Raw genomic sequence first — 72,089 nt, 5'->3', positions numbered from 1 at the left:
CACAAGCTAGAACAAGTTGCAAAACAGCTACACAACAAAAACAAAAATCAGCACTAAAAAACACATATGAAACATTTCACCAAAATGGGTAATTTCACGCTTTTGGAGTCCTCATCCCCATCCTTTAAAGAGCCATCAGCACAAACAAACACACAGATGAAACATTTCACCAAACAGGGACATGTCATATGTGTCTCTGAAGGCAGATGCCCTGTAAGCTTTAGGAGTCACCCGCCGCCCCACCACCCCCCAAAGGTCAAAGGCCACGCATCATATTCAGAAAGTTTATCCATACATGCCAAGAATTGATCCACTAAAAAACATATGAAACATCTCACCAAACGGGTCATGGTACGATTTTGGAGTCCTCATCCATATCCTTTAAAGAGCCATCAGCACAAACAAACACACAGATGAAACATTTCACCAACCAGGGACATGTCATATGTGTCTCTGAAGGCTGATGCCCTGCTAGAGCCAGTCAAGGTCCGACCCCTCATTGTTAAAAGATTTTTTGTTGACTCAATAGTCAAACAGAACTTCCTCACCCACTGGCAAGTCCTTGGTTGCAATGAAAAGGATCACATCCTTCATTTCTCCATGCTTGTCCACCACACAGTGCAGGGGCTTGATGTTCGAGTTATTTTTGGAATGATTCACCAGCCTGCCAAATGTTCTCTTGTCAGGGTGGCAATGACACCTGTCTGAGTGGGCATCAATGCACATTGGCTGTCCTTTACTGTTCCGGAAAAAGAAGATATATCCAGTCTCCTTTCCAGTTGTGTTTTTGTGTATGTTCTCGCCCTCCTTTCCACTAACAACAGGCCCATGATAATCACATACAACCTGGCCTTTCTTAAAAGTGCGGGTTGTAATGATCCCATCGCCCTTCTCTTCAAACTGTGTGATGTGCAGTCCTTTCCAGTCTTGTGTTTTCACCAATGTCTGGATCCGTTTGTTGTCCATGATGCGGTCCTCAGATCCAGATGCTGCCCAGTTCTCCACAACCTCAGTGCTGATGTTGGCAGCCTTGCACTTCCATCCCTGCTTTTTGACCCATGTGTCGACACGCTCTTTCGTTGGCCTCCTCCGATTGAATTGTTCTGTCAAAATAAGTAACAAAAGTGTTGTTAGCTATGAACACAATAATTTAAAATGTCATTTCATGCAATCAGTTTTTCTTGAAAGTAATGTTAAATATGTGAAGTCAAATACTTACCACGGGTGTGTTTTACACGCATTTCTAATTGCTTTTGCGCCCAGTGTGTGTAAAGCTTCCGCTGATTGGCCTCCGAGGTGTCCCTGCGGATTCTCACTTTTGGGATTTGACCACTCAGTGTCACAGGGTGGTTTTCCAAGAGGGACTTGAATGCCTCGTGGAATTTGACTTTGTCATTTCCCTCAGGAATCCTCTCTAAATCGATCACTAGCTGTCTCAAGGAAGGCTGAGGGAGAGCACAATGGTCACCATGGCTGGAAGACTCCACTGACTGAGGGCTGGTCCCTTCTCCAAGAGCCTCTTGACGGGTCCCTTCTCCGGAAGGCCCAGCACTATATAAAATAAAACACAATGAGATTATAAGAAAACCATGTGTGTGTCTACATATAGAATGTGGTGTGCTTGACTATGTTGGCATTATGTTGACAAATATGAAATGCTTACCTTGACTTCTTCTGCTTCTGTAATTTCTTCAGCAGACCAGCAGCCATCACAATGGATTCAAGAGATTTCATCCTGCAATGTTTGTCAGCTGTTGTGCCAGAATGGGCCAGGTAGTCAGAAACTGCTTTCTTCTGAGGGTCATCCAGGCGGTTAGCTGCTGTCTCAAATACCCTCCGTACAACCTGGCTGCTCACCTGGGGGACGTTGCACTTTTGCTGGAGCTTTATCAGATCACCAGCTGCATTGTAAATTGGCTTACCGCGGGAGGACACAAAGAAAAAATCATCTCCATCCTTCTCATCCTGCTCATCTCGCTTACGTTTCCTTTCGCCAGCAAGGAGCTGTGGCCGCACTTTGGTGTAATATTTCTCAAACCACGCCTCCTCCTTCTTGGACAGGACAATTGAGACCACAAAATGTGCAGCCGTCTTGTGGTCCTTTACAAAAACGATTGAATCATCATCTGCGTGTTTCCGTTCAAGCCATTCCTTGACCTGTAACAAAAAGAGGATATGCCATTGATTAGGAAATGTAAGGCTAAAATGTCAGGGTAAATGTATCAATAGAGCACAATAGAGCAGTAACACTCACCTTCATGCTCTGCACCACACATGGCCGTTGGCAGTGTCTTAGTATGACAATTGCCTCAAGATAGTATAGCACAAATATGCACTCAGTCCTACTCAGGGAGGAAGAAGAACTGTCATCAAGTTGATTCATGATTTTCACTAAGTCACCTTTGTAGTTGCAATTTTTGTTAACGACTTATCTAATTTACTTCAACTAGCTATGAGCAATAGAAATCGGGGAGTCCGGAAAAAGTAATGACAAAGACTTTATTGTTACCCACAAAATAGGTACAACAGAGCCGAGCATGTGATTTTGCAAAAGACACACTGACTGGGGCTCCGATCCCAGTCCCTCTTATCCACCTCAACCGAGCTGTCATGCATGTTATACGACCGTCCTGGTATATGTTCAAAATGGCCTTACACGGTATGGAAAGTTAGCCTTACATTCCCTTACGTATGTGCTCATCTCCTGTAGTTAATGTAAATAATGGGAGGATGTCCGTAGCCTGGGCCCCAAAGTCTTTGGCGCCTTATTAGGCCATTGCTCTGGGTCCAGAGGTGGTTTCTCTACTTTTCCACTATTAATGTTTATGCCTTGGTATATAGGCCTGATAATACTCATAGTTAATACAAAAGTAATGGTTAATTTCTACCACATATCCCCCCTTGTTGGGGCCAATAAGGTTCCAACAAATTACTTGAATTATTGCTAAGCCCTTGCCAAATTGACACCACATCTGGTCATCAGTAAAAACCTCAGAGCTTTGACAGGGATTTCAACCTGCAATATTTTCAGGGATTTCAACCTGATTGTAGGCCAAAAAGATTTACCAAATGCAGTGTTATTAACATTCTAATCCCTACAAGTTGTACATATGTAATCATAAAACCTTTCTAATCATAATAGCACAATATTCCATATTCATCATGCAACTATATAAATGTGTATCTAGAATACCCACATAATAATCATAAAAAGCATAATAATCAATAATCATTCAGCATGCATTGAAAATTGGCATTTCAAAAATATGTGACATCATATTATACATTTCAAAAATGTGTGACCCAATATTATACTAAAAAGTGGACACAATAATATACATTTAAAGAAATACGTGACATAATAATATGGGTCATAATAATACACTCAAAAACTGATGTTTCATCATAATACAGTTTTTAGAAATGTGAGATTGTCTGCATGCTTGCACGGATTTGAATGGCTCAGGTGATCTTCATGTATTGGTGCGCAGGATACAAGTGGGGGTTTTGGACATTGTCATAGATGTTGCTCCTGTTGGCTGAAATCAAGCCTTGTAGATCACGAGGCCGGCTCACATCGAGAGGTTACTAGCACATCGTGTGAGCCTCCACCTGGTGTTTGATGTATCACACTCCGCTCTCCTCTGCAGATTCGCTCTGAAGCACTTCCCCATAGAGCTTCCACTCCCAATCATTTGACTCATCTATGCCAGTTACCCTAAGGGTCATCTCCTTGGAGAGCCTAGATGCTATCATAGATCTGACTATGGGAATGCAGCAGCAGAAGATCAGACCCATCACTGTTAGTACTATTAGGAGCACTGCACCTATTTTTGCGAACATCATTCCCCACATACCAAACTTTGATTCAAGCCATCCAAACATTCCCTGATCATGGCCTGCATTTTCCTTTAACTCCTTTCTTAAACGTTTTAGGTCAGGGGTGCCCAACCAGTCGATCGCGGTCTACCAGTAGATCGCCGACAGATCCCAAGTCGATCGCGAGGGGTGAAGAAAAAAAAAAAAAAAAAGTTTTTTTTATTTTTTTTAATGAAATTAAATTTGCGCGGGACATATACGCGCGGTAGCGCATGTGCTGTTAACAGCAGTTGAAAGCCGTCAACAGTAGTTACACACTCCTAAACGTTGGCATGGCTGAGGGGAAACAAGCTAAGACCTACCATTTTCACCCTGGAGGAAGATTATTGATTATCGTTGAGAAGGTGCCGTGCGCAGACGGAATGAAACCCCCACTGAAGCCCCCCCCCCCCCCGGCTTGAAGGTAGGTTTGCTGGTAGATCTCGGGAGGTTGGCTACTTGAAAAGTAGATCTTGGGTCAAAAAAGGTTGGGCACCCCTGTTTTAGGTTGTTCATCGCAAGTGTGAATGATCCATCTGGGGCAGTATTATTTGGAATGAAGGTACAACACATTTCACCTATAATCTCACAAACTCCCCCCTTATCTGCTAAAAGCCAATCTAAAGCTTGTCTGTTCTGCCAAGCCACAGCGCTTGTGGCTTTCAGCTGTTCACCCAAGGCGGATAATGCATCATCTGTGTAGTTGATAAACCTTTGTTGGTTGTAAAAGATATAATTGATCCATTCCGCATTTTTAGCAATTCCGATTGCTGGCAGTAGTGCCTCAAATCCTGCTGCTACTTCACTTCGTGCCTTAAATTTATTGGGTATTCCCCTGGTTTGTCCTATTTTATCAATTTTTATGTTCTTGTCTGGTTCGTATGCTCTCTTCCGCCTGTTTAGGTTATCATCTTCTAAGTTACCGACTACATCTTTTATTGATGGTAATATTGCTATCTCTGTAACCACTTGGACTTTTGCGCATCGTCCCCTCCACATTTTAGCAAGTATGGGACGCAAAATGTTATTACCGCAAAGCCAAAACTGATCTGCCACCACTCTGTCCTGGCTCACGAATGCTTCATCACTCCACAGCATTGACATATAGTTTTCTCTAGACTTCTGCTGAGGGCCTGGTAAAAGCTGAACATTTTTAATCGCAGGTGGTTGAGATGACATTCGTTTCCCGTTTATACCAAATAGTGTGACATTCCAAATTATGTTACATTGTTCCTCTGGTATACTACCTACATCGCTGGCATTTTTGTTTCCTTCGTCATTTTGAAAGCATTCTAATCCCTCTTCAATTTGAAAGTTGGTTTGTTTTGGTCGTGTTACTTCGCTTATTTCTTGTGATAGAGTTATGTCAAATTCTCGGCATCTTTTCATAATTACGTTCCATGGCTTTCCATAATATTTATCTTCAAGATATTTGTTATGTTGACTCGATCCTAACAGCAGAAAACATTTCATTGAACATACAACGTACTTTTCCTGATATGGGATACCTTCTGTTCGTGTTCTATTTAAGTTGACCTTTATATCATACTCCTGCTGTCTCCGTTCTTTTATGCAAAATTCAAAATCATATTTAGTGTTTACAACATACATTGCATCCTGACGATTTTTGCTACACAAATAACAGTTGTCTGCCTCTATTTGTTTTCCTGTAAATTCGACCCAATTATACCACCTATTTGCTTTGGCCTGCCTGAACAACTGGTCAGAGGTTCTAACCCTGATGCGCCCACTGGGATCAGGGTTATATTGTTTTAGGGTCCTAGCTGTCGAGCGGCGACCAATGCTTTTAGTTTTATTACCCTCCCGAATAGTTGTCTGTTCTACAAGAGTCTCTTCAAGAGACATTGATGTCGATGTTAAGATCCTTGTCGCCATAGTTTCTGAATTTGCCATTGATATTGCGGTTGTCAGTGTTTCTATATTATCCTCTTTAGACGTTATCATTGTTGTCACCTCTACTTTTGCTAGTATTGTTGTTAATTTGATTTTACTCTGAGCAGTCGCTGCTGTACCATTTGTTGTTAGTTTTATTTGATCACCCATGACTGTTGTTATTTCTCTAATTGCAGTTACGTTAGTGGTTGCTAATATTGTTGTATCCTCTCTAATAGAAGGTACATTAGTGACTGAAGGTTGTGCTAAATCCCTGATATCAGAAGTTTCATTAGTCTTACTTGCATTTAGAGTTGAATTTAAACTCTTAGTGGTTACCAACGAATTTATCCCATAATCTCTAACTGGAGGTTGATCTACTTCATCGGTGGCTGTGGTTACATTTACTTTGTCTTTATCTGAAGATTTTAGTGGATTGCTTTGATAAATCTCAACTACCTTACCCGGTTGATTTTTGATTACACAAGGGTCTTCTGCTTCTAATGTAAAATTGAATGTTATGTCTGACACTGTTTTAAGAAGTATATATTCTTTCATATTTAATTTATACTTTCTGTTATGGTCCCATGTTTTTCCTGACGTTACTGTTAAACACCATTTCATTGGATTAAGTTGGATATGTATTTCACACCGATTTTTCCTATACGCATGTTCATAATTCTGGCGGAAGCTTAATGCACATAACGGTTGGTTATCTGACTTAACAGTAAACACAAATTCCTTAACTTGGTTCTGCGGTGGTATCTGAGCATATAAGACTATTTTCCCTTTCTTGTTAACTAGTCCTGAGTGAGTTGGGGCGGGATTGACCTGTGCTTCTCTTAGGCTTCCTTCAAAACTAGCCCATGATTCCTGGCTCTTCCAGGTCTGTGTTGTCTCCATGGTTTCATCCTTCCTCGGGGTCTGTCCTTGTGCCAGCGGAATCTGGCAAAACCCGTAAAGGATCAGGAACAGGCTCACCGTTTTCAGCAGCATCATGCTGCTGTATCTCTTGGCTCGACTGGATCTGGTCCTGGGGCAGCTGGTCAGCCCCAGGTGTGTCTGCGTCTGGCTCCTCCTCCTCACGCTCATCCCTGGCTTTGGGTTGAGCGGCTTTTGTGCAGTGGTTGAGATGATACCACGTGGCACTTCCTTCCACTTGGATGGCTGTTGGTGTTGCGTTGGTGACTTTGTATGGTCCTTCTCTCCTGGGCTCGTTCCACTTTCTCCTGAACACCCTGAGGTACACGTGGTCACCTGGCTCACCCCCCTTGGTGGCTCCTCCTCCAACTCTGGAACTCTGCTTTTCTCCTGTTGCAAAACAAGCCTGTGTATGCCAGTTAGTTGTCCCATATAGCGTCTTAATTCAGTTTCCAATTGTTCTAATGGAGGTCCTTTGTGAGGCCCCCGAATGTTAGGGGACGGCATGGGTCGTCCTGTAAGCATTTCATGCGGGGTTAGATGCGTCGTTCTGTTAGCTTGCATGCGATAGCTCATTAGTGCCAGTGGTAGTGCATCAATCCAATTCAATTTAGTGCTTGCACAAATTTTGTTAATTTTTGTCTTGAGCGTCCCATTCACTCTTTCCACCATACCTTGTGATTGAGGATGGTAGACGCGACCTAATCTTTGTTTGACATGCAAATGTTGAATCACTTGTTTGAGTGTTTTCTGAATAAACGCAGCCCCATTGTCTGAGCTTATTTCTGACGGAATTCCAAACCTTGGCATGACTTCTCTGGTCAGAAACTTGATTACTGTAGCTGCACTCTGGTCCTTTGATGGGACTGCTTCTACCCATCTGTTAAACCTGTCAATGATAACTAACATGTACCTTTTACCACCAACACTTTTGATCATGTCAACATAGTCCATGACCAAATGTCTAAAAGGCCCTTCAGGTGTGGGAATGTGTCCCAATGGAGTAGTGATTGTTTTTCTGACATTGTTTTTTGCACACACTTCACACTCGTTTAGTTGATTATCAATCATTGCTTGTAAGTATGGTGAAGAAAAACCTTGTTTTCTAATTCTCCTCAATACCTCCCCCCTTGCGCAATGGTCAAAACCATGCGCATTAGTAATGAGTAACCCCAACAGTGCCGTAGGCGCCAACATCATCCCGTCATGAGTTCTCCATAACCCTGCGGGGGAGCGTATAGCACCTCTTTTCAGCCACATGTTCTGCTCATAGACACCAGCTTTCTCCTGCATGCGGACAATGTCGTCCTCAGTAGGCGCGGCCTCAGGCATGGATAATACTGACTGGATTGCCCTGCAGCTGTCCGAAGCTACCTTTGCAGCCTCATCTGCAGCGTTATTACCTTTCGTGATATTATCAACGCCCTTTCTATGCGCTCGACATTTGATTATTGCCACTTGTCTTGGCAGCAACAACGCCGACATCAATTCCACAATCTGATTACAATGCAATATGGGGGATCCATCAGTTTTCTTAAACCCCCTCATTTTCCACACTGCCCCGAACAAATGACATACGCCGTGCGCATATGCAGAGTCTGTGTAGATGTTCACCGATCTACCCGCTCCCTCTTGACAGGCCGCTGTAAGAGCCTTCAACTCAGCCAACTGTGCTGAGCATGGCTGTGCGCACTGTGAACTACGAACAACAGCGAATGTGTGGTCCGGATTCTGTCTAACCACTGCAAAACCTGCATGGTTACCCAAATGATCTCTGAAACATGATCCATCCACAAAGAAATCCTCTTCTGCCCCAACCATGGGCTCAGACAATAGATCGGGCCTTAGTTTAGTAAAAGTGAGAGAATCCGCCACACAGTCATGTGGTGTCCCTTCAAAATCATGTGGAATTCTGTCTGCTGGATTTACCGTGAAACATTTTTCTATTGTTACATCTGGAAATGTTAGTAATGCCAAATAATCCAACAACCTAGCGTCCGTTAACACAAACTTTCCTTTCTCAATCAACTCTGTGATTTTGTGATGTGTCCGAATCGTCACCGGATACCCCATTGTGATGGATGAGGCCTTGTCATAGGCATATTGTACCGCAGCCAATCCTTGGTAACACGGTGGGTAGCCCTGTGCTACCGCATCCAACTTTGTGCTGTAGTATGCTATTGGTTGACTCCGCCTACCAACACACAAGTCCTGCATTAACACTGCTGATGCATAGCCCTGACTCCTATTCGCTACATACAACAGGAACGGCTTGGTGTAATCTGGAATTGCCAATGTGCTTGCCCCTTGCATTTCACGTTTTATGCTTTCGAATGCCGCTGATGCATCTATATTCCATGTTAACCGGGCTTGTAGGTTAGTTGTTCCCGCCTCCTTCATGATGTCTCGCAATGACGCAGTTTTTAAAGCATAGTTCTCTATCCAATCTGAACTAAACCCTGTCATCCCCAAAAAGGTCATCATGTGTCTGACTGTTTCTGGTTTGGGTGCTTTACCAATCCCTTCTAGCTGACTAGGAGCTATGGTTTTAGTTTGATGTGCTACCAACCTGCCTAGGTATTCAACCTCTGTCTGACAATATTGTAATTTCTTCTCTGACACCTTGTGTCCGCCTTTTTCCAATTTTCTTAATACAGACATGGAGTCTTCGTGACATTGTTCCATTGTGGGGGAACATATCAGAAGATCATCCACATACTGTATCAGAGTTCCATGCAATTCTAATTCCTCCAAATCATTTTTCAGCACTAGATTAAACAAATGTGGGGAATGTTTGAATCCTTGTGGCATCCTTGTGTATGTGTATTGTTTACCTTTATACGTGAATGCAAATAGATATCTGCTTTCCTCCGCAAGCGGTACACTGAAAAATGCTCCACATAAGTCAATTACTGTAAAGTATTTAGCATCTGGAGGGATGTTAGTCAGCAGCGTGTGTGGATTTGGAACTTCTGCATGCATATCTTCAACAACATCATTTACAGCTCGTAGATCATGCACCAACCGCCACTTTTCTTTGTCAGCTTTTAACACTGGAAGCAGAGGAGTGTTACAGTTGCTTTTGGTCTCTATTAGTACTCCCGCTGTTATTAGACCTTCTATGGTAGAGGCTATTCCTATCTCTGCTGCTGGTTTCATGTAATACTGCCTTCGCCATGGTAGCTTAACATTTTGTCTAGTCCGGACTACCACTGGGTTAGCTGAATGTACTAAACCCACATCTGTATCGAACCTTGACCACACCTTTCCAGGTATGGCTGCCAACATTTCTTTTCTCATTTCATTCCGCTTATCACATGGTTCCTCTACTGTCATCTGCCGTTTTTTCTGAACCACCTCCACTTCCTGTAAGATTCCTGTCATATGCGCATAACACAGAATCTTCAAAAACTTCCCGCAACATGACATGAGAACCAACGGATTCTCTGTGTTTTCCCAAGTTTGTTGTTTTTCATTAAACATCATTTCCCCCAGATCTTTTGCTTCAAATCCCCTGTTTATCAACAACGTTACATGGGCAGCTTTGTTAGTGTCTTTAAACCAATCCTTTATTGCTGATGATTGATCTGCATCTTGTATCATCATGGCTGCTCCTTGTGGCCCAATTACCATGTACTGAGACTCTATTTCTGCTGCTTTTCCTGCCGCTTTCTCCTGCCATTTGTTTTCCAAATCTGGGTCCTGTGCTGGGTCATACATTAGAGTGCAATGATATCCTATCCTTGACTCCCTTGCATTTGGGATCTGAGCCTTGATGTAGCTACCCCATTTCCCCACTGTCTCTTTTACCTGGTCTTGAATTCTCCCTATCCAATATACATTTGCAGTGTCAGGCTTTGATAGAGTCATTTGAGATGCTGTTCCTGCGGTTTCAATCATTATGCCCTGTGGTGTACATAATATCTGTAATCCTAATTTACACAATGCATCTCTTCCAATCAAATTAACCGGTGTAGTGTCTGATACCAAGATGGGTAGCTTAGCTGTACGTCCGTACAGTTTCAGCGTTACTGGAGCTGTCATAGGTATTAACTGCGTGTGTCCCGAGAATCCTACAGTTTTGGCGAATTTTCCTGCCATGGGGAGGTGAGAGGCATATTTTGAACCTACGCAAGTGTAAGTGGCTCCAGTATCAGCCATCATTGGTGTGCCTCTATCATTTATCAGAACCTGCAGTATTGGTTCCTCATCAGCTTGTTTTGTGATTGCTACAAGCTGACCCTCCCCCTGTGGATTCTCTGGGCACCCCAGTATCCCTAACCTATAAAGGGACCCTGCTGTCCCTGGTTGTAGCTCCCTTGATCCTGCCTCCCCTGATTACCGTTGCCCTGTCCTTGCTTTGGTGGAAAAGGGTTAATCAAACAATCTTTCTTACTATGTCCTTCCTGGTTGCATCCATAACATATTAAAGGACCTCTGCGTTGTCCTTGGAATCCCTGCTGTTGATTATTTCTATTCTGTCCTTGGGACCCCTGCTGCTGATTATTTTTATACTGCCCCTGGGACCCCTTGTTGTGATTCTGCTTGTTCCCACCCATTGGGTTCCCATTGTTATGTGTGTGTATATTTATGGCAGGTGGAGTGGGTGACCATTGGCTCTGAAGCTGTTGTACTGGGGGGAAGAATGCCTGTTGAGGAGGTTGGGTTTGTGGTGCGCCCTGCTGGACGGCTTGCAGTATTGTATCAACAGGTTCTGAAACAACCGCCTGTTTCTACTTCTCTTTCTCTCTTCTTGTGAGTTCTTCCAACTGAAGCTGAGATAGCTTCCTTTGCACCTCTTTGCTTTGTTCCTGTATTTTGTGTTCATTCTCCCGATATTTGTCCACTGTATGAACCACATGATCGCAAAAGTCTCTGTGAGATTTATTTGTAACCAGTCCAACCACATCATCCAGCTTAACTTTGACTGGGCTAGGTAGAATCTCTATCACAGAGTTTCTGAACATGACCGAAAACACAGGATGGATCTCAGGATCCTCATTCGTCTCCAAGCGCCATCTGTCCACTTGGGTCTGGAGGTAGGATGCAGGATTCTCTGTGTCGTTGATAGGGAGACCTCTCATGTTTTTATGATCGATATGGGTCGGGAACTCCCTTCTGAGTGTGGCCCACATCGCCACTCTGTAGCGATCAAGTGAAAGCCCATCGAGCATTACGTCCATTATATCCAACCCTCCATTCCTCAGTACAGACTCCATTTTAGATAACCCCAATACTCTTGCCAACAGAGCTTTCAGGTCCCCCACTGCCATTAGCTTTCCCACTGTGAGTTCCTCAAATGTTCTAATCCATTTAGACGCCCCGTTATGTATGTTTGGGAGTTTAGCAATGACTCCCTCCAAGTCCTGTGTGCCCCACGGATGATAGTAGACATGTTGTCCTTTGACTAAAATAGGAAAAATTCCTGTGACGGTGTTGGGTGCCTTTTTTCCTCTTTGTGATTTCCTTAGTTTCTCATCTAACTCGAGTGGTGTGAGGCTTGGTAATGATGTACTGCAACCAGGCTCCTCTGCCGCTGGGCTCCAACTACGCCCCTCCCCCATTGAGTCATTACTGTCTCTTAGCTTCCTCTGAGTCTTTGTCCAATTTACTGCCCTCTTTCCTCTCTTTATCTTTCCCGGAGAAGGCCCCTCGCAAACCTGCTCATAGCCATCTTTCACATCTTCATTACTTTCGTCAACACCACTTGCCCCATCCTCGTCCTCACCTTCATCCTCACAGGAATTAATTTCAGCATTTCTACACTCTTCCCTTGGTTCCCTAATCCCCTCATAACAGTCCATGTGTATGGGTGCGCCCCTCCTCCCCTGTGTGTTACATTTATTATCTCCTTCATCTAGTGTGACTTCCCCTTTAACTTCTAAGTTGCCTGTTAACATTGGATACATCTTAGTTTCTTTGTACGGCGGTGGCTCAAGCTTCAGAGGCAAAGGTTGAGCCTCTTCTTTCTTTGTGATTATTTTCCTGGCCACTCGTTGTATTGCACGCCACCTCTCTCCCTCCTCTTCGAACAAAGCTAACACTAACTTCTCCCTGTCTCTCTTCTCCAAGGCCTTTTTACCACTTCTGTTAGGTTTGTAGTTCCTTATTACTACCTCCATGTCTCTACACATTGTTGGATCAAAAGTCCCTCCCGCGGGCCAAATTGTACCTGATTTAACTGTCCGCTTCTCCCACTTCTCAGAAATTCGTTTGATCTCATTTCTGAGGAGTGGATTGTCTCTGCTCAAAACTTCTACCGCTGTTGGTGCCATTTTTAGTTATTACTTTATTACCTTATTTATTTTTTCTGAAATACACTATTTATTAATACAATTTATTTGAGTTTATTCTACTAGTTAGTTTAAATACTTTACTATCTCTAAGCTACAAACGTGAACTCCCCCCGGCGCTCGTCTCCCTCCCTGCTTTGCAGGCTCCTGCTCGTCCCCTGTGTGATTGCTCGTGCACGTGCAGTTAGTCAGCGCGGTGATGTCAAAGAAGATTTACACATTTATTCAATACTTCAACAAATTAACTATTCTCTATCCATCTAATTTATTTATGATTATCAACTACTTTAAACAAATTAACTATTCTCTGTCCGCCTAATTTATTTATGACAGAATCAACAACAACAAAAATGAACCGGGTCGTAAAAACCTCCGAGGTAACTTAATCCTAACACGACTTAAATACAGACAATAAGCCGGTTCATACAATTTCTTTATCTTATATTGAAAAATGTCCGAATTGTTTGTAATTAATTACAAATAAAAAGTTGACCGAGCATAGAAACTGGCCTTTTGGTTAAAATATGAACGGTCGGATGGTACTCCAAACAACAAGCCTATTCTTCCAAAACAATGGCTGAATACATAAACACTCGACCAGATCAAAAACAGACAAGAAACTTCTCAAAATACCAACTCAAACGGTGCTCCAACCAAGAACCTTATCTATTCAAAAGTGCGAGAATCTGCTTTCTCAAAAATGCCAACATTGGAACTAGAAATTCACCAGTCGACATCCCAAGCAAACCTCTAAAATAAAAATGAATTCATCAACGGCAATGAATTCCAACAGACAAGAAACTTATCTATTCAAAAGTGCGAGAATCTGCTTTCTCAAAAATGCCAATATCGGAACTAGAAATTCACCAGTCAACATCCCAAGCAGACCTCTAAAATAAAAATGAATTCATCAACGGCAATGAATTCCAACTCGACTCTCTGTGATTCTCTCAAACATCCAACAGGCACTTCAATCGACCTGCGGACCTGTTACTGTCCTATTGGAACTTTCCCACTAATTCGATCCTCTAGAATACAGCCACAGGACTTTATAATAGGTCTATTTGACCAAAACCTCAAAACTTAAAATAACAACAACTCGTATCAAAAATAGGAAACCACAAAGCGTCTTGGTCATTTAGAACCACAGCACCTAGGGCTTATGTGCGCGCGCACGTCAATCTCTTCCGGAGCTCCCGTCTCTCGCTCTCTCTCTCTTTTAGGTTCGTTTGACTGAAGAGACACTTTAACCCGTTCACCAAGCGTTCAGACGGGGCAAAAACAGATCAACCAACCATTAAATTAGTGGTAAGCCAACTTACCGGGAATAGTTTTGTGCGCTTGGTTGTGTGATTCGTCCGCGCCCCGCCTTGCAGCCCGGCAGTTGGGCTGTCTCTTTCCAGTCCTGGTCGCGACGCCAATATATTGAAGATTAACCGAGATATAAAACACTTAGACTAATTCAAGAGAGAGAGTAAAATGAAAACGAGGGGTCCGGAGCAAGAATTGACAAAAGACTTTATCGTGCAGCAGAACAACAACGACAACAGCCTGAGTGGGTTTGCAAAGTCACTGGCCCCACATCGGGCTGCAGCCTCACTTATACACGTATAGGAATTTCTTTGTTTACAATGGAGTCACAATGGAGTCACAATGGGGTTTCCGCCCGTCAATCTTCGTCACAGCATGTTATCAACTGCCCAGTTCAGTGGTCTGCATGGATCAACCTCATTAGCCAAGATGACCCAAGGCTAAAAAGGCTGAGGTCAACTTTAGCTTGACCCAAGGCTGAAAGGGCTGGGACCAACTTAGCTTCCCCCCAGTTCCCTATACATTCCTGTGCACCATCTGTTCTGAATCCAGATTCTGCAAACACAATGCTTTCCACTATTTAAAATATAAAACCTATTAATAATCATGGTTTATCATAGAGTATACTCACTAATTTCTACCACAACCTTTCCAAAGGTCTCTGCTGTCTTGAGATCCAGCCATTTAGGGTCAACAACAGTGCTGCTGCGGGCCTCTGCCACAGACCTTGCTGCCTCTGTACAGTACAGCCTGGCCTCTCCTAGCCGGTACAAAATGATGTTGGGGTACTGGTGTAGCTGTTGATGGCTGACCAGCGATGGTTTAGTGGCCAAGCTCTTCCCGCAGACATCACAGGTAAAGGTCTCCCTGGCGTCTGCATGGATCTTCAGATGACTCGCCAGGTTGGACTTTTCACCGAATGTCTTGTCGCACACGGTGCACTGATGTGTAGGCATGTTCCATCTGGTACTGTAAAACATGAATAAATGAGTAAAACTAAAAGCAGATCATTTAGATTGACAATATGTAGCCCTTTATTATACAGAAATCTGCTGTTGGTGTATTAGCCTAGGACAACAAGCTCGCCAGATTGTCAAGAGATTAACACGGTCGCCAAATTGCTTCATGTTACAATTACAATTACTTCCCACGGGTAATATGGTTGCTCACCGACAAAACGGCGATAGGTTGACTAAAGTCTACCCAGCAGCTAAAAACGTAACCTCTACGTCTTCCCTTTATACACAACGACCGTGTTATGACACGGTCGAAATCTTTTCTCTTTCTACAAAATCGAAACAGCTTAATACAAACCGTAAAAAAAAAAGTCTAATTATTAACTAGCAAACGATGCAGGGGATAAAATGTACCTGAGTGAATCCTCCGTTGACTGCTTCACCGGGGAATACCACGTGCTGTAAGCTATTTTCTTTTTCAACTCGAGCTTGACAGCCTGGCATGATCCTAGGAAACTCTACTCTAAGCCCAACCATACCCTAACCCTAAAACCTAACAATACCCTACCGAACATTAGGCCTACTATGATTTTTACACTGAACACAATTTCACACTGCCGCTGACTGTATCCATACTCTGAGCTTGTGAGGTTTCTCTGACTTCCTCGTATAGAGTTCCGGGTGCTGCAATAGAGTGGCGAAGTCACGCCCCTTCCGATAGGGCTCATGGGACCTATGAGATCGAAAAATATGAATGGGAGTCAATGGAGAGAAAATAATTATTTTCTGGTCCCAGTCTTTATATGCCCTGGATTACACATATGTTGTTTGTGGATTTAAATGATAATTTTTCATGCAAAGAAAACTAAAAATGTTCGTGAAGAAGTTTGATAATTTTAGGTTTTATGTGAGGCCGCTTTGTGAACTACAGCTCTTCGCTGCTCTCGACGGATATGATATACGTCACCACACCCGCCCTTGGAACTCGGCACAGAGATGGCGATCTCTCGAGAAGGGTCCAGCTGCAGGCTTGGGCGTTCCCGTCATGACACAAAAACGCCCATCGGGCGTTCCCGTCATGACACAAAAACTCCCATCAGGCGTTCCTGTAGCGTTTCATCCTATGGTTTCATCGATCACTCAAGAAGAGGTGAGTGAGTTTCGCAAGGCATGCTGGGTATGCTACCCTTCCTTTTTTGGCGGTTTTACCTCGTAGTAACTTTCCAGAAAAACGAAAGGGTTATGATCAGAGATTATGTCAGTAAGTATGATATTGTTTAATTGACAACATTGGCTGTGAAGTATTCTCATTTAAATCACTGATAAGCTGTGGTATCGTTGTATCCGAATTCGAATCGGATATAAATACTCGTGACAAGCATGGTTCGGTGGCAGCGAATGCTATGCTATCGTCCATAAACGTAGCATATAATAGCCAGAAATCAGCAACGTTTAAGACGGTTTGTAGGTAGAGGGTAAAGTTTGCAGCGAAGGCTTTGCCGATTATTTTACTGTGAGGTTAACATTACCAAAGTACATTGTTAAGTTGGATGTTAAGGTGTCAGCTGGCATGGTAAGAGGCATGAAATCGCGGCCACTCTGCTTCGGTGTGGTGACACACGCATCGGATTAAACTGTGCATGTAAACGTACTAGTACGTCTAAACTAACTAGTATGTTTACATGCATGGCACATCAGAGAATTCTGTCAGTTCGGTCGCGGCGCAATTAATGAATAAAGATCGTTAGCACTCTGAAAAACAGATGACAGATGTGCCCTCAGTTACTTTATTACCTCCTTGATGACCAACGTTTAGGAAAACATGTACTTTTAATTCACCCTTGGGTGAAATCGAAGCGTAGTGTGTACTGAATGCGTGTTGATGATGATGCATATGAATTGCAACTTACACGTCTTCCAAACCTTTTCAGTACCCTGGCACATGCTTTGTCCAATGGACCATGGAAGGGACTTTACTTGGCTGACGAGGTAAAACGTGTGGCTGGCGCACGATTCATTGCATCTCGTAGAGTAGCATTCACTGGTAGACAGGCAGGCCTCTAGATTGTTTATTATGATTTAATGAAGTGTTCCTATGTGACGCTCATGGGCCCTGGTTGCTGCTAAATGCTTGTTGAAAGTGCATTGTGCACTTTTGTATGTAGCTACAAAATGAGGGTGGATATCACTTTATAGTTTATAGGCATTATATACTAATAAGAATCATTGACAAATCACATTCCCCTTTTACCACCACAGGACGCACCTCACCAGTATCAGAGCAACAGCTGTGGGGTGTTTATGCTGATGGTGAGATGCATTATTTTCAGAAATTATGACTAGTTTGCAAAACAACTAACTCATTTGCATGTTCATTTCAGTACGCAATGTATTCTACCCTCAAAAGCAATATGATTTCAGTGAGGTGAGTTCTTTCTAATCTCAATCAGATGTGTAGCATGAAATATAAGGCTTTTAATAATTTAGTCATCCTTACTGGAGGCTACAATTAACATGCATCATAGGTCATACACATTACTTTGTCTTCAGGTACTGCACTTACGGGAGGAGATGGCTACATCTTCACAATAATTTACACTGCCATAGTACACTGCTAAACAGTACTGTAACATGGATTTGTATTGGGCTATGAAGTCATTTAAAGCATAATTTTACTTTTCAGGGGGACATGCTCTCTATCAGGAGGTGGTGGTTTGACAGCTGTTGGAGACCTTTATGCTTGAAAGGTTTATATACTGTGTCCATGTTGCTATTTACTTATTTTTGGTGCTCACGAAGATCACTAGCCAATACACTTGTCTCTCCGTCTCTAGGCTAGCCCTGCAGAACTAGCTGGCTCCTTCTCACCCTCTCCATCTCCCATCTCAGTCACACCTTCCAATCACTAAGCAGTGAAAGGTATTACATACTATGTCCATACTTTTCTATTTACGTATATTCTCTCTTGCTCTTTCTCAGACTTTTGATCGATCAGTGATTGCCTTTTTGTTTAATGGTGTGGGTAGTGTTGGTCTGGGCTTGTGTGATTGAAGGTTGATTATAATCCCTGTTTCTCTCCCTCTCTCTCGCTCTCCTTCACTCTTTTTCGGCTCTCTCGCTCTCTCTAGCCCTGCAGGACTAGCTGGCACACCAAGCTCACCCTCTCCATCTCCCCATCTCAGCCACACGCTCCAATCTGGCACAACAGAGGACAGGCCATTCTTACCACCCGAAGTCCTTCAGCAAATTGTACAAGAGACGCTGAGACTGGACATGGCGATGCTTGGCGTGTTCAACAGGGTTTCAAACACATTCCGAGAACTTATCAAGCCTCTCCATCATTCCATATATATAAATGACAGTTTGGCAGGGGACATTAAGCTTAATAAAGACAATCTCACATACATAACGGTTAGAAAGATGCACAACAATGCAGGCTGTGTCAGTGGCCTTGCGCTACGCCTCAAAGGCTTCTCAAAAAAGAAGAATTGGCCTAGCGCACCCCTGGTACTGAGGCACGTTGCATATGGCAGGTTTGTCATAAAAGATGTCTGCCTAGCATAATGTTCTTTTATTACTCCTTTTTCGTTTTATTTGGGACGTCTTTTTTTGCAATCCCTTTCATTTGTAAATGTACATACTACTGTAGTAAATGTATCTGCCCAGAAATGCTGGTATTTATTACTCCTTTCTTTTTTGTTTTTGTGACAAATGCTATACGATGTATGTAACATACATTTGTGCCTACGATGTATGTTGTAAGGTTAATTGTTACAGAGCAATTACTGTATTTTGTCTTTATTGAAAACATTCAGTGGGAAAAGTAAGTGAACACTTGGAGTCAAATGGCCTACTGTTTGAGCCTTCATAGTGTCTGGTAACTGGATTTGAACTGCATAATGTCCCAAGTGTTATTTTCTATTAATTATTTAATTTGGGCATATTCTTAAACTATACCAAACATCTCACTTATACCTAATACACTACCTATACTAACCCAGAAGATAATGAACATGAGATCATGGAGCCTCCCTCCCTGTAATGAGGGGGAATGAAGTTTGGGCCGAGATTCGACACATAAAAGTAAGCTAACATTCTGTAGGCCTAGCTGGCTAACGTACCCGTATTACGAGATCGAAAAAGAAGGGTGCGCTAACGTCAGTCCTATGCTGCCAATGCTACTAGATCGACGAAGAAGAACGGGGCGTTCCAGCCTGCGTAGACGAAAACGCCCATCACACGAGAACGCCGGGGGGGGCGTTTTAGTCTGCGTGAACGAGAACGCCCACGACACGGGAACGCCCATTTGTGTCTGCAGTCGGATGATATTGGATCTCTCTGCCCCACTTCACCGCTTTTTCCAAGGGGAGGATAAAAGCATCGAAAGAGGTGAAAACCATTATAAATCGGGGCACGTGCAGAGTTTCAGTTATGCCGATGGGAAGATTGTCGGTCTTCTCCACCACGCCAGTCGCAGGGAGCGTGACGTCACATACGAGCCGTGTAGTCTTTCTCGTTGTGTTTTCTCTACAGCCTTTATCTGAACAATTGCACAAAAAACGGTCGAACTCTTTGCATGAAAAATTATCCTTTAAATCCACAAACAACATATGTGTAATCCAGGGCATATAAAGACCGGGACCAGAAAATAATTATTTTCTCTCCATTGACACCCATTCATATTTTTCGATCTCATAGGTCCCATGAGCCCTACCGGAAGGGGCGTGACTTCGCCACTCTATAGAGTTCCGGGTGTTATAGATATATATTATTTGTCATTGGACAGAAGTACAACGAAATTCAGTGCACTCACGTACTGGTCTAATTTAAAAAGGTAACATAATAAATAATAAATAAAGAAAGAAAATACATTCAACATTTCGTTCACTCACTGCTTCACCTGTAGTCTCATATAAGCCTCCACTGCTCCAAACTCTATTTGTGAAACATGCAGACGGAATAGTGAGACTGCCAGCAGGCAGCAGCAAAGAGATGTAGCGACCTCGGTTTATTTCTCCAGCTTTCACAGACACACAAACACGCACACAGATTGCTTGGTCTTTTTTTTGTTTCGTCGTTGTCTGTTAAACCGCCAAGTGGAGCGACGTGTCTGGGAAGCTATCCTCTTGGTCTGAGCATGTGTGTGCATCGCTTCTCGGCCTTTTGGCTAAGATCAAGTGTAGTATCTGTTCTTATCAGTTTAATATCTGATACGTCCCCTACCCGGGGACCATATATTAAATTGATTTTTCGAACTGGGAGATGGAAAAGGGGCTTGCTCCGTCCACTCCACGCATCGACCTGGTATTGCAGTAACTCCAGGACCGGTGCACCCCTCTCACTGTGAAAAAGAAAACTAAACTCCTCCTGAGAGTACACCCGTCCGCCTGTAGACAATAAAGTGTCATTTACAATTCACAAACGCACTGTTTACAATTGCTCCAACGATATTCTGTTGTAGTGATGTTATGGTTTGCGTCGAGGCATCGGGGCGTGTGTCGAGTACCTCGGCTCCTCCCCCAGCGAAGCTCCGTATCACATAGGCGAAATGACGTGGCGCGTGACGTTCGAGGCTTCATCTCGGGCTGTTCCGCGATATGGGTTCACAATTGGCACATTTCTACAAAAAGAAGACCCTACCCAGTTCCAAGATCACTTTTATGGCTATGTAATTAATCACACTCGTTCTCAGACATCATGCAGTTCTATTATTACAATTATTAGTAGGCTACTGTAGTTATAAGACAATCTATTTTGCCCGGGATGACTTAAAACCTTTGTCAAATGATTTGTTCTCTACCATGAGCTCGGGAGATATTTATGAACGGCACACTCACACGTATCACTGAAATGACTTTAATTCTTAAACGTTTTGATGTTGTACGAAGCAAACATCACATCATCACAGGAAACTCTTTCTTTCATCATAATTTCATTCCTTGTCCCTAGCGTACTCATTTGAAGCTTCGAGGTCGAACCACTTTGATGGTTCACCTGGCTGCGAGGCTTTGACGTTTCATGAGGCATCATCTCGCCACCACTATTCTGTTGTTTAAGAAAGAAAAAAGGATTCTTTCTGTGGCGTGTCGATAACTCGGACCTCCAGGTTTCCTTTCGTTATGCTTCCATCACGCTGATTTCAGATTCGCCTGTCATCGTGTGACCGGTGGTCTACAGTGTTTATTAAAGTCTAGACATCTCCGAATGCTTTGCAACCGTTCTCCTGGGGAACACGCGTGGGCATCGTTCAGCCCACCTGAACGTGTACAACTCATACTTACCTGGCAAGGGAGATACCATGATCAAGAAGGTGGTTCACCCATAGCGAGGCTCAGCCATTGCACTGAGGCTGTTGCTGACCCGTGCGAATTCCCCAAATGTGGGAATCTCGATTGCATAATTTCTGGTAGTGGGGGACTGCGTTCGCGCTCTCCCCTGATCATGTTGTTCTAAAGAAATAATAGCTATGAATGATACCACCCTGAGCACGCCCGATCTCGTCTGATCTCGGAGGCTAAGCAGGGTCCGGCCTGGTTAGTACTTGGATGGGTGACCGCCTGGGAATGGCTCATGACCCCCCAAAGTCCCTATCCCTCAACACTGGGATCGATCCAAAAGGATCGAGGATCAAAACGGACGGCTCCATCTGGTGGCCAATGGTGGGTGGTTTTATTTTCAGAAATGTCATGTGCAAGGCCTAGATTATCAAAATCCACTAGTCTGCTGGATGTTTTGTTTATTATTTTCATACTTTGAGTGGATGTAGCTGATGAGATTCATACAATCAAGTGGAAAAGTGTTAAATTGTTACATTTTTGGGCTGAATTAAGAAAAATAATAAGAGCCATTCACAGAACTCATTGTTTTGACCACACAGGGAGTGCAGCCATCACAGTGGGGGTGTATTCACACCTCTGGTTGCGGGAGTGAAGACACAAGGACTTCTAATTTCTTTGGTGTGTTTTTTTTTCCAATACCCCACCCCTTCTGAAACCCAAGCACACTGAGACTCCAAAATACTTTTACAACTTTTATTTTTCAACCAGAATGTGTTTCATTGAAAAGGCAATCCATATAAACACAAATAAACAAGATCATTTTAGTTAAAAGCTCGCCCACCACGACTAGGTACAGATCTACAGGCGAGAACACGAGAGCATGAGACGAGAGACAAACATGTACTACCATTTGCAAACATTTAGTTAAACATGGAGCTGACAGACATACACACATCACAAGGACAGGCACATATAAATAACATTAATAATAATAAAAAACACTCAACAATTAAAGAACACACACACACACACACACACACACACACACACTTGTACTTAAGATACAAATCAACAATTGGCTTGTACAGGCTAAAGTGCAATAATGAACATGATTATCCATAGACTCGGGTGACCAATCAACAAATAAAGGCTCAAGCTGTTCCTCCCTTTTGTGTTTTCTTGAGCAAACTTTTGTTAAAACTGAAGCAGACAAATACATACAAACATCACAAAGACATGAAGCTGACAAAGACAAACAACATGCATGACAAAAACACAGATTATCTGAACATGAACAACCACTAAAGGGTATGTAAACTGATTGTGTTAGATTGGAACTGATTATGGTTTAAAAGATTGGCCTCGATATTGAACATAGAGCAGAATGGATACTACAAAGTTAATTTTAACAGCAATATAAATAATAATAAATAAAAAGCGAACAAAAGAACTTCAAGTAAATCTGCAAAGTGCCTTTTTTTTGAACGATATAAATAAATAGATAGTGCTTAATGAAGCACTTTAAAAAAACACACACAAAGACAAAGACAAACACACACAAACAAGCCTCTTTCTCTCTCTTACAGATGGCACAGGAACAGTGGCATCACAGAGGTAAGTTATTCACACACACACACACACACACACACACACACATACACACACGCATTTCCAGGTATTTACACAGTCCTCCTGTCCAACTCTGCATCCACGACACTCTTAAAGTGTTCAAAGTTGTCATACACCACATTGTAAAAGCCAGGGGTAGTGGACTTCCTAGTGGATGGACAGTAGGAAAACATTTTCTGCATGCTTCCAGCCACTTTGTCCTTGAAAGGGTTGTACCTCTTCCACTGTCCACCACAGTTTGGCATGTGGCAAGCCCCACATGGCCTTGAGGACTTGTTAGGCATGAATGTCTTCACTGTTGGTGCAGGAGGGACAAGGCTCTGGCTGCAGGATGGCCCACGAAACAGGACGGAGGGGGCCTGTGGCTGTGCGGGGAGGACCAGCAGTATGGGTGCTGCCGACACAGGGGGTGGGCCGTAGGTCAACGCAGCAGGTGGCCTCGGCTGGAGGTGGGTGGGCGCAGGAGGCCTCGGCAGAATGGGGGTGAGCGCAGCAGGCTTCAGCGGGTGGAGGACGACAAACCCAGTGGGCTGAACGGGCCGGTTCGCTGGAGTCACAGGCTCATCAACAAATAATCTGGAAATATAAAATACACATGTGATCAGTATTGATATGACGTGTGTGCTATTTGCTTTCCACAGCCAACAGGTGAAACAAAGTGCTTATGACAACTTAGCTCCGCTTCCGCTTCTCACCACGAAGCAGAGCTAAGTATAAAATACACATGTGATCAGTATTGATATGACGTCTTAGCTCCGCTTCTCAATACGTCTCTTTCCAGCCTGGTGATGGATGTGCCGGTACTGGACCTGAGGCCGGTCTGGCGGAGCAGTCGCTCCTTCTGCCACTTCAGCAGCTCGTTCTGCTCTCCCTGCTGGCAGTACTGGAACAGCAGCCACACCAGCCAGCCGACATCATTCTCCACAAGCCACCTGAAGGTCTGACCGGCGTGCTTCCCGAACGTGATGACCAGCTGACCTTTCCAAAGGTCTCTGCTGTCTTGAGATCCAGCCATTTAGGGTCAACAACAGTGCTGCTGCGGGCCTCTGCCACAGACCTTGCTGCCTCTGTACAGTACAGCCTGGCCTCTCCTAGCCGGTACAAAATTATGTTGGGGTACTGGTGTAGCTGTTGATGGCTGACCAGCGATGGTTTAGTGGCCAAGCTCTTCCCGCAGACATCACAGGTAAAGGTCTCCCTGGCGTCTGCATGGATCTTCAGATGACTCGCCAGGTTGGACTTTTCACCGAATGTCTTGTCGCACACGGTGCACTGATGTGTAGGCATGTTCCATCTGGTACTGTAAAACATGAATAAATGAGTAAAACTAAAAGCAGATCATTTAGATTGACAATATGTAGCCCTTTATTATACAGAAATCTGCTGTTGGTGTATTAGCCTAGGACAACAAGCTCGCCAGATTGTCAAGAGATTAACACGGTCGCCAAATTGCTTCATGTTACAATTACTCTCGCATCAGCTGTTGTCTCAACAGTCACATTTACCCATATTAACACATATCCACATCAAATTGACCAAGAAAACGTTGATTGTCGCCGAAAAGCAACAAGTTTGCAGGTATGCGACGTAGCCCTTACTATTGTAAACAGTGTCGTTAGCCGCGCCTAGCTATCGTCACAAAACACACATTAATCAGCTTATTATTTCAACAACCCTTGGGTGAATATAGTAATGCCATACACCGTTGGAAAGCTTAGATTGCCACGATTAAAACGAGACTTCCCACGGGTAATATGGTTGCTCACCGACAAAACGGCGATAGGTTGACTAAAGTCTACCCAGCAGCTAAAAACGTAACCTCTACGTCTTCCCTTTATACACAACGACCACGTTATGACACGGTCGAAATCTTTTCTCTTTCTACAAAATCGAAACAGCTTAATACAAACCGTAAAGAAAAAAATGTCTAATTATTAACTAGCAAACTATGCAGGGGATAAAATGTACCTGAGTGAATCCTCCGTTGACTGCTTCACCGGGGAATACCACGTGCTGTAAGCTATTTTCTTTTTCAACTCGAGCTCATTGGCTGCAATAGAGTTCCGGGTGTTATAGATATATATTTATTTGTCATTGGACAGAAGTACAACGAAATTCAGTGCCCTCACGTACTGGTCTAATTTAAAAAGGTAACATAATAAATAATAAATAAAGAAAGAAAATACATTCAACATTTCGTTCACTCACTGCTTCACCTGTAGTCTCATAAGCCTCCACTGCTCCAAACTCTATTTGTGAAACATGCAGACGGAATAGTGAGACTGCCAGCAGGCAGCAGCAAAGAGATGTAGCGACCTCGGTTTATTTCTCCAGCTTTCACAGACACACAAACACGCACACAGATTGCTTGGTCTTTTTTTTGTTTCGTCGTTGTCTGTTAAACCGCCAAGTGGAGCGACGTGTCTGGGAAGCTAGCCTCTTGGTCTGAGCATGTGTGTGCATCGCTTCTCGGCCTTTTGGCTAAGATCAAGTGTAGTATCTGTTCTTATCAGTTTAATATCTGATACGTCCCCTACCCGGGGACCATATATTAAATTGATTTTTCGAACTGGGAGATGGAAAAGGGGCTTGCTCCGTCCACTCCACGCATCGACTTGGTATTGCAGTAACTCCAGGACCGGTGCACCCCTCTCTCACTGTGAAAAACAAAACTAAACTCCTCCTGAGAGTACACCCGTCCGCCTGTAGACAATAAAGTGTCATTTACAATTCACAAACGCACTGTTTACAATTACTCCAACGATATTCTGTTGTAGTGATGTTATGGTTTGCGTCGAGGCATCGGGGCGTGTGTCGAGTACCTCGGCTCCTCCCCCAGCGAAGCTCCGTATCACATAGGCGAAATGACGTGGCGCGTGACGTTCGAGGCTTCATCTCGGGCTGTTCCGCGATATGGGTTCACAATTGGCACATTTCTACAAAAAGAAGACCCTACCCAGTTCCAAGATCACTTTTATGGCTATGTAATTAATCACACTCGTTCTCAGACATCGTACAGTTCTATTATTACAATTATTAGTAGGCTACTGTAGTTATAAGACAATCTATTTTGCCCGGGATGACTTAAAACCTTTGTCAAATGATTTGTTCTCTACCATGAGCTCGGGAGATATTTATGAACGGCACACTCACACGTATCACTGAAATGACTTTAATTCTTAAACGTTTTGATGTTGTACGAAGCAAACATCACATCATCACAGGAAACTCTTTCTTTCATCATAATTTCATTCCTTGTCCCTAGCGTACTCATTTGAAGCTTCGAGGTCGAACCACTTTGATGGTTCACCTGGCTGCGAGGCTTTGACGTTTCATGAGGCATCATCTCGCCACCACTATTCTGTTGTTTAAAAAGAAAAAAGGATTCTTTCTGTGGCGTGTCGATAACTCGGACCTCCAGGTTTCCTTTCGTTATGCTTCCATCACGCTGATTTCAGATTCGCCTGTCATCGTGTGACCGGTGGTCTACAGTGTTTATTAAAGTCTAGACATCTCCGAATGCTTTGCAACCGTTCTCCTGGGGAACTCGCGTGGGCATCGTTCAGCCCACCTGAACGTTTACAACTCATACTTACCTGGCAAGGGAGATACCATGATCAAGAAGGTGGTTCGCTAGCAAGTCTGTAGTCGAGCGTTGTATGGGACACAGTGAATTGCGGACAGAACAAGCAGTCTAGCTAAGCCGGCCATGGCTTCATCAACTCCTCCGGCAGTTGCCATGGCCGCCCAACAGAATCGAAGGAATGCAGTGAGATTCAACCTCCTAGAAGACCTCGAAATGGACCGGTTTCAGTTCAGTCGACAAATTCTCCAGAAAGACCTTCAGTTTTCGACCAACGAACTGGATTACGTTTTTGCCTTCCCGGGTAAGAAGATATATGAAGTTGTCTTCACAACAGTGCAGAACTTTGACCTTTGTATGCAACGATTTGATGAGAAGAAGAGATCAGCACCGAGCTTCAAGAAGATCACAATGATACCACTGGCAGAAAGAGATGTAAAGACAGTCCACGTGATTATCCTTTCTGAAAAAGTTAGAAATCAAGACGTGTGGACCTGGTTATCGAGGTTTTGCGATGTCACCAATGGAATGGAGGTTACCGACATCGATGGAGTAAAAACAGGAACCAGACGCTTCCAGGTGCGTCTACGACGGGCTGAGGGAGCAGTCCAACACATCCCCAACACGATCCAGCTGGGAGCATTCCGTGGCTCTGCTTTCTACCCTGGCCAACCCAAGCAGTGCAGGAGGTGTGGAAGCCTGGACCATCTTGCGGCCGCCTGTCCAAGCAACAACTGCAAAAGGTGCAAAGCATCAGACCACAACACAGACCAGTGCACAACCCCACTAGAATGCAGCTTGTGTTCTTCAACCAGCCACAGATTCAGGGACTGTCCCAAAGCCTACTCCAACCGAGTGAAGCTCAACACTATCACCAACAACTTCCCGATGAACCAAGGTCTTAACGAGGACCAACCAATACACCAGGTGCTGCTCGTTCCCCAAGAACCGGATGCAGCCCCAGATAATGAACCAATATTGGACGGGGCTGCAGACCCCATACCGGATGATTATGTAGGGTCCACTGCCATCGACGCCACCCTTGCCCCAGCGATCGACCACCGGCCTGCACAGCAAGCGGAATCCACCCCCAGGCCAGAACAGGGCATCCAGCGAAGGAAATCTCCGGCAACTCTCCAGGAAGCAGGTGACATGTTAGAATTCCTGCTGGCTAACATTCCTGATATAACGGATCCCGAAATGCCCGCTGAGAGGGGGAACCCGCTGTTGGAAGCACTAGAAACTCCTCCGGCTATACCATTGTTTGAAAGCCCACCCGACCAATCAGCACATTCCAAGAAACGTCAGATTAATTCTTCATCATCAGGTGAGCCATCCCTCCTGACGATTTCCACGTATCCCGGAACAAAATGGTCATCGTCCCCTGAAAAAAAACCCTCCTTTCTCGAAGACGAGCAGGTGGAGGCCTTTACTGCTGTCACGCACATCAGGGAAACCCACAATCCGGAGCCTCTAGCTAGACCCAAACGACCAAAAAAGATCAGGAAAGACCAAATATAGTTTTTGCCCCCCCCCCCCCCCCCACTCACTATCCTGATGCCTGTCCTCTCCATCTCATCCCTGAACACTAGAGGCCTTAATGACCCTGTGAAGTGCCTGACGGCTTTCACCTTTTTAAATAGTGAAAAACATGACATCTTTCTACTCCAAGAATGTAATATACCATACAGAGACGATTACAAGACATTTGAACAAAGATGGACTTTTGGCCAATCTGTATGGTCAGGGGACAACAAGAACAGAGCGTCAGGGGTTGTGGTTTTATTCAAAGGTAAAGATTTCTGCATACAAAGGGTCAAACGAGTGATTGGTGGAAGACTGCTTTGCATTGACGTTGAATGGCACCAGCTAAAATTTAGAATAATCAATGTTTACTGTCCACCTGATCTAAATGAACGCCTAGAGGTTCTTAAAGAAATACAGCCGCTTCTTGTGTGTGGAAGCGATGTGATCCTGGGCGGGGACTTCAATTGTCTTATGGACAAAAAGGACAGAATGACCGTTGCTACGGTCAGGCTTGACTCAAGTTCAGAAATGTTGAATAACCTCATCAAGGATTTTAAACTTAATGATACCTTTCGCTATAAGAACCCTAACACACCAGGCTATACATGGTCAAATGGCACCATTTGTTCACGTATTGATTTTCTGTTGACAACAAAGAACATTTTAGTTTCTGATGCAGCTGTTACCCCAGTTTTTTTCAGTGACCATTCAAAAATTGACTGCACAATAAGGTGCAATGTTAAGGCTCATACAAGCCAAAATCCCTGGAAATTAAATGTTTTATTACTCAAAGATCTAAAATTAGTAGAAAGACTAAAGGACAAGTTAAAAAGATGGATTTCACTACAGTTTTTATTCCAGTCAGTCGGTGAGTGGTGGGAAGACTTAAAAAGTCGGACCAAAAACTTTTTCACACGAGAAGGGAAAAGAATTGCAATGAAAAAGCGTTTCAAATACAAAAAACAACAGGCAAAGTTACAGCGTTTATATACGATGGCCCATTCAGGGTTTGATGTGGCAGTAGAGATTGCGAGGCTAAAGAAGGAGATGATGGCTGTTACTGCTGAGGATTCTAAAGGCCTTCTTATGCGTAGCAGGACTAAACACATGGAAGATAACGAAAAATGTTCCAGATACTTCTTTAGGAAATTAGCCAGACCCAGGAACACCATGTCATCCATTCTGAATGAGGATGGAATAGAAAAAACAGAAACTAAAGACATCCTTGCTTTAATACATACCTTTTATACTGAATTGTATAAAGAAGGGGTGACTGACATAAACGCCTTGGAAGACCTCTTGAGTTTCTTAAAGCCAAACGTCGGTATTGCCTCTGAACTCGAAAGTGACTTAACTGTAAATGAATTGACCAAAGCCATACAGAGCATGCAAGATAATAAGGCCCCAGGAGCTGATGGGTTACCCAAAGAATTTTATGTTACCTTTTGGGATATATTAAAAGACCCACTTTTAGAGATGTTTAATGAAAGTTTGCATAGTAATAATCTACCATTATCCTTAAGAACAGGTATCATCTCCTTGCTTTACAAAAAAGGAGACAAAAAAGACATTAAGAACTGGCGCCCACTTACCTTGCTTGGTGTAGACAGAAAGATCCTTGCAAAAGCCCTTTTTTTCCGCCTGCAACAAGTGTCTGGGCAGATTGTGGGGGAAGAGCAGACATGTGCAATACCTGGAAGATGCATGAGTGAAAGTCTTGCCTTAGTCAGAGATTCCTACCTCTACGCATATGACCGCAGACTGCCATTATGTATATCCGCCTTAGATTTGGAAAAAGCATTTGACAAGGTTAGCCATACCTTCCTCAGGAAAGTCCTGGTTAAACTTGGTTTTGGGCCTCAGCTTAGAGCTTGGATTGACTTGCTGTATACTGACTGCTTAAGCAAGGTTGTTATCAATGGTCACTCCACTGACACCTTTGAAGTTTGCTCAGGAGTAAGACAGGGATGCCCATTGTCTGTTATGTTGTTTATATTTGCCATGGAGCCCTTGGCTCGGGCTATAAAGGAAGACCCTTCTATTCATGGTCTCCAAGTCCCTGGAAGCGGGGGACAGGAAGCCAAGCTAGCCGTGTATATGGATGATCTAATAATATTATGCACAGACAATAAGTCAATACTCAAAGTGCTATATTGGTGTGACCAATTCTCCGCCGCCTCTAGTGCCAAACTCAATAGGTCAAAAAGTGAAATCTTGTATCTTAATTGGCCTGAACCTAATTTTAACCACGGCCTGGTCCAAAGGGATGAGAGAATTAAGATTCTTGGACTAGAGATTGGGCAAAATATGGAAAATATTAATTGGGAGAAAAAACTACCAATGATTAAAGGTAAACTGCTCCAATGGGAACAAAGAAATCTCACCTTTACGGGGAAAGTACTGGTGATCAACTCAGAAATCGTTGCTTCTCTCACTTACCTTGCCGCAACAATTCCAGCCCCCAAGCATGTAATGACAGCCCTGAGAAGATGCATTTTCAGTTTGTGTGGGGAGCGCAGCAAGAGAGAATTAGACGAGAGATAATGTATAGACCATTGCAGAAAGGGGGTCAAAATGTCCCTGATCTAGCAAAGAAAATGGAGGCTCTATTCCTGACGCCCATATTGCAGGCAGTACTAAACGAAAATAGGAGGAGCCTATGGCCAAATTTCGCCATGTTCTGGGTAGGCCATCAAGTCCATAAGGAAAGTGGGTTAAGACCGGGGAGTGCCTAAAAAGACCTCATGCAGAGAAGAGACCTCCGCTGTATGAAAGGGTGGTGACCTTTGTAAAGTCTGGAAAGTGGCGGGATGTTGGCCAGGTAGACCGAGCCTTTGTGGAGAGTTGTTTGAGCCCCGAACGGTCAAGACTGGTTACTGTTGGCGTGCTGGCTGAAACCAGCTGCCTTAGGGTGTGGAGAAATGTCAATTCACCTTTTTGTTCAATGCATATAGAGAGCTCGCTTGGCAGGCAGTTCAGAGGTGTCTCCCTACACGAGACTTTCTGAAGAGACGGGGGTCATCTAAGAGCGCAAGATGTCCCAGGGTGGGGTGTGGTGGAGATGAGGATGTTTCACATTTGTTGTGGTCATGTGGGGTGGCTCGGAGGGTTTGGCGCTTATTGGGGCCATGGCTGGGTGACCTGTTTAGAGTCCCAACGGAATCAGATGTCCTGTATGGGGTTATAAAGAGTGGTGACGGTAAGGGCTGGGAAAGATGGTGGGCCTTGATTAATTGCACAAAAGAGTCGATGTGGAGGTGTCGTAACCTAATGGTGTACAAGAGCCTTTTGTTTTCAGCGGAATCAATCGTTAATTTGAGCATGACCTTGGTCAAGGATTATGTGTGGAGGGACAAGGAACGATATGGAATTGTGGTATGTAAGGAACTCTGGAAAATAGAGAACACTGAGTTATGTAGAATTTTGTGTTAACATTTGAATGCGTTGACCTTGCTGTAAAATGTAACTATTTTGCTTGTTAACCTTTGAATGTGTTTTGACCTTGAAACCATGTTGTAAAATGTAACTCTGTGCCTGACTTAAATAAACGCCTAAAATTGAAAAAATTGATTGGTTCACCCATAGCGAGGCTCAGCCATTGCACTGAGGCTGTTGCTGACCCGTGCGAATTCCCCAAATGTGGGAATCTCGATTGCATAATTTCTGGTAGTGGGGGACTGCGTTCGCGCTCTCCCCTGATCATGTTGTTCTAAAGAAATAATAGCTATGAATGATACCACCCTGAGCACGCCCGATCTCGTCTGATCTCGGAGGCTAAGCAGGGTCCGGCCTGGTTAGTACTTGGATGGGTGACCGCCTGGGAATGGCTCATGACCCCCCAAAGTCCCTATCCCTCAACACTGGGATCGATCCAAAAGGATTAAATTAAATTGTTACATTTTTGGGCTGAATTAAGAAAAATAATAAGAGCCATTCACAGAACTCATTGTTTTGACCACACAGGGAGTGCAGCCATCACAGTGGGGGTGTATTCACACCTCTGGTTGCGGGAGTGAAGACACAAGGACTTCTAATTTCTTTGGTGTGTTTTTTCTTTCCAATACCCCACCCCTTCTGAAACCCAAGCACACTGAGACTCCAAAATACTTTTACAACTTTAATTTTCAACCAGAATGTGTTTCATTGAAAAGGCAATCAATATAAACACAAATAAACAAGATCATTATAGTTAAAAGCTCGCCCACCACGACTAGGTACAGATCTACAGGCGAGAACACGAGAGCATGAGACGAGAGACAAACATGTACTACCATTTGCAAACATTTAGTTAAACATGGAGCTGACAGACATACACACATCACAAGGACAGGCACATATAAATAACATTAATAATAATAAAAAACACTCAACAATTAAAGAACACACACACACACACACACACACACACACACACACACACACACACACACACACACACACACACACACACACACACACACACACTTGTACTTAAGATACAAATCAACAATTGGCTTGTACAGGCTAAAGTGCAATAATGAACATGATTATCCATAGACTCGGGTGACCAATCAACAAATAAAGGCTCAAGCTGTTCCTCCCTTTTGTGTTTTCTTGAGCAAACTTTTGTTAAAACTGAAGCAGACAAATACATACAAACATCACAAAGACATGAAGCTGACAAAGACAAACAACATGCATGACAAAACACAGATTATCTGAACATGAACAACCACTAAAGGGTATGTAAACTGATTGTGTTAGATTGGAACTGATTATGGTTTAAAAGATTGGCCTCGATATTGAACATAGAGCAGAATGGATACTACAAAGTTAATTTTAACAGCAATATAAATAATAATAAATAAAAAGCGAACAAAAGAACTTCAAGTAAATCTGCAAAGTGCCTTTTTTTTGAACGATATAAATAAATAGATAGTGCTTAATGAAGCACTTTAAAAACACACACAAAGACAAAGACAAACACACACAAACAAGCCTCTTTCTCTCTCTTACAGATGGCACAGGAACAGTGGCATCACAGAGGTAAGTTATTCACACACACACACACACACACACACACACACACACACACACATACACACACGCATTTCCAGGTATTTACACAGTCCTCCTGTCCAACTCTGCATCCACGACACTCTTAAAGTGTTCAAAGTTGTCATACACCACATTGTAAAAGCCAGGGGTAGTGGACTTCCTAGTGGATGGACAGTAGGAAAACATTTTCTGTATGCTTCCAGCCACTTTGTCCTTGAAAGGGTTGTACCTCTTCCACTGTCCACCACAGTTTGGCATGTGGCAAGCCCCACATGGCCTTGAGGACTTGTTAGGCATGAATGTCTTCACTGTTGGTGCAGGAGGGACAAGGCTCTGGCTGCAGGATGGCCCACGAAACAGGACGGAGGGGGCCTGTGGCTGTGCGGGGAGGACCAGCAGTATGGGTGCTGCCGACACAGGGGGTGGGCCGTAGGTCAACGCAGCAGGTGGCCTCGGCTGGAGGTGGGTGGGCGCAGGAGGCCTCGGCAGAATGGGGGTGAGCGCAGCAGGCTTCAGCCGGGTGGAGGACGACAAACCCAGTGGGCTGAACGGGCCGGTTCGCTGGAGTCACAGGCTCATCAACAAATAATCTGGAAATATAAAATACACATGTGATCAGTATTGATATGACGTGTGTGCTATTTGCTTTCCACAGCCAACAGGTGAAACAAAGTGCTTATGACAACTTAGCTCCGCTTCTCACCACGTCTCTTTCCAGCCTGGTGATGGATGTGCCGGTACTGGACCTGAGGCCGGTCTGGCGGAGCAGTCGCTCCTTCTGCCACTTCAGCAGCTCGTTCTGCTCTCCCTGCTGGCAGTACTGGAACAGCAGCCACACCAGCCAGCCGACATCATTCTCCACAAGCCACCTGAAGGTCTGACCGGCGTGCTTCCCGAACGTGATGACCAGCTGACCTTTCCAAAGGTCTCTGCTGTCTTGAGATCCAGCCATTTAGGGTCAACAACAGTGCTGCTGCGGGCCTCTGCCACAGACCTTGCTGCCTCTGTACAGTACAGCCTGGCCTCTCCTAGCCGGTACAAAATGATGTTGGGGTACTGGTGTAGCTGTTGATGGCTGACCAGCGATGGTTTAGTGGCCAAGCTCTTCCCGCAGACATCACAGGTAAAGGTCTCCCTGGCGTCTGCATGGATCTTCAGATGACTCGCCAGGTTGGACTTTTCACCGAATGTCTTGTCGCACACGGTGCACTGATGTGTAGGCATGTTCCATCTGGTACTGTAAAACATGAATAAATGAGTAAAACTAAAAGCAGATCATTTAGATTGACAATATGTAGCCCTTTATTATACAGAAATCTGCTGTTGGTGTATTAGCCTAGGACAACAAGCTCGCCAGATTGTCAAGAGATTAACACGGTCGCCAAATTGCTTCATGTTACAATTACTCTCGCATCAGCTGTTGTCTCAACAGTCACATTTACCCATATTAACACATATCCACATCAAATTGACCAAGAAAACGTTGATTGTCGCCGAAAAGCAACAAGTTTGCAGGTATGCGACGTAGCCCTTACTATTGTAAACAGTGTCGTTAGCCGCGCCTAGCTATCGTCACAAAACACACATTAATCAGCTTATTATTTCAACAACCCTTGGGTGAATATTAATGCCATACACCGTTGGAAAGCTTAGATTGCCACGATTAAAACGAGACTTCCCACGGGTAATATGGTTGCTCACCGACAAAACGGCGGTAGGTTGACTAAAGTCTACCCAGCAGCTAAAAACGTAACCTCTACGTCTTCCCTTTATACACAACGAGCACGTTATGACATGGTCGAAATCTTTTCTCTTTCTACAAAATCGAAACAGCTTAATACAAACCGTAAAAAAAAAGTCTAATTATTAACTAGCAAACGATGCAGGGGATAAAATTTACCTGAGTGAATCCTCCGTTGACTGCTTCACCGGGGAATACCACGTGCTGTAAGCTATTTTCTTTTTCAACTCGAGCTCATTGGCTGCAATAGAGTTCCGGGTGTTATAGATATATATTTATTTGTCATTGGACAGAAGTACAACGAAATTCAGTGCACTCACGTACTGGTCTAATTTAAAAAGGTAACATAATAAATAATAAAGAAAGAAAGAAAATACATTCAACATTTCGTTCACTCACTGCTTCACCTGTAGTCTCATATAAGCCTCCACTGCTCCAAACTCTATTTGTGAAACATGCAGACGGAATAGTGAGACTGCCAGCAGGCAGCAGCAAAGAGATGTAGCGACCTCGGTTTATTTCTCCAGCTTTCACAGACACACAAACACGCACACAGATTGCTTGGTCTTTTTTTGTTTCGTCGTTGTCTGTTAACAGGGGTGCAAACTCATCAGGGATGAAAAAGGTGACAAGGACCCAAACCCCCTCGCGGAATATATATATATATATATCTATACACACACATATATATATATATTGCATATGCTTCAATGTTATTCCAGTAAAACACAAATAAGTTGCGGCTATTTAGCTTGGATGGTTATCAACTTTCACAACCCCTTTAACTCGTCCTTGATTCTTTTCCGAACAAGGGAATGAGAAATGAAGCCAGTTCTTTGTTTTTTACTTCTGTTTATTAGAATTTGACATGGGTAACTCACAGAATAAACATTTGAAATACTTCCTACTTAACTCCCTTCCCATTTGGCTCCCCCCCCCAACCCAGCATCCCTTGACAGAAACACAACCAAATATTTAAATAAACCTTTGTATACAATATTGAACTACATACAAAACTAAATAAAATAAACATGTCAGGTACACAAAAATCTCAAATCTTTTTTGCCTTTTTTGCCTGTACCAGTACTTCCAGTGCCTTTTTCCGTTTTTGAGCGGTTATGTGCCTCAATTTGGCTTGCCTGTCCTCCTCCACTGCAGTCTTCCTGCTTTGCGCGCCACTGGTTGATGGCTGGCACTCAAACTCTTCCTGCCTCTCTTTTTTTTTCAACATGGCCTGTTGTCTGCGAGCCTTGTCCAATGTTCCTGCAGTGTGGATGTTCCTGCAGAGGACCTTATCGACCCTGGAGAGCTTCACATCATCTCTCTTAAACATCTGGATGGCCGTCTGACTCCTGGACCTGAGGGCATTTTTGGTTGTCTGGATAGCATTGTAGGTTGCCATGCTCATTTTGGTGCTTTTGTTGGTTATTATGTCTCCCATGGCACTGAATGATGATTCTACCATGGGTCCGTGGAAAATGGAGAGAGCCCCTCGAACCACATGGTTTAGGCCTGGGTACCTGCCAGTGTCCATCACTTTTGCCCACCAGTTCACCATGTTGTCACCATCGCTGTACAGGGGAAGGGTAGAATCCACATTGAATTTCACCACTTCCAATGGCACGTCACACTGGGGTGGCACCAAGTGGCCCATCATCCCTGGCCCTGACAGCCGCTTCAGCAGTATTCCAGTCTCTGAGTGGCCTCTTACCAATGGGTCCAGAGCAGACAGTGCCTGTAGGGTCCTGCTGTTCAGTGGCAGCTTTTTCTGCATGTAGGCTGCTGTTGACATGTATGCAGTCTTCACTGTGTCGAGAAACTGCCGCACAATCGGATGACTTGGATTTTCTGCCTTGAGTTTCTCAGCCACCGGTCCGACATAAAACTCCCTGAGAGGCAGCATTTTGTCCCTGAACTCCATCTCCATGAGCTTCTTCGGTGTGGTGTGAAGATGCTCAGCCTTGACAAAGCATGTCATGCAGTTTGTGGACAAGGGTTTGGCTACCCTGGAACACCATCACATACTCCTTGAGGATTGGAAGGACACCAAGGTAAGCGCTCAGCTGGAGGTTAGTGTTGAGACTCTCGAACCAGAGTTTCTTCACCACCCTCTCTTTTCTGTCCTTACCAACCTGTGTCATTCCTTTTTTGGAGAGATCCTGGTGGAAATAGTTGATCCTGGCCTTTGCCCGCTCACCAACACTATGGTCCTTGTAGATCTCCTGTAGGACTTCTTCGTAGAGGGTCTGGTCTGCCTTGCTAAGGAATCCATAGTAGAGCACCTTGTATGCCGGCAACATTCGGCGAGTGCTGATCCCCACATCATAAGCCGACAGCCACCGATGTGCCACAAACCGTTGTGGGTTCGTTCCCTGAATGCCCATAAACTCACAGATCTCAATCAGGTATTTCGACTGGTCTGAAGCCCACTGGTAGTCTGTGTGTAGGTAAAGAGCTGCTCTAGGTGGTGGCCGAAGGGGGCAGCAAACTGTTTGGCGGCATTATGGATGTGGTGGCAAGAATCTCCATCCACATCCAAGAGTTTTTGGCAGTGCGTCCCTCTGATTCTGGTCTCCAGCCCAGACTTGCTCCCACGCATGACATTACAGGAGTCCATCATCATACCGATGAGGTTGGCAAAGGGAATGTTATGGTCATTGAAAAAGGTCACCAAGGCCGTTTCCAAATATTGAGCCGTTCCCTTTAGGACTTCAATGGAGCCAAGGTGTTCAACAACCACATGCTTAAGCTCCTGATTAAAGTAGCTCACAAGAATGGACAACACCTTCTTATTTGAGTTTGATGTGCTCTCATCTAAATTAATTGAGAATGGTGTTGATCTGATGCGCTCATACGTCCTCTCGGAGAAGGTGTGCCCCAGGCCCTGGACCATCTTGTAGGAGGCAGCAGTCCGGGACAGCTTCATGCCCGTCAAAGCTGGTTTATCCCGAGCCAGTGTCTGGGCAAGCTCAACAATGACAGGAGCTACAGATAGGGGGAGGGAATGTTCTGCAATGGTTCCAAGAACCAGTGCCTGAAAAAAAAAAAATTGTTAGTATTTTATATGATACCACTTGCAAAGCACATTCTTTATTAAAAAAACGATTTCCTTGTCTGCTTATCTAGGCTTAATGTAAGGATCTATGACAACAACTAGCACATACTGGCTAACCAACACTCACTTCTGCATTTGCTACCCTTTCAAAGAGTGGTACTGGCACCTTCACTCTTTCCTCATCTGCTCAGGGCCTGGCATTGAGGCTCTGTTGTGATGGGCCAGGCATTGATGGTCCCTGCTGTGACTGGCCCTGAGTTGTTGACACTAATATGCTACGTGTGGTCATAATACCCACCACCTTTTGGGTATGTTTTTCTGTTTTACAGTGTGCCAAAAGGGCATGGGAGCCCTTGGTAGAATAATTTATCTCTTTGCAGCAGAGGCTGCATCGGGCATGGCCTGGTTTGTCAATTTTTTTGAAAAATTGAGAAAGTGGAAACATATTCTACTCCCTTCACATTGCTCTTAGAGTCTAGCTTCAGCCAGGACCAGGACCATTTGCACCTTACTCCTGCCTCTAGTTGAGCCACAGTAATGGCATCCTCCTCCTCAAAATCTCTCATTCTGAAAACAAACTGAAGTGGGAGAGTGGTAAATTTGCTAGCTAGGCTTTCATACTTAGAACAACTAAAACGTGCTTTACATTGCAATAAACAGGCATATTATAAAACAGTTAAGGTATAAAAAGGCATTTTAAATATTGGCTAGCTAACTACGTTGGCAAGCCAAAAGAAAAAAACGACTTGAAAGGTAACCTGCATAATTACTTATTGTATTGTATATAATATACAGATTGCTTACCGTAAAACGAGAGCAGCTTCCTTAAGTGTTGTAACGTTGTGTCTTGCTGGACAGCCGGCATGAAGGACCGTTGTGAACAATTTTTTCTATATTTTTGCTAACGGGACGTAACGGTGCGTTTCAACGCGTAATTCCGCCTCGTCATCATTGAACAAAAGTCATTATGAAACGCAAAAAACAAATAATGATCAAATAAATACATATTAATATGTATCTACTGATCTGTGCTTTAAATGTCATTTTTATATGAACAATGATCCCAAACATTTTAATAAAATCGCTGAATTTGACCATGTCCTGTTCATACACTGTAAAACCTAACAGTACATCTTACTAAAATACTAAGTAGACGTAACTTAAATCTCAAAAATCGTTGGGGTTACTCATTCACCTGAATGAACAGAACCTAAGAATCAATAATTGATATAATAACTCTTTTGTTTTGAGTGCTGCTCAAATATGGAACATTTTAAGTCTAACTTATTTATTCCAGTGTGTTCCATTGACTTATTTAACTTAAATGTAGCTATATCATTTTCATTAGACTATATAAGCTACACTTTGTGTAATTAGTTTTTATTGCTATCTCTATTATTTATAATCATTTCTGATGATTATGCAATGCCCAATTAAAACAAATAATTACTGTGACATAATTTCAATGATCACAGTGTAAGGATTTAAAGTTAATCACAGAATATTGGCATAAATAAATAAGCTTATGACACACATTTTCGTTCAACTTTTTTTGATTGTGTCTCAAACAGCTTGTGTGTCTTTTAACAGGCGCTAGCTCTTTATATTTGGGAAACCCATTTATCAAAAACGGCTGAATCCGAATACTCATACTTGACTACTATATAGTATGCATTTTGCAGTACGCCAAAAGTATAGCGCGTCGGAATGCTCAGTAGCCTACGCATTGTGTAGAAGACGTTTCCGAATGCGTGCTACCGCCAAAGTAAACCACGGAGTTCACTACGCTATCCCACAATGCAACCGGATTCTAGTAACGAACGAAGAAGAGATGGCTGACCCGACACCAACAGAAAGACGTCGTAGAAAGAGAACACCGATGCTAAAGAGATGGCATGTTTAAAAATAATAATAATTAGTAAAGCTGTTTAAATGACTACTTGAAATGACCATGGAAATGTTATGAATGTTCAGCATTCAGCTTAATAAATAATGTGGCGACTCCTACCCCCGGGGAGTCTGGGTATTCATAATGTTTGGGGAAAAGGGGTTTTATTGTCTTTTTATAACTTGATGTGTTATTAGGTTAAGTGGAGTTAACGGTTTGGGTTCTTTATTGTTTGTGTGTTAATTGTGATGTGTGTGATCGGGACCATTAGTGAGAGTGTTTGTGTGTTGGTCAGTGGTGCCGTGTTTTCTGTTGTGTGTCTGTGTTTGAATATAGCCAGCTCTCGTGGTCGTGCGGTGCACTAAGGCACGGGAGTTGCGCCGCCATTTAAACTTGGGCTCCCGTCTCGTCCTTCCCGCGCTGCTCGCCACAGTAATTTAAGTTGGATCAGAGATTAGTGAATCCATTGTGTTCATTTAACTTGATTGGTTTAAGGCAATCGGTTTCCTCAAATGAATTGAGTAGACGAAATGTATTTTTAAGTTGTTGCAACTAGAATGTAATAAGTTACATGAACACATGTTATATACGTTGAATGAATTGCTGCATTTAAGTGTAAAAAGCTAATTCTTTACATTTCACCTCAGTAAATGGAATTAGTAATGCTAACTCATAATACACATGTCACAATAACTCTAGCTATAAGAGTTATCTTTACTTACATAAAATAATTGCTGGTACTTAATTTATTTGAGTTAGTAAACTTAAATAGTTCAAGGCAATCGGTTTCCTCAAATAGTTCAACTAACTTGTCAGGTTTTACAGTGTACAGAGAGGAGACTCGTGAGATGAGCAGCGACGATCCCTCACACACTGGGTTGAGCGCATGCCTTTTGCTTTCTCATTGTTTGTCATCCCTGAAATATTCGTATTTTTATTTACAATTTATATTTGTATTTTATTATGTCGTTTGTATCCATAGAATAGGTAGTGTATTTCACGTATGTGTAGAAGCTATTTAGACATAAAACCACAGAAGTAGGGGTGCAACGGATCAAAAAACTCACGGATCGGATCATTTTTCGGATCAGCAAAAAAAATAAAAAATAGCGTTTGTGATTGCTTTAGCCCGGTCTGATTGTGGAGGAAGGGGCTGCTTAAATGCCGCGGTGATGAGCGGTTGTTGAGCCGCTTTCGGTTTCACTCCTGTCAGTGAAACACCCGGGTGATGTCGCTGTAAATGCGTGGCCATGCTCGATGTGTTTTTCTTTGTTAGCAATCGCGATTCGCTATGTCAGCTACGTGTTACGTCTGTGTGGTAACCTAGGCGACAGGTTTGTGTGGCAGCGCGAGTATATGGAAACAGACGTAGCACTGGAGGCAGCAGAACGTTACAGTAGTCACCGAAGTCTAGCCTACTTTTATTTTCCATGCCCACTGTTCTTCATGTTGTACGCTGAGGACAATAAATCACAACGAGCCATAGGACTGTTTGCTTATTGAAAGGGAACTGTTGCAGACTTTTACCCAGAGCGTGTTAAGTAGCTCTGTCCCTGGAACTAGCAGGAATGGTTACGGCTGTGTGGACTGAACATGCGCATTTTTTTTTTTTTTCATAAATCAATCCGCGGATCATGCGTGTGCCGAACCGAAATAGATGATCCGAACGGATCACGGATCAATGATGATCCGTTGCACCCCTACACAGAAGGCATACCTAACCCAAACGACGGAATAAAATAACTCGATCGACTCCTCACATTGAAAGACAAACTGCTTTGAAAATATTTGGAACCTCAAGAATAGATTTGACTCTGGACGAACGGAATAAATATTAGCAAGGGGAGGTAGGGGCTTCTCACCCCTCATTCGCTAACATTACATCGATATCAGAGTAAGGCTGCATCCGAATACTCGTACTTGCATACTATATAGTATGCATTTTGTAGTATGCGAAAAATCTAGCGCGTCCGAATACTCTAGTATGCATTCTGTAGTACGGAAGTCGTTTCCGAATGCATACTACCGCCAAAGTGAACCACGGACCACACTACGCTATCCCACAATGCAACCGGAGTCTGGTAACAAACGAAGAAGAGATGGCTGACCCGACACCACCAACAGCGGCTTTTTATTTGTGTGTGTGTGTGTGTGTGTTCAATAAAAAGGAAAAATTAACTTCAATTGTCTTTTTCACGGAGTAACAAATAACTGTAAATGTATTATTATTATTCCAAAAAAATGACTTACCAAATGTCCACATATATACAACATAACCTGCCGGTAAGTCGCTCTACGAGTTGACCGACGACGACGCCTTCTAGCAGAGATATCCATTTCAAGAGCCATTCGCGTAGAAAGAGAAATTTTTTTATTTAATAGCAACGATAACAAGACGGAAAACAGGTAAATTTTGCCGCCATCTGGGGGAGATACGTCATCTCCAAACATCCGGTGGAGTTTCGGCGGTGTTCGGAGGCGTTCTACGCATGTCTGTAGACCGTACTACACAGTCAAGTGTAGTATGGTCAAGTAGTAGACACTAGACAGAAATAGTATGTACTAGGTATTCGGATGCAGCCTACGCCTTTGCTCCGTTGATTTTCCATTATTTATTTTAGTTTTTTTTTTTAATGTGAAGGTATGGTAGGTACATTTAACGTTGTTTTCTCGCTTAGATTTTTCAGAAATAGACACTGTACTATCCGATAACACCGTTTATTGTAACCAGCAAAAATGGTTGTGATTTGCGATGCGCATGTCAGCGAGCTGTCTGACATTAGCACGTTAGCCTACGTTAGAAAGCCTGACGTTTTTGAAGCGTAACAACGTCACTCCTGTCTAGTACGGCATCAAGGCAGCTACAGACCCGAAGATGACATGATTACACGGGTTGGCCAAACGAACAAGCTTGGAATAAATATTTATGACAGCTTGCGTTCGCCGATTACTTGGACGCCTAGGTTTGCATCCCTGGTTAAACCGCCAAGTGGAGCGACGTGTCTGGGAAGCTAGCCTCTTGGTCTGAGCATGTGTGTGCATCGCTTCTCGGCCTTTTGGCTAAGATCAAGTGTAGTATCTGTTCTTATCAGTTTAATATCTGGTACGTCCCCTACCCGGGACCATATATTAAATTGATTTTTCGAACTGGGAGATGGAAAGGGGCTTGCCCCGTCCACTCCACGCATCGACCTGGTATTGCAGTACCTCCAGGACCGGTGCACCCCTCTCTCACTGTGAAAAACAAACTAAACTCCTCCTGAGAGTACAGCCGTCCGCCTGTAGACAATAAAGTGTCATTTACAATTCACAAACGTACTGTTTACAATTGCTCCAACGATATTCTGTTGTAGTGATGTTATGGTTTGCGTCGAGGCATCGGGCGTGTGTCGAGTACCTCGGCTCCTCCCCCAGCGAAGCTCCGTATCACATAGGCGAAATGACGTGGCGCGTGACGTTCGAGGCTTCATCTCGGGCTGTTCCGCGATATGGGTTCACAATTGGCACATTTCTACAAAAAGAAGAGCCTACCCAGTTCCAAGATCACTTTTATGGCTATGTAATTAATCACACTCGTTCTCAGACATCATGCAGTTCTATTATTACAATTATTAGTAGGCTACTGTAGTTATAAGACAATCTATTTTGCCCGGGATGACTTAAAACCTTTGTCAAATGATTTGTTCTCTACCATGAGCTCGGGAGATATTTATGAACGGCACACTCACACGCATAGGCGTCGATTACGGGGGGACGGGGGGGACATGTCCCCCCCACTATTTGAAAACAAATTTTGTCCCCACCACTTTTAAAAAAGGGGAAAATAAATAAATAAATTAATAATCCCCACATACTCAACCGAAATCGTCTAAAATCATGTGATAGGCGCGCTCGAAGACATCATTTATTAGATAGGCCTACCTAATAACCGTTGGAACACACAAGACCGGAACCCATGGCAACGCCGGTAACAAACCCCGACTCCCTAGAAGCCCAATCCCTATGAGCTCCCTGCGCTACAGCCATCACAGGGCTTTTGGCCGTGATTGATATTAAATACAATTATATTATATTATGTACTATTATATATAGAGCTCCGAGAGTCGCAAACGGCAACAATCACTTTCTCTTCCATGCTGCAGTACACCCCGGACTGCACTGCGCTGAGTTTGACGGTTGAACGCTGATTGGCTGTTACGTTACACATGTCACTCAGTGGCCACGCTGTTGAACGCTGATTGGCTGTCATCACGCGAAATTCGTGTCAAAGTTGAAATTTTTCGCGCCACAAATCCTCGTGAACGCGCTTGCCTGTGCACGGCGAAAGTGTGGCGCGACAAATCAAAAATATTCGCCCGATACGCGTCTATACGTTCACTTTGTATGGGATCTTGTCGTCCCGTTGCGTTTGGTGTGAACGCACTGGAGAAGTTTCAAGACAGACAGCCAAAATTGACATTTTTATTCAGAAAATAGCCGGTCCTTTTGCTTCCTATAAAAAGCATGTTTGTGACACTGGATATCGATATGGATACGTCATCTAGCCTGCATGTGGAGGGCCACATAAGGTAAGAAATTGGTTTACGTAAACTTTGCTGCTGGTTCTGTTTGCTCGTGAATCGTGATGACGTGGCCAAAGGTTACCAACGGTCCCAAGCGATTTTAATAATAATAATAATAATAATAAAATTTTATTTATAATGCACTTTATATTCAAGAATCTCAAGTGCTTCAGAGAAAAAAATACCAAAAAAACTATTAAAAAGGGGGAACCTCAAAGAAAGTTAGCTAAATGCTCTTTTAAAGAGATGGGTTTTGAGGTTCCGTTTAAAAAGAGCTGTAGTCTGTGGAGCCCTCAGGTGGTCAGGGAGGGCGTTCCATAGTCTAGGGCAGCAAGCAGAAGGCCCGATCACCCATGGTGCACAGCTTCGTATGTCGGGTTTGGAGGTATGAGTGGATCCTGAACGGAGTGTACGTGATTTGTCGGGGGGGTGAGGAGTTCCTGAAGGTAGAGGGGGCAAGTCCGTGAAGGCACAAAAAAAAATTTTGATCTGATTCTGGTTGGTGCTCCAGTTAGTATGCGTTGTATATAGATTGCAGCTAGTAGCAGCTACACACGGTGCGATTGCTATGCCAATGTGGTTATAGTTGGTTTGTCTGATTGAGATATGTGACGACTTGGAGCCTGGTAGGCCTATCCTGACATAAATATGTTCTCTCATAACCTGTGTGATTATCCTAAACTGAAGGGGATTTTGATTGCGGACAATTTTCTTATGATGTTGTAACGAGTGAAGTCTACATTGGTCCTTCGCAAGTGTTTACTCGTGGTCAGGATTTGGCAGATGCAATTCTCCTCTGGGTGCTTGTATTTTTCTTTTTTTAATGCAGCATAACATATGCTACCAGCAGCCCTTGCGCGTCTTCAAAAGGCTGATGCTCAGTACCTCGTTTCATTTCGTACCCCCTTTACAGTCTGGCATTGTTTGTCTGGTAACTCTGTCGATGTCAAGATAAGTGTTAAATTGCCAACACTGTTCTTTGTCCTGTGTGTATTAGTATTAGGCTACATATCCCGAGCCAATACCCTGGTGTTTCCAACGCTGTTTTGCAAAACAAGCCAAACACAAACTGTGGTTTTCAACTTTTATTGTTCGAATAGGATCTTCATAGGGCTGGCCCGAATGCCATTTTCAGGCTTCGAATACTCGTTGGTTTTTCCGAGCGAATATTCGAATACTCGTTCCAGAAAAAACACCATCAAAACAACATTAATAATCCTTATATACTCCCTGGAACCGATTTTGACAGTATCTGCATATTTTGTTTAATAGCTTTTTGAAAGTTAATTAGTAGGCCTAAGTAGGTTGAAGTTCCTTAGTTTTTCCCCGTGAAAGCGAACAGCTGTTGCTCCGTTCCAAATCAGCTGTTCTGTCATCTCAGCCCTTACGGAGCTTTTCAATTCATCCTGGAACGTGCATCTTTTCAGGGAATTTGTACAATAAATCCATAACAAATACCGAATATTGATTGTCTTATGTGTCCATATTATATCCATTATATTGACCGGGTATTCCCAAGACGCTCACGCTCTGCAGCAAGCACAGTTGATTGGCGCGGCGCTGAACAGCGAACGTAAACAAACAACTAAGCTAAGGTTTTAAGTATTACTTTTCCTCCAGAGATCCCGCTAATGTTGTGTTATAACTAAAGGGAAACAAGATATCTATTCTTCCTCCACCTCTCTCGCTTCTCTGCTTGGTGTCGCTGACGCTTATAGTTTGCCTCCCTCGCTCTGGTAAAGTCCCCTACGTGGAAAAAAAAAATAACGAAGCTCTGAATACTGATTTAAGCTTCAAATACTAATTTTCCGAACCAGTATTCGAATATTCGAATAATTTCAACACCTGACAATACACTGTAGAGCATATTGTAATGCAGCGTTGAATGGATGAATAGCTTACATAAGGGTACCCAGCACTTTTCAGACCACACTCAAGCTTATGGTTATTGTCCCCACCACTTCTAAAACAAACTGACGCCCTTGCTCACACGTATCACTGAAATGACTTTAATTCTTAAACGTTTTGATGTTGTACGAAGCAAACATCACATCATCACAGGCAGGGGCGGATCTAGCCATTTTGGGGCCCTAGGCAAAATATAGACATGGGGCCCTCATTTTTGAAACACGTACACAAAACATGTAACCATCCCAATACTCTTAGAATCGCAATAACCCATAGTGCACTGCCACTCACTCTCCACAGTAAAATCAGTTTCAGATTTCTCCAGCCTTTTCCAAATTACATGTTTATTACTCAACGAGAGAGAGAGAGAGAGAGAGAGAGAGAGAGAGAGAGAGAGAGAGATAGAGAAGAGAGAGAAGAGAGAGAGAGAGAGAGAGGAGAGAAGAGAGAGATTAAAATTTCCATTCTCTGCCAGAGATACAAAATCTTGCACTTAACAGAACTAAAATACAAAATGGATATGATCTATGAAAACCAACAATTTACATTTAAACAGGACCAATGAAAAGATTTTGTGTGTGGACAGGAATAACAGTGGCTGTGTGTGTGAGTGAGAGACAGGCAACAGTGGTTCAGTGTGAGTGAGTGACAGGAGAGAGAGAGAGAGAGAGAGAGAGAGAGAGAGAGAGAGAGAGAGAGAGAGAGAGAGAGAGAGAGAGATAGAGAGAGAGAGAGAGAGAGAGAGAGAGAGAGAGAGAGAGAGAGAGAGAGAGAGAGAGAGAGAGAGAGAGAGAGCTGCCTGGATGAAGATCATGTGTGTGGGGATGCTGGTCAATGATGTGAGCAGCTGTGATCGGCCATGACCTGCGACCAGAGAGAGAGAGACAGAGACAGAGACAGAGACAGAGACAGAGACAGAGACAGAGAGAGGGGGGGGGTGTTTAGGTGTGCAAGTGGTTAAGCTCTCCATCTTCAAATGTCCATTTTTTGTGTGTGTTGTGTGTGTGTGTGTGTGTGTGTGTGTGTGTGTGTGTGTGTGTGTGTGTGTGTGTGTGTGTGTGTGTGTGTGTGTGTGTGGTGTGTGTGTGTGTGTGTGTGAGTGAGAGTATGTGAGTGAGTGACTGAGTGAGTGGCAAGCTCTGTATGTGTGTGTGTGTGTGTGTGTGTGTGTGTGTGTGTGTGTGTGTGTGTGTGTGTGTGTGTGTGTGTGTGTGTGTGTGTGTGTGTGTGAGACAGAAGCATTTGTAAACACAAAGTCCTACTGTTGTCGTCTTCATATCAGAGAATAGTGGTGAGCAGCAGTATAGAACCCAACCTGAAAAACAGACAAACACAGCATTAGAACATACTCACTACACCATGTTTCATTTGGCAATGATCTTTATACAACAAGAATGTACTTTGTCAACTCAAATACCTTGTTCAGCCAGGGCTCACTGATAGAAGGTGATGTTGTTCATCTGTCTTTTCCCCTGTTGTTTTCTCACTACGACAAAAATCAACACCAGGTCAATCATGTAGCATTATAAATAAATATCCAAGTCAGTATCAATGTTTTTTTTAATAATAACCTTCTCTTTCTCCCTATCTTCTTTTTCTCTGTCTGTATCCCTGTTACTCTTCATCTGTGTCCCTGTTTTGCCTTCAAGCTCCTCTGCTTTGCGCCTGTCTCACTCATATCCTCATGTGCCTTTCCTGCCCTTTATCAGGTTTCATTCTCTCCTTTGTGCCAGTCTTACTTGTCTCTGCTTCATGTCCTGGTCATTGACAGATTTCCATTGTTTTTGATCTTTCTGAACTTTGAACGCTTTGAACTTTCTGAACTTTCTTTTAAACATTCTCATCCTCATCATTTCAGGTTGAATCATCTGACATCAGCTGTGTAGCTGAGAGACCTTGTTTTTCATTCTATAGTCTGACCCTGCGAGCTTTGGCCTCTGCAAATTTTGTGATAACTGAGTCCATGTCCAGTGTTTTTGTTATTTCATGTTCAATAGAGATGACAGCCAGGCAGACAGGCGGTCTTGAGACATAGTGGACCTCAGGTAAGTCTTGAGTCGTTTTAGTGATGAGAAACTTCTTTCCCCTGATGCCACAGTCACAGGGAGACTGAGCAGTAGTCTCAGAGCTATACTCAAATTTGGGTATGTGTCAAGGATGTTTTCCCTGTACACATAATCCAGCATCTGGAAAGGCGAAGAGTGTGGGGGAATGCTTTGACGGCATGAATTATTTCCTGCTTGAGGTCCTCTGCATCAATATCATTCATTTTCTTCTCAAGCCTGTGGCAACATTCATCTAATTCCTTTCCCTGCATGACATTTTGCATCTGGTCAGTGGAGTAGAGAAAGCCGTATAGCTCAAAAACACCCTCCATGTTTGAAAATCTCTCCCTGACTGTGACCAGGGTTGTGTCCACCATATGTAGGAAAAACTCCCTCCTGAAATTCTCTTCTGCAGTGCACACTGTCTCCTCTCTCCCCTCATACTCAAACTGCCTTTTTTCTTTCTCTGGCGCACCTCTGGCCAGGCCATCTCCAAATCAATCTTCTCTGCTATCTCCCTGGCATCTGTTTTAGCAGAATTGAATCCGTCCTCTCGATAATCTTTCAGAAATGCCATCACTGCAAGGACCTCTCTCCTCATGACTTCCACTGACACTTTGGGGCTCTGCAATAGCTTGCTGACTTTGTTTATGTGAAATAGGACATTGTACCAGACGACTGTACTCACCAGAAAAGGCGATTTCTTCATCTCTTTGTGAATGCCGTTGGCATTGGAGGCGCATTCAGAGTCTTGCTTCTCCTCAGCATACTCCCTCAGAGCGGTCAGGGCATCCAAAATTTCAGGCAACTGGTATCGGACGGCTTTCACGGACTCCACCCTAGCCTCCCATCTTGTTGTACTGAGTGGTTTAATGGTAAAATATGTCACATGTTTTGAAGGATTGTCCAGCGGTGAACAGAAGCACTGAATATAGCATACAGTCGCTGTAACAGTCCAAAAAAACTCAAAGCTGTCACAGAGGACTTGGCAGCATCACCAACCACCAGATTCAACGTGTGGCTGGCACATGGGACACAGAGTGCTTTGCTGTTCAGCTCCAGGACTCTGCTCTGGACCCCCTGTTTCTTCCCCTGCATATTACTGCCGTTGTCGTAGGATTGCCCACGACAATCAGCAAGGTCTAAATCTAGTGTCTGCAGGTGTCCCAAAAACAAGTTGAGTAGGCCTTTCCCTGTTGTGTCCTCTGCCACCAGAAAGCCAACAAAGTGCTCGTGGATGGACACTCCTTCGCCAGGATTGCAGTCAACTATCCTCAGCACCACGGACAGCTGCTCATCATGGCTGACATCCGGGGTGCAGTCCATGATGACGCTGAAGTACTTGGACTTTTTCACCCTCTGTACAATTGTGTTTGTCACACAGCTTCCCACCAAGCAGATTATTTCATTTTGGATCATTTTGCTGAAATAACTCTCAGAATGTGGTTTCTCAGCTACCCTCTTCACATGATCCCTCATCACAGGGTCAAACTGAGCCATCAGCTGAACTTGGCCTAAGAAATTCCCATTGCCATACTCATACAGCTTCTCTGAATGGCCTCGAAAAGCTAAGTTGCGCTCGGCCAAGTGTGTAATAATGGCAATCAGACGTTTCAAGATCTCTCTCCATTTGTTTACTTCGTTCACAAACAGCTCTTGATTTACATGATCTATGGCTTTACCTGTTTGGAGCCGTTGCTGAAGCGTTCGCCAAACAGCCATATTTGCGAGGTGATCAGCAGACTTCTCGTGTTCTTTTAGGAAGGCTGATACATTTTTCCAGTCGTTCGTGCCGTCAGTGCAGAACCGCTGCTTATCGCCAAACAGCCGACAACAGAAACAAACAGCGCGGTCTTTCGTTTTACTGTACACAAGCCAGGACCTCTGGATTTTTTCGCCATTTTTCATATTTAAAAAGTAGTGCGTGCTTGTAAAGCGTCTGCCCTGTGTGTTCTGGGGGAAATCTCCTCGTAATTGCACTGGTCCTTTCTGTACAATTGAGCAACGCTCGGAGTCTTTCAACTTTTCTGGCCAATGTGCAGGGTCGTCGCCGATTAGGAAACTGTTTCCACTGCTGCTAGTGGTAAATGGCATAGCACCACTACTCACCGCCAAATCATCTTCGTCTTCATCTTCCTCTCCTTCGGCTTCCATAGCCACCTCTTCTCCTTCGGCACCCACCTCTCCTCCTTCCTCCTCCACCTCCACTTCATCATTTCCCCCAACAGCAGAGCCTGTCGCAAGTTCAGCAGCCGCGGCTGCTGTGGCAGCAGCAGGTGTAAAAAATGATGTTAATTTCGGCAGTGTATCTGCAATTCTTCTCTTCTCAGCTTTTTGTCTTCGTTTAGCACAACCACTTTCATAATTCCGCCGCTTCATTTTCACCGAGTCGCATCCCTATGCTTTGGTTTGAAGTACGTTATTTCGCGCTGCGCGCGTTACTACGTCATCATATTCTGGACTAGTCCAATGCACAATGGAGGGGGCATGTGTGCTGGAAAATTATTATTTAGGCATTAGTTTGGCGTTATGTTGATATTTTTGTTATTTTTTTCTACTAGAAATGTTTTTTTTTTTTTACTTTACATAAGTAATGGCTGGGGGGGTCAGATTTGGGGGCCCCTAATAAAGACGATTTGGTTGGGGCCCTAGGCACTTGCCTAGGTTTGCCTAATGGAAGATCCGCTTCTGATCACAGGAAACTCTTTCTTTCATCATAATTTCATTCCTTGTCCCTAGCGTACTCATTTGAAGCTTCGAGGTCGAACCACTTTGATGGTTCACCTGGCTGCGAGGCTTTGACGTTTCATGAGGCATCATCTCGCCACCACTATTCTGTTGTTTAAGAAAGAAAAAGGATTCTTTCTGTGGCGTGTCGATAACTCGGACCTCCAGGTTTCCTTTCGTTATGCTTCCATCACGCTGATTTCAGATTCGCCTGTCATCGTGTGACCGGTGGTCTACAGTGTTTATTAAAGTCTAGACATCTCCGAATGCTTTGCAACCGTTCTCCTGGGGAACACGCGTGGGCATCGTTCAGCCCACCTGAACGTGTACAACTCATACTTACCTGGCAAGGGAGATACCATGATCAAGAAGGTGGTTCACCCATAGCGAGGCTCAGCCATTGCACTGAGGCTGTTGCTGACCTGTGCGAATTCCCCAAATGTGGGAATCTCGATTGCATAATTTCTGGTAGTGGGGGACTGCGTTCGCGCTCTCCCCTGATCATGTTGTTCTAAAGAAATAATAGCTATGAATGATACCACCCTGAGCACGCCCGATCTCGTCTGATCTCGGAGGCTAAGCAGGTCCGGCCTGGTTAGTACTTGGATGGGTGACCGCCTGGGAATGGCTCATGACCCCCCAAAGTCCCTATCCCACACACTGGGATCGATCCAAAAGGATCGAGGATCAAATGGACGGCTCCATCTGGTGGCCAATGGTGGGTGGTTTTTTCAGAAATGTCATGTGCAAGGCCTAGATTATCAAATCCACTAGTCTGCTGGATGTTTTGTTTATTATTTTCATACTTTGAGTGGATGTAGCTGATGAGAGTCATACAATCAAGTGGAAAAGTGATAAATTGTTAAATTTTTGGGCTGAATTAAGAAAAATAATAAGAGCCATTCACAGAACTCATTGTTTTGACCACACAGGGAGTGCAGCCATCACAGTGGGGGTGTATTCACACCTCTGGTTGCGGGAGTGAAGACACAAGGACTTCTAATTTCTTTGGTGTGTTTTTCTTTCCAATACCCCACCCCTTCTGAAACCCAAGCACACTGAGACTCCAAAATACTTTTACAACTTTTATTTTTCAACCAGAATGTGTTTCATTGAAAAGGCAATCCATATAAACACAAATAAACAAGATCATTTTAGTTAAAAGCTCGCCCACCACGACTAGGTACAGATCTACAGGCGAGAACACGAGAGCATGAGACGAGTGACAAACATGTACTACCATTTGCAAACATTTTCATTAAACATGGAGCTGACAGACATACACACATCACAAGGACAGGCACATATAAATAACATTAATAATAATAAAAACGCTCAACAATTGAAGAACACACACTTGTACTTAAGATACAACTCAACAATTGGCTTGTACAGGCTAAAGTGCAATAATGAACATGATTATCCAAAGACTCAGGTGACCAATCAACAAATAAAGGCTCAAGCTGTTCCTCCCTTTTGTGTTTTTTTGTGTTTTCTTTAGCAAACTTTTGTTAAAACTGAAGCAGACAAATACATACAAACATCACAAACACATGAAGCTGACAAAGACAAACAACATGCATGACAAAAACACAGATTATCTGAACATGAACAACCACTAAAGGGTATGTAAACTGATTGTGTTAGATTGGAACTGATTAAGGTTAAAAAGATTGACCCGCTTCTCGGCCTTTTGGCTAAGACAGTGATCCCCTCCGTTGTCTGTCTATATATTGCCTATTTAGTGGCAATTATATAGCAGGTTAGGAGGATATTGCACCATCTTTTGGTAAGTTGGGGTCAAATACCAGTTGCTGATACCCTTTACCAAGAAGACCATTGTGCGGTTTGTTTAAACGGTAAAGTGCATTTTATTGTTGCCTGTATTACCTTGTTTACTCACTGTTTTATTGCTTTTAACATCTTGAATTTTTAAGAGTGTGGTGTCTCCATCATGTCGGTTAACCCCTCCGGCATGAGGAGGCACCACAGTGTACGTTTTAAATTTAAGTCAATCAATGGAATTTTAATTCAGATGTCCCGGCTTGATTTTTCAAGGAAGCACATCCAAGGAATCCTGAAGTTTACCGGAAACGACTTGAATTGTATTCTTACTCTGCCCTTTAACAAAGGATTCGATGTTAGCTTCGCAGCCGCAACAACCCTCAAAGAATTTTGGACACGCTACGACACGGTAAAAGACCAGTTCTCAGCATTTGAAGTGGAGAGACTAAATGACGATTCCATTAAAACCGTAATCGTCAGGATGTTCAATGAAACTGTAAATGCTGATGATATTTGTATATGGCTGGCAACAGTGGCATCACAGAGGTAAGTTATTCACACACACACACACACACACACACACACACACACACACACACCACACACACACACACACACACACACACACACACACACACACACACACACACACACACACACACACACACAGTCCTCCTTTCCAACTCTGCATCCACGACACTCTTAAAGAGTTCAAAGTTGTCATACACCACATTGTCGAAGCCAGGGGTAGTGGACTTCCTAGTGGATGGACAGTAGGAAAACATTTTCTGCATGCTTCCAGCCACTTTGTCCTTGAAAGGGTTGTACCTCTTCCACTGTCCACCACAGTTTGGCATGTGGCAAGCCCCACATGGCCTTGAGGACTTGTTAGGCATGAATGTCTTCACTGTTGGTGCAGGAGGGACAAGGCTCTGGCTGCAGGATGGCCCACGAAACAGGACGGAGGGGGCCTGTGGCTGTGCGGGGAAGACCTGCAGTATGGGTGCTGCCGACACAGGGGGTGGGCCGTAGGTCAACGCAGCGGGTGGCCTCGGCTGGAGGTGGGTGGGCGCAGAAGGCCTCGGCAGAATGGGGGTGAGCGCAGCAGGCTTCGGCCGGGTGGAGGACGACAACCCAGTGGGCTGAACGGGTCGGTTCGCGGGAGTCACAGGCTGTGGCTCAGCAACAAATAATCTGGAAACATAAAATACACATGTGATCAGTATTGATATGACGTGTGTGCTATTTGCTTTCCACAGCCAACAGGTGAAACAAAGTGCTTATGACAACTTACCTCCGCTTCTCACCACGTCTCTTTCCAGCCTCGTGATGGATGAGCCGGTACTGGACCTGAGGCCGGTCTGGCGGAGGGAGGGATGTTGGCAGCGCAGGAGCCTCCGGGAACGGTGCGTCCGACAGCACTTTCAGGTGAGGAGTCACCTTGTGGCCGAAGGAGCAGTCGCTCCTTCTGCCAATTCAGCAGCTCGTTCTGCTCTCCCTGCTGGCAGTACTGGAACAGCAGCCACACCAGCCAGCCGACATCATTCTCCACAAGCCACCTGAAGGTCTGACCGGCGTACTACCCGAACGTGAGGACCAGACCTTTCCACAGCTCAGCCCCGACCCCTCTTGGCAGCCGCCTCTGCTGTCTTGAGATCCAGCCATTTAGGGTCAACAACAGTGCTGCTGCGGGCCTCTGCCACAGACCTTGCTGCCTCTGTACAGTACAGCCTGGCCTCTCCTTGCCGGTACAAAATGATGTTGGGGTACTGGTGTAGCTGTTGATGGCTGACCAGCGATGGTTTAGTGGCCAAGCTCTTCCCGCAGACATCACAGGTAAAGGTCTCCCTGGCGATGGCATGGATCTTCAGATGACTCACCAGGTTGGACTTTTCACTGAATGTCTTGTCGCACACGGTGCACTGATGTGTAGGCTCCTCCATGTTCCATCTGGTACAGTAAAACATGAATAAATGAGTACAACAAGCAGATCATTTAGATTGACAATATGTAGCCCTTTATTATACAGAAATGTGCTGTTGGTGTATTAGCCTAGGACAACACGCTCGCCAGATTGTTATCTATGTTGTTAGAAATGAGCTACTGTTTACCAGGTATGCAGCGCATCCCATGCAACAAGAGATTAACACGGTCGCCAAATTGCTTTATGTTACACTTACTCTCGCATCAGCGGTTGTCTAAACAGTCACATTTACCCATTAACACATATCCACATCAAATTGTCCAAGAAAACGTTGATTGTCGCCGAAAAGCAACAAGTTTGCAGGTATGCGACGTATGCCCTTACTCATTGTAAACAGTGTCGTTAGCCGCGCCTAGCTATCGTTACAAAACACACATTAATCAGCTTATTATTTCAACGAACCCTGGGTACATATAGTCATGCCATACACCGTTGGAAAGCTTAGATTACCACGATTAAAAGGAGACCACCCACGAGTAATATGGTTGCTCGCAGACAACGGCGATAGGTTGACTGAAGTCTACCCAGCAGCTAAAAACGTAACCTCTACGTCTTCCCTTTATACACAACGACCGTGTTATGACACGGTCGAAATCTTTTCTCTTTCTACAAAATCGAAACAGCTTAATACAAACCTTAAAAAAAGGTCTAATTATCAACTAGCAAACGGTGAAGGGGATACAATTTACCTGAGTGAAACCACGTGCTGTAAGCTATTTTCTTTTTCAACTCGAGCTCATTGGCTGCAATGGCTGCAATAGAGTTCCGGGTGTTGACGTTGTTGGGGCGGGGAAAACGTGGGCACCACCATTTTGGCAGTATTCGGCAGACTGGCGCTCTTGTGGTGGAGCAGACATGGTCGATAACTGTTGTGCACCAGGTTGCACAAATAAACGAGGCAAAAATAAATGTACGTCGTTCTACCGCATTCCTAAAGATGCGGAGAGGCGAGCTAAGTGGATCAGCGCCATTAAAAGAGCCAGGAGCAAGCAAAAAAAGACTGAAAAATGGGACCCCCCGGCTGTTGGATTCCGCTTGTGCAGCGATCACTTCATATCAGGTAAGTTACAGAATACAAAGCTTGGCAGCTTAGCGTCATTATTTAATAGGCTATAATTGTGGTCAGGCGCGTATCAGACGCGGGGGATGAGTACGATGCATCCCCCTCACTTCTATTGGAAGGCCATTCCATCCCCTCCACTTTTGTTCGTCAAATCCTCACAAAAATCAGCTTTTCTAATAAAAAACAGTAAACGTTCGCCTGTTGTATGCAATTTAAAATGGTTGCTATGATTGCATCCCTCTGTATCAAATGATCACTCTGTAAATCCCAGCGCTACAATTGACGTTACGTAGACTAAACAGCTCGCGCAGCCTGCAGAAAGCGCTGGCAGCGGTGCTCCCGAGACCCGACTGCCTGAGAGCTCAGCGCGGTGACCGCGGTCATTCAAGCAGTTTCTCACAGATTGCTGTGCCTAACTGTTCGTGCTGCATACTGACTTGACGCCTTCAATGAAAAGGTAGAATTGAATCACTGTTTTAGATCAGCATCATTCACTGCCTGTAATGAAGGCAACATTTTCAGGCATATTAAGCGATTAAAGCGATTAATTATTTGTCATTAATAGATGCAAGGTTCATGGCTCTCTATTCAAGAGCTAGTTACCTCCTAGCATAGATCCCATTCATTCTTCCGACGGGAACTAAGCCTACTTTAGTTTTAAAACTGTTTTATTTTTTCGTGCAATATAGCCAATGATGCCGAAAACTAAAAGAAAAAGACAGGGGACTATAGACGGCTTTTTCAAGAGAAAACAAGTAAGTTGACTTCTCTCCCTCTGCAGACACTGACGTGCTTGCAAGTTGCAAGCTATAGGCTATCTGTTTCGAGTGCTACCGCGGTTGGGATGCACAGGTTTGACTAGGGCTACAGGTAGCCTTTACGGAGAGTAGAGATCCTCGTGCGATTCGTCATTTTCAAACCTTGAGAAAACGCACTTCAATCTACAAGGTGTATCACTGAAAATATACACAAAGTATGTGTCACAGCAATCAACTTAGGCCTACTGGTTTAATGAATGTGAATGAATGCTGTGATACACGAAAATCCGGAGAATTGTGCGATTCGCTTTCTCAGCACACTTGAACGTGAAATGTCCTCAACAGTGTGTGTCAAGGGTTCATCTTGTTTTCTTAGAACATTAGAAGCATGCAAGTGCGTTCCATTCGATCAGACACGTTTTATTTTCAGTTAGGCTACTGTATAATCAGTAAGACCACACCATAAACACATAAGCCCAACATTATACATAGATCATAGATAGGTCTCAGCATGAAATGGAGAACATTTGAAGTTGAACTTGACCACTGGTTTGACAGCCTGCACTCTGTGTGTCACTACATAATAACATCACTACATACAAGTAACAAACGCTCTAGCCAAATGTCATTAGAGCTACAGTTATTGAACATTCATGCAACAGCCTCAAGTGGCTTTACAAATGTGTTTTGTCTCTGCTCATTATGACAAACTAATTGTTCTGCAATCATTTTCCTGTCCAACAGATCCAGCTTGTGCTTTTGAACATAACACACGGTTACACTGTTGAGACATGTTTGTGTCATTGTACTTCGCATCCATGTTTTCAGCCTTCAGAGGCTGCTGAAGCTCCTTTCAGCTTTATCACACAGTGTGTGTGTGTGTGTGTGTGTGTGTGTGTGTGTGTGTGTGTGTGTGTGTGTGTGTGTGTGTGTGTGTGTGTGTGTGTGTGTGTGGTGTGTGTGTGTGTGTGTGTGTGTGTGTGTGTGTATCAAACAAACACACAATGAGTCATACACACACACACACACACACACACAGTGTATCTGCTCGCATTTCTTCCATTTTGTAGGCCTAGATGTATGTAAAAGTTCATATAATTGATCATCGCTATTTGGAATGATTATTTCTTCGCCTATTCCAGAACACCCCCACTTTTGGAAAGCTTGATACGCCCCTGATTGTGGTTTCGGATCAGTTTAATACTACAGTGTGCACAGTGATCTGGGCAGCTTTATGAGGCTGTGCTTCTGCATGGACATGTACAGCATCATAAATCCCCTGCATGTTAATGGGTTGATGTGCAATGAGATAGATGAACAGCAATGCTGAACAGTGCATGATACAGCCAGCACAGTTAAATGACACAAAGAAATAAATAACACTATTTATTTAGCTTCTATTTCTACTCAGGGAAGATTCAAAGTGAGCAATCAAACCCTGGTTGGATGTGTCATTTAGCCCTTTGAGTGTGGTGTATGTGATAATGCGTAGCATAGCTCAGGGCAGACATTGTAGGCATCAGCTCTAGCCAAAGGCCAGGTTCAATGAAGTGGACTGAAATATGTTCCCACCTGAATGGTGCTTTGGCTGTGCAGTTCACATGCACAGTTTGTCCACATGCACCTATTCATCCCCCAGCGATTGTAGCCCAGCTTCTTTTAGGTTTTAGATTTTAGATATGTTAAGTTTAAGTCTACCTTCCTTTTTTACGTGAACTTGCCTCACTGTTTAAATAATGTCTGCCTCTGACTCATCAATTGTTTACTTATATTCCTCAGGGCCCGAAAGGACCAAGAGGTGAAAGGGTAAGCCACTATCAAACTCATTAATTATGACAAGATGCATGACAATGCCATGTTTGCTGGATAGAAACTTTCATGAAGTTTATCGGGTTGATATATGACGCCGATTGACCTTTCAACTTGAATAGGCCACACCCCTTTGTTTACATCAGGCACAGCCTAAAGCCCTCCGCCGTGATAATATAACAAATAATAATGGACCAATCTCTGCTGCACGACGGCTGAAAATAACCTGAACTACAAATATTTGTTGTATATTATTTTTTTCTGACTTTGGCTCACATATCCAGACAAATTCATATTTATCTTTTCTAAACTTTATTAACAATAATAAAACAATTTAGTAAAAGGACATGACGCTTTTATTCAAGTTGAGACCAAACCGAGCTCCACAGCCGAACAGAGACAGACACGGTGGCTGTGTGTCAATCAGTGGTAATCAACGGAGACTAACCCAAGGCCTTCCTCCACAGGGACCCCAGGGCCCTGACGGGAGGGACGGCAGACCTGGCAACCCCGGCCCTGCTGGGCCCCCAGGACCCCCTGGCCTCGGCGAGTAAGTATCCTATAGGGGCCGACTTGGTCAACTGCTGGGTGGGGGGACTGAAGGTGGATGTTGGTTCTAAAATGTGACTGTGTGGGGGACTGAAGGTGGATGTTGGTTCTAAAATGTGACTGTGTGGGGGACTGAAGGGATGTTGGTTCTAAAGTGCTGCTGGGTGGGGGAACTGAAGATGGATGTTGGTTCTAAAGTGTTCCAAGGTGGGGGAACTGAATGTTGATGAAGGCCTCTCAGTAAATAAGGTTAACCGGCTGGTATATCCTATTGTAACCGTAAGGTATAGAAGCTACAGGAAGATGCTGATTTGCTGTTCATCTGTTTGATAAACGATCAAGCCCTTAAACTCACCTGACCCAAATTCTGGCACAATTATAGCAATGGAACAGACAATAACCTATGAATTAGAAAATAAGTATATTGTATTGTATGAATTTTTATATGTATATTTTGTCTCTTATTCTGGTTTTTATTTTTCATTCCAACAGAACTTTGCTGCTCAGTATGATCACAACAAAGGCGCTGATATTGGTCCCGGCCCCATGGTGCACACACACACACACACACACACACACACACACACACACACACACACACACACACACACACACACACACACACACACACACACACACACACACACACACACACACACACACACACACACACACACACACACACACACACACACACACACACACACGCACAAACTCTGAGACACACACACCTGCAGTTTTGTGGTAACTCTCCAACAATAACACTATGTATTCACACATACACATCACCACACAGAACTACCAATAAGAACCCATCGAAGTCTGAAGACCTTTCCATGTCAGAGCACACCTGTCAAATAGGTTTCCGCTACAGTGTTCACTGTCATTCCCAATCCATGGATTATTCCCATGGAGTTCTGGGATTTATGCCACTTTATGGCATGCATTCTCACCTTAGCTTTCAGTCCAGTCAATGGACTCATCGTCAAAGAAATACTTCCACACATTTCTGGACTACTGTAAGTGTGGTTTTATAACACAAAACCCTTTCTGTTGCATAGCATTCTGTCCTCAGCGGCATATCTTACTCACAGCCCACAACATGCACAGCCACTGGTGTTGGACATTGCTGTTGTTTGACCTTTGATTTCTTTCCTCTATCTCCAGGGAATGATGGGAATGAAAGGCCAACCTGGACTTCCCGGCCCCCCTGTAAGTACCCCCTCACCACCCACTCACACACACACACACACACACACACACACACACACACACATAGCTAGTTGATTTATAGCATGCAATTCGTGGGGCTGACAATGTCCTGTTTTTTATGCTGCTAAGCTAGCAAGTGCTAACGTAGTAGTAAACAAACCCAAGTTCGACGCTGAAATGTTTCTATTTATTTTGTAGGGAGAAAGAGTGATAATCCCTTGAGTCCGGACTTTGTTCCATCTCTTTTCAACTACGTTCCATCTCCAGAGAAGAGGAAAAGAAAAATGAGACTGGAGGTTTTCAACAGACGACAGAGAGCAAAGCTACAGAAGATGGAGCAGACAAAGCTATCTGCGAAAGCCATCCCTCCCAGGTGAATATTTAAGTTCCTTAACCTGGTCAACCCCACTTCCATGGACTTGGGAAAATTATAAACCAATTTGTTTTTGTACAATTCATTGTAGGTTTAATAACACCCAATGAGCTAAAAACATAACATCTGTGACTGGGCTGAAATCATCACACACCTATACCGACTTGCATTTGGCAGCCACTGACTATGCATGTGATTGTCACTGTCATTGTCAATATCCCTGTCATTGTCTTTCTATTCATTTATTTTATTACATTGTTTATTTATCTTATACCGACTATAAAGCACTTTTGGATGTAAATGTGCTATACAAATACAATTTACTTACTTTCTTACTAACGAAAGCTAGTATACTGCAGAAAACAGAGAGTGACTGACAAAAGAATGACAAACTGTCATCAGTAGTGACAGTTTATACTACTTTTGTTTTCACCAGAGCATCAACAGATTGTCCCAAAGACTGCAACAAGGATCCTACTGCAGAGCAAAGTCCCACCACAGAGCCTTTGAAGGAATCTACCCATGAAGAACCTGGAAACGATGTCCAGCCTGTTCTCCATGAGGAGGATCCAGCAACCCCACCATGCACCACTGAAACCTGTGGTAAACGCGTCCAATCTCTTGAGCAAGAATGCCAAGCTCTGAGGACTGAAAATATGTTGTTGAAGGAAAAAAATGAATAGGACTACAACACTGAATGAGATGAGCTTGCATAACGATGATAAAAGGGTTCATACTCTCACTGGTTTATCAGCATTCTCCATTCTCATGACAATTTTTCATATTGTGGCTCCTTTTCTCCAACTTAAATCTAGTTTAACATGTTTTCAGCAGTACATGTTAACTTTAATTAAGCTTAGAATGAACTTGTCCTTTGAGTTTTTGGCTTTTTATTTTGACATTGACTCAAACACTGTTTCAAAGCTCTTCAAACACTGCATTAGTGTGATGCATTGTAGACTGGTGCCAAGTCTGGTGTTGTGGCCTGACAGAGAATACTTAAGAAAATCTCTTCCATACGCATTTCGAAACCGTAGCTTTGAAAAGACAGTTTGCATTATAGATTGTTTTGAAATATTTCTAGAGAAACCCAGTAGATTGCTAGCCAGTGCTCAGTGTTACTCATCATACAAATCACACCACACAATGAAATATTTAATTGCAATTTGCCCTCGAGGTTCCATTTGTTTCATTTCCGCTGGATGGGGAGGTCGCACAAGTGATAAGTTTATCACAGAACAAAGTGACTTTTTATCTCATTTGCTCCCAGGGGACGTAGTTTTAGCGGACAGAGGTTGTTGGTTAAAGAGTCCATTGAGAGATGCCAAGCTGAATTAAAAATTCCAGCATTTACTCGTGGATAGAAGCAGTTAGATCCTGCTGACTTGGAGAACACCAGACGTCTAGCCTCTCTTAGGATACATATTGAAAGAGTGATAGGAGTTCTCCGTCAAAAGTACACAGTCTTGCAAAGCACTGTCCCCATATGTTTCACGGACATAGACAGGGAAAATTATGTGGCCTACCTTGACAAGATGGTGAGCGTGTGTTGTGCACTTACAAATGTGTCTGAATCTGTGGTGTCCTTCCAGTGATGGGGATGTACAGTACATTGAACTGATGTGACTGGCTACAGATGTGCTCAACCAGCAAATAAACCTTTGTGACTCACACTTCTTGCTTGCTTGTCGTGACATTATTTTTAATCACTCGCTATTCTGATGCGATCACATCGTTTCTCTTTGCAGATCAAGCTGCACATCCACCCATTCTAACTTGAGTTCCACCCAAACAGATATTTGTTCTGGTGTGTTTATATGAATGACCCCCCATGTTTCATATCCCTGATTGCTACAGATATTTAATACAAATTATGGGGAAGAGAACAATATTGGTTTAACAACTGTTTATTCATAAATAACAGTACAGTATCAGCTACTACAAACAACTCATTTCACAGTCTCCTCACTAAGGTTTTCTTCTTTGGGCATTGATCACTTTTCGGCGGATGGGACATACCCACTGTTTTGGGACCCTTTTCATGCGAAGGCAGGTCTGGTGAAACTTTGGTAACACTTTATTTGAAGATGTATACATAAGACTGTCATAAGACTGTCATTACACTGTCATAACCATGACATGACACCTGTCATGAACATTATGAATAGTTATGACTGTTGTCATAAAGTGTCATTCGGTCAATTATGTCACGTTTAATGCAACATTGACATTGTATGAGATGTCTTTGTTATGACAACCTGACATAAGCTGAGACAAAATAACTTGTCGATTGTCTTTGTTATGACAACCTGACATAAGCTGAGACAAAATAACTTGTCGATGTCTTTGTTATGACAACCTGACATAAGCTGAGACAAAATAACTTGTCGATGTCTTTGTTATGACAACCTGACATTAACGAAGACAAAATATCTTGTCGATGTCTTGGTTATGTCGACTTGACATTAACCAATAACATGACCTGTCATAAACATGTCATAGTAGGCTTCATAATCAAATGTAAAGAAACTATTTCGATTCATGTAAGATTACATTAAACTGTCATATGCGGAATGTTTTGACATTGACTGTCATGAGACCTTCATTGTACTGTCATGAATGATTCTGTTTGCCTCAAGTAGTGAAACAATTTGGACAGTTCAATAACACGTCATGAAGCGTTATTACACTGGCTAATGCCTTTACAACAGGCTCATGAATGATTCTGTTGGCCTCAAGTAATGTGAAACAATTTGGACATTTCAATAATATGTCATGAAGCGTCATTACACTGTCTAATGCCTTTACAACAGGCTCATGAATGATTCTGTTGGCCTCAAGTAAAGTGAAACAATTTGGACATTTCAATAATATGTCATTAAAAGTTACTACACTGGCTAATTTTGACATTGATTGTCATGAGACCTTTATTATACTGTCATGAATTATTCCCTTTACCTCAAAGTGAAACAATTTGGACTTTTCAGTAAATGTTATTACACTTAATTACACACACAACAGTGTGCAGTAGTCAGAGCTTCATAAATGTAACATGAAGCATTTGGGTATTACATGAGGAAATACCTAAACAAAAGCAATATAAGTCAAGACAGTCTCTTTTATTTACATTAAGACACAAAACAAAAAATGTATACAGTTGTGGCCAAAATGAAATAAGAACCACTTAAAAAAAAAAGCACTTTCCCGTCCTTAAATGAACAAGTATGGGAACAAAACAGTTACATTAAAATAAATAATATTTTAAACGGCTGCTCAAAATAGATAAAAAACCATAAACACCAGATGTTTTGTTGAGGGGATTGTGAGGAGATATTCACTGATTTGAACAAACTTTCAGTGTTGCTCATGCCCCTTTGAACCTAGAACCCATGCCCCTTTGAACCTAAAACCCAAACCATTAAGTATATTTGTACATTATCGGGAGGAGCTTGCCCTTTTTTTTGTTTTCAGTTATGACCTCTGCCATATCCTTTGTAATAGCATTCCTGCAGCGCTCTGCGAAGTCGGCTATCTTATCATCGTGCTCTCTATTGAGCTCTTTGAAACGATCCGGGAAGGTGAGGAACAGCTCTGCAATCACAGCAGTCCTGGCAATTCTCCCATAAAGACTCGATCACTGATAAGTATGAACAGGATTTATTTAAATAACGACATGGGAATATTTTGCATGGTAAATCTTTGGCATGAGCCCCGTCACTGATCCAGGGTGACGTGCAGACTCGGCGTATCCTGCCAGGACTAGCAGGGGCGGAGCCTTCCCCTGGACAAGTAGACTGAGGCCGACCTGGTGGTGGTGGGGTGGATGGAGGTGCGTCGAACGAAGACCTGAGCAGCAAAGACATATGTTAGACTACTCTTTATAGAGCAGGTGTAGGCAGGTGATTGGTAGCTGGTGATTGGTGGCCAGCCGCGCGTGATTTGAGTCCTCCTGGTAGAACTACCAGCAAGCTTAACATTTCTCCCATAAAGACTCGATCACTGATAAGTATGAACAGGATTTATTTAAATAACGACATGGGAATATTTCGCATGGTAAATCTTTGGCATGAGCCCCGTCACTGATCCAGGGTGACGTGCGGACTCGGCGTATCCTGCCAGGACTAGCAGGGGCGGAGCCTTCCCCAAAAGAGAGGACGTAGGCCTACGCCGGAAATAGGTGATAACTCGGCATGTCCTGCCGGGACTGGCAGGGGCGGAGCCGACCCCAAAAATAGAATAGCGAAAGGGGGTAATGAGACCATACATACCCGCGTAGAAGAAGTGGACAAGGATCTATACTGCTTCTGGAAGATAAAAGGCATACCCAATATACGACATATTAAGAGTCAATCATACATACCGTAAAACGATAAGCTTAAAACCGTCAGCGAGATCGATGAATCACGTAAAAGCAGTTGACTTAAAACCTCAGCGAGATCAATTAATATTTAGAGCACTCTGCAGCTGTTACGCAGCGAGCCACGAGTGCTTTCGTGCTGTACCAACTGCCGTGGTCGATTCACTCTCCGGGGTCGCTGCGTGACCCGAGTGCTTTCGCGTTGAACCACCGATGTGGTCAACGAACTCACGAGTGCCCTTGATGTGCCACCGACGTGGTCACGCACTCACCGGTGTTGCTGCAGCAAATATTGTGAACTTCCATGTTCAACACCGACGTGATCAATGAACTCACGAGTGCCCTTGCTGTGCCACCGACGTGGTCACGCACTCACCGGTGTTGCTGCAGCAAATATTGTGTACTTCCGTGTGCCCTGCACTTGAGTGTTTGATATTATGCCACCGACGTGGTAATTAAAGGTGCATGTGCCCGAGTTGTGCCCACCGACGTGGTCAACGCACTACCGGGGTTGCTGCAGCAAACGTGGAGTTCTGTGTTGTACCGCACCGACGTGCGCAACGAACTCACGAGTGCTTGAGTTATTCCCACCGACGTGGGCAACGCACTCACCGGGGTTGCTGCAACGAACGTAGAGTTCTGTGTTGTACCGCACCGACGTGCGCAACGAACTCACGAGTGCTTGAGTTTTTCCCACCGACGTGAGCAACGCACTCACCGGGGTTACTGCAGTCAAACCATGAGTATTAGATAACGTGCCACCGACGTGGTCATACTCACGAGTGCCCGAGTTGTTACCACCGACGTGGTCAACGCACTCACCGGGTTGCCGCTGCAACCTTGAGTTTTATTTTCCTATGTACGCCACTGACGTGACAGCGAACTCAAGAGTGTTTTCTAGATGATCCACCGACGTGGTCACACTCACCGGGTTACTGCAGTCAACCATGAGTAATAGATAACGTGCCGCCGACGTGGTCATAGTCACGAGTGCCCGAGTTGTTACCGCTGCGCTTTGGTCAACGCACTCACCGGGGTCGCCGCTGCGAACCTTGAGTTTTATTTTTTCCATGATATGCCACCAACGTGACACCGAACTCAAAGAGTGTTTTCTAGATGATCCACCGACGTGGTCGAACTTGCCGGGGTTGCTGCAGGTTAACCTTGAGTTATATAGCCGAATTTTGCTTTATGAGTTTAGTACCTGATAACCACCACCACCAGTAGTTGCAAATAGTGTTGCTTTTGACACCGAAAGTTATGACTAAATGTCGACATCAACAACCTTTATCGCGTGAGGAAAACAATGCTGGTCATATGACAATAACTATAATTAAATACGTAGTGCAATGTTGTTGGCGAATACAAACGAGACTGAAAGTGTTTTACAAAATAAGGCTGCTAAAATGTCTTCATTTCCGTTGACCTAAACTAGGCGATAAACTGTAATAACGTTTTGTCCAAACGGAACTTCAACTGTTTAAGACATAACAACATAAATTTTCGACCGTTTACCTTATTTAACAAATCTACGCACTTGTATCTTTGATAATACCTAAACGGAATTTCATATGTTGCATATTCTTGAAGAAAGTTGTCCAATCCCGGGTTGCTTCAAACTCACTTCATTTATTAAAGTCGGCATGTTTCGGTATGGTAACTGAAGCTTAACGGAGGGAATTGTATCTAACGCGTGTGAGAGGAAAATACCGTGATCTACTTCAAGCCCCCGGGCTTAGGCCCGGGGTGGCTCTCTGCCGTCTACCTATTGATCTCTGGCCTCTCGAGTTCGAAACCACCCGCTAGAGAGGACGTCAAGTGGGCGTGGCCTAGTGGGCGTGGCCGGGTGACGTAAAGGCTTCGGCTCCTTCTGTGGTGGAGCAGCCTTCAATAAGGTCTTGCTCCCCTTGTGGCTATGTGAGGGAAATGCAGCTTCTTAAAATACTTATCACTAGAAAGAGTATGAACGTGTCTAAACGAATAAAAACAAAAGTGACACCTTGACACAAAGACTAAAACTAAAATGGAAACAGGCCGCCAAAACAGCTGTAGTAGCAAACGTGATAAACCTGCCTTAACCGACGTTAGAGCATCGTGTGCGCTTGAAGGAAGAACCATGAATTCGACCGGATGTAGGATTCGTAAGCTGTGGAAGACCGCCTTCCCAGCCGTTTGATAGACGCGACCGGCAACCCTTGTTCAGCGGCTGTGGTCGCCGCTCCAATCCGGAAGGAGTGGCCAATGTAGAGGGGAGATGGTGGGCCGCACCCTTCTACCACCGACGCGAGATTGACTCTGAACCACCCTTTAGTCATTGGCAGCCGCAAATAACAGGTGATTCGGGGACGTGCGTTGCCGAAGCTTGAGATAAAGGAACATGGAAGCGTAAGGACAGAGAGTTGTTGATTCTTGAAATGATAATAGTAACAGCTGCTCCTAGGCTATCGCTTTTAGATGAAAAAATGCCTTGCAGAGAAGGTGACATCAGCGAAAGTCAGGCCCCGTGTAGGGAAAAGTCTGAGTAGGAGACGTGTACGCATTTACGCATAAACCCAAGAACGCATAACCCGTAAACGCATAAACCCGAGAACGCATAAACCCGTAGAACACATGAACCCGTAGAACGCTGTGAGAAACACTGACTCGAGTAATATGTTAAAATAAGGATGAAAACTCCCAGAGAGCACACTATTGAGTGAGTTGGAGTGGCCAACACACATAAATAATTGTAATACACCAAAATTGTTAACTGACATACATGGCTAAACAAGCAAATGAAAAATTAAATACCCCGTGTAGGGGAAAAAGTCTGAGTAGGAGACGTGTACGCATGAACGCATGAACCCGAGAACGCATGAACCCGTAGAACTGTGAGAAAACACCGTCTCGAGTAATATGTTAAATAAGGATGAAATCTCCCAGCTCTGAGAGAGCACACTAATCTTTTTGAAATATCGAGTGAGTTGGAGTGGCCTACACGCGTAAATAATTGTAATAGGCCTACACCAACATTGTTAACTGTCATACGTAGCTAAACGAGCAAATGAAAAATGAAATACCAACGCGACTGAAGCTATTAACAACAAGACTATAAATAATAATATAAAATGATACCAAAATGTACCTGTTCTTTGTCTTTGGATCTTTTGAATAAATTGAACGATATGTGAATCGCATTGAGAGCAGAGGAACGTGAGAGTTAGTGAGCAGCAGCTGAACCAATCTAAAAGGCCCTTCGTCAATAGAAACCTTTTAGTAATAATCAGTTGCCACAGTGCCTAAAACCCATCAACTTCATTCATGTTAAAGTGAAGGGAAAAACCTCAGACACAAGGAGTTAACCGAACAGTGCACGGTATAAAGATAATTATGAACCTTTGATTGCGAACGTAGAGTTCTGTGTTGTACCACACCGACGTGTGCAACGAACTCAACGAATTCAACCGGATGTAAAATCCGTATGCTGTGGAAGACCACCTTCCCAGCCGTTTTGACGCTGCTTTGTTATCGCAAAACATGGTTATACGTTAACGCCGCCATGCTTTTCCCCACAGAACGCTAGCTGCTACGATAGGGTAAGCCATCCCTCAGCAAACCATTGCCCTTGGAAGAAACCCCCTAACCGCACCGAGGGAGCCGCATCCTGAAGCTGGACTGGTAGAGCTGTGAGAGAAAATACGCTGCGGGGGCTAACGCGGGGACTGCAGTAGCCATGGTAGCAGGGCAACGTGCCAGGTGCGTAGCCTGTGAAGGCGGAGGAAGCCGAGCCTGATGGTTGCTGGAAGTAGAAAGGCGCCGTGGCGACCGACGACAGCGGGGTTGGGGGCCTGGACCCGTCCGGGAGTTCCGCATGGCGTTTCGAACGGCGGTCCATCCTGGCGCCAATGCTTTGCACCAACTCGGCGAGGGTTTGTAGAACCAGGCGGATGTCCGTGTTGGGAACTTGTTGGTGGTGTTGTTGTTGAGGATACCGGGGACCGAAAAGAACGGCTTTCTGCGCTCGCTTGCCGGGACCAGAAGTAGTAGGCCGACCAGCACGAATCCGAAGTTAATGACCTCTTGGTGTGTATTAAACCGACGCAGCAACTAAGCGACGAGATATGCGAGATAATCAGAAGCACAGTAAAGCAGCAGCATGCGTCGAACGAAGACCTGAGCAGCAAAGACATATGTTAGACTACTCTTTATAGAGCAGGTGTAGGCAGGTGATTGGTAGCTGGTGATTGGTGATTGGCGGCAGCCGCGCGTGATTTGAGTCCTCCTGGTAGAACTACCAGCAAGCTTAACATTTTAGAATCAGTAGGGAACGTGTTGCATGCGAGTTAATGAATGCGTTAATAGTGTCCACTAGACCACTAGATATCAACTAGACTACACCCACTGCTGTCCTCCACCAACACCACCCACCACAGCGGACCTCAGTCCTTCACCAACCCATTTATAGTAACTCACCCATATCAGGATTCCTGCCCTCGACCACCGCCCCAGCAGAACCATTACCCAACGTGTATTGATCCCTAGCTCACCTGACATAGTCCAATGGTCCCCACTGACCCCAGCCTCTCCCCCCCCCTCCCCCCCCCCCCCTCTCCACCTCCTTCCTTTTGTTCTAGACCATCAAATGTAGATCAACCCAGGCCCCCCCCCACCAAACCATTGGGACCCCCCCTATCCTAACGGAAAGCCTCCCTGTGGGCTCTGGCCATTAGGAAGCCTCTTATCATTATGGGGGATTCTAACATCGCCCCTATCCCCACATTTAAAAACGGTCGGGAGGTTCAGGCCCACAGTTTCCCGGGAGCGACCCTCAGACACCTCACTGCAGTCCTGCTTAGATTCCCCTCCCCCAGGCCTGGCAATCAGACCGGTGGTTTTTCGGTAGACATAAACAACAGTCTTAGGGAACAAGCCGTCAACCGTTATCAAAGACAATCGACGACTCGTTGGAACAGCCAGAGCTAAAGTCCCTCAGGGCCCGTTTCGTCATTCCTCTCCTCTCTGTTTCCATCGAGCCTATCCGTTCACCAGCTCCACTGCACTGAGGCCTTCAGCAGCTTTGTGAGAGACAGCATAGAGGAGGTGGACCCCCGACGCGGTCACCTTAAACAACGGTCTCTCCTTCAACTCCAGACGACCCAGGACAGCGTCCATTGGGCTCCGGGGACGGGGGGTTAGGGCTATGCTAACCATAACCCTAACCCTTACCCTCTTATTCATTGGAGGCTTCTTTTATGTGAAAGGATGGTATGGATGTGTGAATGGTTTTACTATGTCTTATTTATCTTTATTTATATTCCTATTTATTAATTAATTTAATCTATTTTGCACTTATCTCCCAGCACTTATCTTTACCCTGTGTGTTTTTAATACTTGCATGATTTTACCATGTTTTATGCTTTTACCATGTTTTTTATATATATATATATATATATATATATATATATATATGCATATGTGTGTGCAATTTTGGGGTTCCTTTATTTTTCACCCATGACTTCTACTGAGATTGCAGTGTGCTCCTTTTTATTCCTATATTTTGTATGAATGCGCATGATTCACTATTAATGAGAGGATGTGTATGGATGGGTCTGGATGTGTGTGTGTGTGTGTGTGTGTGTGTGTGTGTGTGTGTGTGTGTGTGTGTGGTGTGTGTGCGTGCGTGCGTGCGTGCGTGCGTGCGTGCGTGCGTGCGTGCGTGCGTGCGTGCGTGCGTGCGTGCGTGCGTGCGTGCGTGCGTGCGTGCGTGCGTGCGTGCGTGCGTGCGTGCGTGCGTGCGTGCGTGCGTGCGTGCGTGCGTGCGTGTGTGTGTCTCTTGTTTTGCCCTCTACCCCCAACGCCTTGCCAGGGTTGACAGATGGTATAAACTCCTCTCCATCAAACCACGCAGACGAAAAGTTGCAGTTCCCTCTTTATGGTGAGGTGAAGTAGGGTAAAACTGAGGAATCGAAGTACAGCATTTCAGTATGAGAATAACAGAATGCTGTAAAATTAGCTTAGCTACTAAGTTAGCTTGCTAACGTAAGAATATCCATCCATCTAATTTGTTTACAAAGTTTCCTTAATCTCATTATACATCAAACCCCCTTAACATATCAAAACAGATAACGTACCAACGATGCTTACAAAGGCCAACTTGAAACCAGAGGAGACGCAATTATGAAGACGAGTGTGAGTACCATGCTTTCCGATCAAGTGAATGTAGTGTAATGGAGTGCAAGGCATGCATATCAGAACGTATTCCAGAAAAATACCAAAGTTCGCCAGTAGATGGCATCACAGGACCATCAATAGACTGAATTACACTGAAGCAGTGTTGTTTTTGGCAGGCATTTTAGATTTAGTTTTAGTCTTAGTCTTTTTGACGAAATGCTTCTTATGCCGCTTTTCCACTGCATGGTACCAGCTCGACACGACTCGACTCGACTCGACTCAGCTCGCCTTTTTTGCGTTTCCACCGCGATCTAGTACCTCAAGTGGCTGCTTTTTCTAGTACCGCCTCGCTCTAGGTTCCAAGCGGCTGAGCCGATGCTAAAAGGTGACGTCGGCAGACGGCCGGCCACTGATTGGCCAGAGAGTGTGACGAAGTCACGAGAGCGACATGGCAACCATGCTGGTAACGATAGAACAGCCATAGTAGCGCCGCAGCCAACATATTCCACTTCTTCAACATGCCAGCTAATAATACGAACACGAATACCATCGCATCGATGTCCTCCATTGTTGTTATGTGGGTTCTGTCCATGTGTGGGTTACGTAGGTGTTGTTTGCGTCGCGTACAAAAATACGTCACGGCCCTTTCGCGCAGACGACCCCGCCCACGTCCCGGAGGTACTATTTGCGGTGGAAAAGCACCCGCGCTGCTACCGTGTCGAGTCGTGTCGAGTCGTGTCGTGTCGAGTCGAGCTACATGTGCGGTGGAAAAGCGGCATTAGTTTTAGTCCCATTTTAGTCATTTCTATCTTTGAAAGTTTTAGTCTAGTTTTAGTC

At 44.0% G+C, this 72,089-nt stretch overlaps 1 protein-coding gene, 2 long non-coding RNA genes, 5 other non-coding genes and 1 pseudogene across 12 annotated transcripts in view; 8 read left to right on the top strand and 1 right to left on the bottom strand.

The window, feature by feature from the left end:
* LOC130378888 (uncharacterized) overlaps positions 1-3,046 on the bottom strand; it is a 3,125-nt gene extending 79 nt beyond the window's left edge. The window contains exons 1-4 of the mRNA XM_056585492.1: positions 2,255-3,046; positions 1,664-2,157; positions 1,220-1,551; positions 1-1,103 (exon numbers count right to left, since the gene is read on the bottom strand). The exon at positions 1-1,103 is cut by the window's left edge and continues 79 nt beyond it. Of these exons, the coding sequence (XP_056441467.1) occupies positions 523-1,103; positions 1,220-1,551; positions 1,664-2,157; positions 2,255-2,383 (1,536 nt within the window). The 5' untranslated portion in view covers positions 2,384-3,046 and the 3' untranslated portion in view covers positions 1-522. The remainder of the gene's footprint in view (positions 1,104-1,219; positions 1,552-1,663; positions 2,158-2,254) is intronic.
* A 13,343-nt stretch (positions 3,047-16,389) lies between these two features.
* Positions 16,390-18,901, top strand: LOC130378889 (uncharacterized). 5 transcript variants are annotated; one of them, XR_008894982.1, is made up of 5 exons: positions 16,390-16,493; positions 17,164-17,221; positions 17,492-17,542; positions 17,614-17,979; positions 18,067-18,114. It is a non-coding gene; the product is annotated as an uncharacterized LOC130378889 (long non-coding RNA). The 5 variants fall into 5 exon arrangements; XR_008894980.1 differs by lacking the exon at positions 16,390-16,493 and having other exon boundaries at positions 17,044-17,221; positions 17,614-17,657; positions 17,916-17,979; XR_008894981.1 differs by lacking the exons at positions 16,390-16,493; positions 18,067-18,114 and adding an exon at positions 18,361-18,901 and having other exon boundaries at positions 17,044-17,221.
* Positions 18,902-20,379: 1,478 nt separating this feature from the next.
* On the top strand, positions 20,380-20,570 carry LOC130378895 (U2 spliceosomal RNA). Its single transcript, XR_008894987.1, has one exon. It is a non-coding gene; the product is annotated as a U2 spliceosomal RNA (small nuclear RNA).
* Positions 20,571-21,505: 935 nt separating this feature from the next.
* On the top strand, positions 21,506-21,670 carry LOC130378893 (U1 spliceosomal RNA). The gene has a single exon (XR_008894986.1). It is a non-coding gene; the product is annotated as a U1 spliceosomal RNA (small nuclear RNA).
* Positions 21,671-25,600: 3,930 nt separating this feature from the next.
* On the top strand, positions 25,601-25,791 carry LOC130378896 (U2 spliceosomal RNA). Its single transcript, XR_008894988.1, has one exon. It is a non-coding gene; the product is annotated as a U2 spliceosomal RNA (small nuclear RNA).
* A 6,020-nt stretch (positions 25,792-31,811) lies between these two features.
* LOC130378894 (U1 spliceosomal RNA) lies at positions 31,812-31,947 on the top strand (annotated as a pseudogene).
* An 11,063-nt stretch (positions 31,948-43,010) lies between these two features.
* Positions 43,011-43,199, top strand: LOC130378897 (U2 spliceosomal RNA). Its single transcript, XR_008894989.1, has one exon. It is a non-coding gene; the product is annotated as a U2 spliceosomal RNA (small nuclear RNA).
* Positions 43,200-51,547: 8,348 nt separating this feature from the next.
* On the top strand, positions 51,548-51,712 carry LOC130378892 (U1 spliceosomal RNA). The gene has a single exon (XR_008894985.1). It is a non-coding gene; the product is annotated as a U1 spliceosomal RNA (small nuclear RNA).
* A 7,636-nt stretch (positions 51,713-59,348) lies between these two features.
* LOC130378887 (uncharacterized) lies at positions 59,349-61,425 on the top strand. Its single transcript, XR_008894978.1, has 4 exons — positions 59,349-59,709; positions 60,328-60,372; positions 60,571-60,745; positions 61,182-61,425. It is a non-coding gene; the product is annotated as an uncharacterized LOC130378887 (long non-coding RNA).
* The last annotated feature ends 10,664 nt before the right edge of the window (positions 61,426-72,089 follow it).

This window comes from Gadus chalcogrammus, unplaced genomic scaffold, assembly GCF_026213295.1.
Source record: "Gadus chalcogrammus isolate NIFS_2021 unplaced genomic scaffold, NIFS_Gcha_1.0 GACHA112, whole genome shotgun sequence".
NCBI lineage: Eukaryota > Metazoa > Chordata > Actinopteri > Gadiformes > Gadidae > Gadus > Gadus chalcogrammus.
The sequence above is the reverse complement of the archived record's forward strand: the minus strand, read 5'-3'. Positions and strand labels throughout refer to the sequence as shown.